We start from the raw sequence: 66,872 nt of genomic DNA, 5'->3' as shown, positions 1-66,872 counted from the left end.
ACTATAATGATATTTATTTTATATTCCGTCAATTTTTAAATGCTCTTTATTTTAGTAAAAAATATTCGTTATTTATGATCTACATGTTCATAAATTTGTTATTATCAATTCAGTAGCTATAACTATATATATATATTTCTCAAATCACTATAAAATAATTTTTTTAAAATGAAAATGATATTAATTATTTACGAAAGTCAGATTTATTATTTTTATGATGCATATTGAAATATTTTTATAATTGATCTAAGTTTTTATCATTTACACGCATAATATTCATTAATTTGTTAATAAATATTCATTATTGATGAATATCATATTCATTAATTTATTGAAACTGATATATATAATAGAGACATAATATAAATTGTCTTTATAATTAGTACTCAAAAAAAGGTCAAGCTAAAATTATTTTACAAATATTTATATTATAGTACTAATATTTTCTTAATAAAATAAAATAAATAAACAATGAACATTCAACGTTTAAACAATCAACATTCGATAATATATATAAATTAATAAATATTCAGTACTGAATTAATGAACATAAATTAAAAAAGAAAATGCAACCGGACTATATTACAATATGATCCGGGTGCTTGATGAGTCTAAAAATAAGCTGGTTCACGAGCCTAAAGATTGAAAAAGAAGATTGAGCTTAGGACGTATAGTAAACGAGGCTCATTGAAGGAATTTGAGAGAGCTTTTATGAGTGCGAGGGTTGAATTCATTTAAAACCCTAGACTAGAAGCAGCCAGGCAAGCAGATTGATTATTTCTGGGGTAAGCCAAAAATAATTATTTATAGCTTAATTATTTGTCCTATGAAGTAAATATCCAACGATTAACATAATTATGGACCAGGTTTGTATAACAACTCAAAATAGAAACAGCCCAATTGTTGAAAGGAATATCAAGCCCACCATTTCAACCAAAAGACTTGTAGTCATAACGGAATTTTATTAACCATCTAAATATGGTTTAGTTCACACCCAAAGATGAGGACTACGCTCAAATTCTCCCTCATGCTTGAGTTCATAAAATAACGTTAATATCTAGTAAGCAATGCGTAATATTACATTCAAAAGGTCGTTCTTTTACTCAGTTTTAAGAATCTTAGAAATAAAGCAGTGGCCCAATATTAATCTTTATAATAGTTGCCAAAAATTAAGCTATTAAAGCATTTCAAAAAGCTCAAATGTGCATATTGAGTGCCGCAAAGAGCTTTGCTAAGTTTGATGTGTTTACATCAGCTTTTTTAATGTGGAAACTTTTACTATTTAATAGATACCATGTATTAGGATATTGTACAACTAAATAGGGTATGTCAATTGCCAATGGATAACTATAAAATTATTGTCTTATAATACTATTCATAAGGGTTAATTAAGGAAAAGAATTACATTCAGTGGCCAGCACCAAATAAAAATTTCAATCGAAATAATTCTTACATTGAAATTTATAAAATTTATTTATAAATTTAAAATTTATGCGCTTTCAATCAAGTGAAAATTAATTTTAAACTTTACATAATTAAAATTATATAAAATTATTTATAGTTAAATGAAATTTTAATAAATTTTCTAAAATTTCTAAATAAGTTTTATTAGATTGTCAATATATTTTAAAATATAAAATAAATGTTTTAACTATATTATTTATTTTATTTTTTATTTTTTATCTTTTTTTTTAATAAAATAATTTTTTAAATAAATTTCAACTAAATATATCCAAGTTTTTATGTTAATGTGTAAATAGAAAAAAATATTAAGCGCATTAAAACCCCAACCAATTATATTATATATATAAATGTTATTAATTGTGACTGTGAAATTGAGATATTAATTTGATAAAAGTCTCAAAGGAGATGAGAGGTGGGTCGGAAAACCTTAGCCCCAAGTATATCAGAAAAAAAAGGCAAGGCAAAAACAGCTATTTACCATATGAGGAAAAGAGAAGAGAGATGAGAATTGAGAAGTGGAGAGCAGCTTTACCAAAATGTATAATAAAATATAGAAGAAAAAAGAGAGAGGATAAGAAGCAATGGAACATTCCAAAATTGAGATCAAACAAACGGAAATAATAAATTGGAGAATTAAGGAAAGGGACCCACGGAACACCTCTTTTTCGCTTTTAATGGATAAGGACTGCATACCCGCGACAACCCGCCTCTTTCTTACACGCTTACTGGATAATGCCGGTCCCACTCCTTTTATCCTTCTTGCAATAACGCCTTTATTATTATATCTTTTTTTTTAATTTACCATTTCAATCCCTTTTTAATATTTAAATCCTTTATTATCCCGCGAGGCTCCAACTAACCAAATTCAACAACTATACAAATCTTTCGGTTACTTTCATAATGTTTCAGATATTATTTTCATATTATTAATACATAAAAACGACATCATATGGTGATAATGTTGATTCCTTTTATTCCTGTCTAATTCTAAATTATATTTATTTATCCAAGGAGGAATGCTTCGAAAAAAAATAATCAATAAGTCGTAGACTACATAATAAAAAATAATTAGTTTGAATATGAGATCTATCACTCATAAGGATGAACACTCTTACCGCTTAAACTAAACCTCAAATATACATAATGCTATTTTTATTGACTTGGCGTGAACTCTGGAAATAACAATAAAAATGAGAAATTGAGTCAGTACCCTCGTTATTAATATTATCGTCTAAGCACATAAAATTGAAAAAATGCTAAAGTCAGAAAAATAAAATAAAAAATTTATATATATAAATGATAATATCATAGTAATTGAACGAATTAACAATTCTAATGTCGACTCAATTCTTTTTTGTTGTTGTTGAAATTTACGCTAAACTGACAGATTTAATAAATAATTTTATTAAATATTAAAATATAATATTAAAATTAAAAATTTAAAAATTATGTACTAAATTTGATAATTAGTATAAAATTTCACAATTAATTCTAAAAGTAGAGAGCAAGCAAGCGTCATTTGATGATATAAGAAGCAAAATTTGAAAACTCAAAGATTTTTGATTTATTCTGAATTTTAATTAAAAACGAATTTTGTGATGTAGACCATAAGTAGTTTAGAAACAGTACAAGATAAACATTGTTCCTAATTGAAGTCCCAACTCGGAAGCCATATAAGATTTGACTACAATTTGACACAATCACACAAATCGCAATTAAATAAACTGTTTAAATGAGATGTCAATCAAGGGTGAGAAGATTAATTTTCTCAAAAAAAAAAAAAAAAAAGCTGAACAATTCAATCAAATGAAGTCTAAGTCGTTGAAGAGACATTTGAAATCCAATGAACCAAGTGCATGAAAAAAGATAAACACAATCTCTAATCTCAGATATCCAGAAACATGTATGTGCCCAGTCACGCAGCAAACCCAAGCACCATTGTCTACCCAATCGCAAGCAAAGCGTGTGTGGAGTTTTTCAACGCTCAAACACAGATACAAACTCTTCAGACACACCAGATAATAGTAGTAAAAGAGAAATGGGATAATAATATTTATTTATTTCAAAATTTCATAATTAAGGAAATACAAAAATAAATATCTAGATGACGTGGCTTTTTCTGATTAGAAAACAGAAGAAGAAGAAGTGTGACGATGCGCGTAGCGTAATGACGCGAGATAATATAGAAGGTGGGACCCGCATTTTAGTATATCGTTTGGCTTTCAAGACAATGAAAGTAGGTCTAATCCAAATCTTATTTTAAATAAATTATAAATAAAGCAAAAGTCTTTTTTTTTGCTCGAGAGCATGGAAAAAGGCCGTACGAGATTGCAGCGGGAGAAAAAGAAAAGAGAAAGGATAAGATGAGGAAAATGGAAAATGGGAGAAGTTTGGTCATGATACTGCAATTTTATTTTATTTTTTAATATAAATCATTGTCTCCTAGATTTTATCCGCATTGCACTCCGGTATCTCTGGAAGGCCTTCATTTCCTTCCCAATTACATTATCTGCCACTCCCTTTCTCTCTCTCACTCCTTCTCTTTTATTTTATTTTATTTAGTTTAATGTGAAGTGCTTGCTTTGAATAGAATCTAAAAACATTCTAGTTTATTTTATTTAAAACAAAATTCAGTAATAAAGCCTTAAATTTTATCTCAAAAGTAATATTCATTATTCAGTTTTTTTTACTTTTTTTTTAAATTTCGAATATTTTAAAATTAATTGATAAAAACTCTTTTCAAAAGTAATGGATCTCGCTCACTTTTAAATTGATAATAAAAATAAAATTTTAAGATTCAAATTTTTATATTTTTATGTCTTTTATATATTATTAAATATATTTAGTTATACTATTTAAAATGTTAATCATTAAGGTAAAAAAAAGTAAATATTAGATATTTATATTTATCTACTTGTATCGATTAGCTAGTTTAATATCTTGATTTTTTATTTAACTTGATATTTATTTGAACTTTTTTAAATGTCTTCAATTTTTAATTTAACATAATATGTATCTAAATTTTATTTTTTGATAATATTTAAATAATTTTTATACAATATATACAGATAAATTGAATTAAAACATATATCAAGAAGTGTTAAAATATTATAAAAAATAAATTTAAATATATATTAAATTAAATGAAAGTTAGAATGTTAAACTGACTAAATAATTAAAATTTAAAGACATAGATATGCATTTAGTCTTAATTATATTTAGAAATAAATAAAAATATATTTTTTACTTAAAGAGTTAGTTTATTCACAATTAATTATTATGCAATTTTATTATTCAAATAACCTTATACTACTAGTATGCACATGTGTAAGAAAAATATAAATTATGAAAAAATAATTCACAATTTTTGACATAAACTTATTTGATAAAATGAATTTAGCATTTAAATTCATTTGCAACTATTTGAAGTCATGACACTGTAAGTTGGATAAAGCATACTTAAGTACTCACAACATTAATTTCAGTGATATTTTGTTTAATTTAAAATATCAAAATATCTAAAGGTTATATATCCACTGTCCACATAAACTTTCAAATTAAGATTTGTTGGTAATTAAAGAAAAGTAAAGGAAAATCAGGTAAAAAAGAAAAAAGAGAATGAAAATGAAGTTGGTGATTATTGGCATATGACAGGGCCAATTGGCGCACAACAGCATATTACTATAAGGAAAAGAACTTGAAAGGGTAAAATGGTAAATGGAAGTGGAAACGGCATAATAATTAATGCAAAAGCTTATCCAGAATGGATGCCAGAAAGGAAAATAGCGAGGTCGAGCTGCCGCGTGATTTTGTCTGTCTCTTCTCTCTCTATCCCCTTGTGGGAAACCAAATAAGTACAAGTGGCTCTCCACAGGTGTCGGTTTTTACCCCAGCCTCAGCTGTTAATCATATTCTTCCAGCTCATTAACACATTCATTTTTCAACTGTAAAATAGTTACATTCACAGTCATGTTTAAGAAAAAATAAATAAATAAAATGGGTTTATTTGTACATATAACTCTTGCTATTAGTGCATTAATGCACTCTTCAGCTATTAGAGCATTTTTAATACTTTTTTTATATGTATCAAATTTATTATTTTAAAAAGTTGTATTATAATAGTATAATTTTAATGTATTTTTTTATATATGTTAAACTTTAAGTCATATGACATAAAATTACAATTTAATGCACTTTTTATTTTTTTTAAATATAGAGCAGAAAGTCAATTTAACTCTTTATTGTTTCTCTCTATTATATATATATATATATATATATATATATATATATAAATTTATAAAATCTATTTTTTTATATATATGCTTAATTCTTGACACATAAAATTTTTATTTTGACATATGTACTTATTTTTAACACGTGAAATTCAAACTAATGTCTAATTTTATAATTTTTCTATTAATTTATTAATTAATAAGTTATATTCCTAATTAAATAATCGACTAGAATCTTAAAAATAGAATATTGATTATATTTTAATATTATATTAATTAATAAATAGTTTTCTAATCAGATAATTATACTAATTATATTCTAAGAAATAATATATTAATTATATTTTAATATTATATTAAATAATAAATTATTTTTCTAATTGAATAATAGTTCTAATTCTAAAGTATAACATCTAAAATTATATTTTAATTTTATATTTAATAATAAATTATTTTTAATAATATAATAAATTTTTAATCTAAAAATTGTAATATCAATTATATTGACAGTACTAATTTATATGATACTATAATTAATTAATAAATATTTTTAAAATATTTATATATTATTGCATTAATAGAATTTTAAATTAAAAAAATAAAAAAGACATTTAAAAATAACTAGTTTATTATTATTTTAAAATATTATCAATTAATATTAATATTAAATTTTTTATTAAATTGTATCTATCAACTTGATTTTATAATCAAAATAATTATAGCGGATATACAACTCACGGGTAAATGACTAATATTTAATGAATGCACTGCAAGTTTCTCTACATTTGATTTAATTGATATTTATTATTCTTATTTTTTATTAGTAAAAATTAGAAAAAGAAAGATAAAGATAAATTAAAATTATTAATGCTTATAGAAATAAAAGTAAAATAAATAATAAAATATAAAGAGTCTATTAGACTTAAATAAAAAATTTATTTTTTATATTTAAATATTTTTAAATACTCTTTTTTAATTATACTCTTTAAAATAACGAATACTATTGAAATGCTCTAGAATGACACTCTATATACTCTTTATTTCTAAATATAAAGTAAACAGTCAATTTAGCTATTACATGTACAAAACTAAACTTTACTTTTTATTTTATATCTAATAAATGTACTTTAAATTTTTATACTTTTAATTTAATTAAATATTTATAATTCTTATTTTTTTATTAGTGAGAAATAAAAAATAAAAAAAATTAAAACTATTAATATTCATAAAAATAAAAATAAAAATAAAAATAAAAATAAAAATAAAAATAAAATGAAATAAAAAGTATAATTTTAACATTTAAATACAAAAAGTACTATTAACATTGGTGTGCGAATAGAAATAAGTTAAAATTTGTTGAATGAAGAGTATATTTTATTGTTAGAATTTTGGTGCTCAATCTATAGTTTGATAGGATAGGCATAGAATTACAAACAAAGAAATGACAAATTTTTCTAATTTATGTTGTCAGTTTTTATAATAAAACACGAGCTGTTTACTTTTCCACGATGCTAAATAGAAATTACAATTTTGTAATACATGTTGCCACTTTTATAATTTATCATTTTTCTTTTCCAGTGAAAACAATAGGCTAAGTCTATGTTTATCCACAAAAATAAATAAATAATTTAATTAAGCCATGGTTAAAATATTAAATATTATTTTCATTGCAAAATAATAATTCTGTGACAGGATATATCACTATTCAAGGATAATGTTTTTTATTCAGCAACGAAGACTTACTTTTTTGGTACCCTAACTGTTAGGTCTTAGTTTTATCACTTACAGATTTTTTCCAATCTCAACAGTGATCTGTATATTTGCTAGGGTGAATTAACTGTGACATATATATTATCACTCACATCACATTAATTTCTATTGAATAACTATTTTAATAAATATCTTAAAATCTTAAATTCGCCGCCACTATTTATTAGAAATTATATTAAAATTTAGCTAACGTGCCATTAGACTAATATTATATTAGTAATTATATATACTGAGAAATTAGATAAATTTATAAAATAGAAAAAATAGAATCGCTCCCTGTGAAGTCTCTTACTATAATGGGATTAATTCAAATCAATATCAATAATTAAAGAGAAAATTTAAATTCAAAATCTCTCAGTGATGACCTTAGTTGGGTGTAAACTGTGACTATTATTACGGTATCAAAATGATGCATTCTTTCCCATTATGCCACACGTCAAGGGGGGAGCAATCAGTGGATTACATAATTGCCTACTATACTATAACAGAGTAGTCTAAGTTGAAATAATTTGTTCAGCTAATTAAAAGGGAAAGAAAAGGAAAATTCTAATTAAAAACAATAATAAATATTATTAATATTTATGCTCAACAAAAGAATTTCATCAAATTTTAACTTTTCAATATTGGCTTTATTTGTTGAAACAAACGTCCAACTTATATTTTTAATATTGATGAAAATTAAATTTAATATCAATTTTTAAAATACTCATCGTCTTATCACTTTTTTAAATAAAAACTTATAACAAATTTGAATTTGAATATATACAAACAATGTGTTATCGTATCAAGAAATTAAGTCTATATATTTTTAGTTAAGTAAAGAAATGTTACTATTGAACTGTATACTTAAGTTTTGGTCAAGTTTCTACTGCCTCTTGTTATTAGAATGCTAGTAGAGTGGATCACTCTTCTAAAAAAAGGATTTCAAATAATATTTTTCTTTTAATTATCAAAAGAAGAAAAAAAGAAAAGAAAACCTGAAAACGAGGGCAGTTCCGCAATAATACGAAAGAGAGAAGGAGAGAAAGGGAAAAAGAAAGCGAAGTAACGTGAGAACAAACCAGAGTTACAATCTAACTGTACTAACACACACTGTCTCTTTCTTTGTTTCTTTTTTTTTTTTTTTTTTTTCTTTTCTTATAATCTTTTTCTCTCTCTAAATCTGTATATCATCTAATCTAAGTTTATTTTTGACTTTTTAAAATATATATATATATTCTACGTTTTTAATCCAAATTTTCAGGCCTTTTATTAATTTAATTTAATATTTGAAAGTTGCAGCTTCTTTTGTTGAATCATCATTCATCAACAGCAACAATCACCAAACACACTTATCTCTCTTTCTCTACGGATAATTTTTAATACACAAAATTCTTTATATTTCTTTTTTAGTCGGTTTCAAAGAAAACCAATTAATAAAAACTCTCAAAATCTCTCAACCAGTTTTGAACCTAACACCTTCCCCTTCTCATCCACTATTCATTCTCTTCTCTTCTCTTCTCTTCTCTTCTGCTTAACATTACCAATTAATATTTAACATTAACATTAACATTAACATTCTTTCTTTCTTTCGTTCTTTGTAGATATATATTTATAGAAAGTTGCTTCATTTCTTGTAAGTTCTTTCTCATTTTTCATTTTCTTTGTTACTCTCTTCAGTTTTTGCTTATTGGGATTGGATGGTTTCTATGTTTGCATTTCATTTTCTTTTTGTTTGTTTCTCACTTTGTTTTTTATATGCCTGTTTCTGATGATTTGTTGCAGCAAATATTGGTTCCCAGTTTTATTGGACAGACAGCTAGTTACAAGCTTTTGTTTTTGTTAAATCAAAGTTTCTATCTTTACAGGTAAAATTTTTGGCCTTTTTTTCGATTAAGGATTATGTGTGAAAATGGGAATTATGAGATCTAAAGATTTGGACTTATTATTATTAATTTTCTTTTGGTGTTCTAAGTCTTACTTTCATTCTTTCCAATTACGGTGATCATCATCATCTCTGTCTTCATATCTGCCAAATTCTTGTTCTTTCATCTCTGTCTCTCTGTTCTCTGTTCTCTGTTTCCCTTTCACTATTTCGTCCTGCCATTTAAGTTTTGAGCTCTTGCAAGCTTAAAAATTTGATGAGGCGTAAGGTAAAATTGAAAACTTGTATGAAATCCATTATTTCTGACAGATGGTGTTAGATTGCAATTTCTTCTATTAGTCATGTTTCTGGATTAAAATCTTTTCCAAGGAAAGAAAACTAAATTTAAGTACAAGAGACATTCATGAATTGAGTATCTATTGTATATCTATTTACTTAGTTAAGTTGTGGTCCTCACTGACAAATCAATTTTAGCTGCTACAGATAAAGCCCAGTTGTAGATTCTACAAATCAAAGTTACATATATCAATAAATGTCATGAACATAGTCTTATTTCGTTTTCATTCTTTTTTTTTTTCGACTAAAGTAAGAAACTCATATATTGTGGCTATAAAAGGTATACCTCGTGACTGTGCTTCTGAAATCTTCTCTTGCATTGCTGAAAATTGTTCCCCTGTATCCACCGTTGGTTATCTGACAACTCAATCTAGTGATAAATTGTTATGTTTTGTATGGATTCTTTTCGTGTTAAAATTAATTAATTTTCTGAAGTTGTAGAAAAGTTAAGTTCGCGCATCAACTATTTTCTGCTCTTTATTCTTCTCTCGTGCATTTAATAGCTTAGTCATGAGGATTTCAATGAAAATGAGATAAGGATGAGCTCTATTATTGTCCAATCCAACGCATCAAAATGTAATCTATAGTCATAACCATAATTGGAAGACAGATCACGTAATTTAATGGTTTTGCTGGAACCAAATAATACAGCGGCAAGTGTAAGAAGGTTACTGTGTACTGACAGTATGCGCTGTGGCTTCCTTTTCAACTCGCAAGACATTTCCCACAGTATTCGTTGTGGGTTTCCTTATCAATCCGCTAGACATTTCCCAGTTCTCACTTTTCCAGCTATATAAAGTCAAATTGAACATGAATTTCTATTGAACGATCCATCCTCTTGTTTGAATAAGCATAGGAATTAGAGAAGTTGATCAAGCAAAATCTGTTGCCTGCTGTTGAGCTAAAAAAACTCGGTATGCAAATTATTCCTTTATGTGTGTTTTTGATTTCTTTATTCCTTATGCATTTCTACATAAATATCTTTGTTCTTTCCTTGGATCTATAGATCAATCTTATGAAATGACTTTCATTGGTCGAATCAAATTAAATACCTATATGATTTGGTATTCCATAGTGGGTTTTCTTTAACCTGTCACCTCTAATTGGATGTTGCGGATCATCGAGTTGTTTTCTTGAAGTTAAGAATCTCATGCCCCGAGCACATGAAACTCTCCGCCTGCCTTATTCTTTTTTTAATCCTCAAGTTTGTGTTTCTTGTGATTAATTTTATGTTATGTTAATAACAGCTAGGCCTAGCTCTTGCTTATCATCATAGCTTTGGTTCCAAACCTTTGCTTTCCATGCTTCTTAATTTGAAATGATTGGAGGCTCAGTTACTTAGTGAGGAATTGCCTTTATGGCGATTACCTATAAGGCTTACGCATGTGGGAAAGTAACTAATTGCTTTGTTGTGTGGATGCCACATCATGAACTCGCGAATTGGGTAGGAAAATTGATTAAAATTTTTGCTAGTAGTTGTACTCTTGAAACATGTGAATCTGTGTCTGCGTAAACACTAACTGATAAAAAGAGCAAGCATTTGGTGATAGAAAGGAAGGAGGATAAGGTATTTTAGATGACTAAGAGTTTCTATGCATATAAGATTTAGATCTGTTCCTGCACATTAGGAATAAATATTTATATATGGTTAGATATCATTCTTATTCACTTCCTATATTTTCTTAGTTCAAGGCTTAGCGTTGGTCGTCACATTGTAATGAAAATAGTTCTCTCCCCATTTATGCAGGTATTTGAAGTCCTATACTTTGCACTAGCCTTTCAGGATATTGTTTGGAAGGAAGGCAAGGCACTGATCCTGTGTTATCTCCATAGTTCTATATAAAATCAGATATTTTAGAACTAAAGCTGGCAACAATGGTGTCAAGATCTTGCATAAATTTACTGGAGTTACCATCTGGAGACATGTTGAATCTCCCTCGAACTCCTAGATCCATTCCAAGGGTGATGACTGTTCCCGGAATTCTTTCTGACACAGATGGCGATGGAAGCAATGATGGGGATTCAGATACTCCATCATCTGGATGCCAGAAGAAGAAAATTATAGTAGCAAATTTTCTTCCTCTAAATGCTCAAAAGGATTCAAAATCTGGCAAATGGACTTTTAGTTTTGACGAGGAAGCCCTCTTGTTACAAATGAAGGATGGGTTCTCAATTGATACAGAGGTTGTTTATGTGGGATCTCTGAAGGCTGATGTAGATACAAGTGAACAAGAGGAAGTCTCCCAGAAGTTGCTTGATGAATTTAACTGTGTACCTACCTTTCTTTCTCCTGATCTTTACAAAATGTTTTACCATGGTTTCTGTAAGCATCACCTGTGGCCCCTTTTCCATTATATGCTGCCTATGTGCCCTGATCATGGCGATCGTTTTAACAAATTGCTGTGGCAGGCCTATGTCTCTGCTAATAAGATTTTTGCTGATAAGGTTATGGAAGTTATTAATCCTGAAGATGATTATGTTTGGGTTCATGACTATCACCTAATGGTCCTCCCTACTTTCTTGAGGAAGCGTTTCTATCGAGTTAAGCTTGGCTTCTTCCTTCACAGCCCGTTCCCCTCATCAGAAATTTACCGAACTCTGCCTGTGAGAGATGAAATACTGAAAGCACTGCTGAATGCTGATTTGATTGGTTTTCATACATTTGATTATGCTCGCCACTTTCTGTCCTGTTGCAGTCGAATGCTGGGTCTAGATTATGAATCAAAACGTGGTCATATTGGTCTTGAGTATTTTGGCCGCACAGTGTACATTAAAATCTTGCCTGTGGGAGTTCATATGGGTCGACTTGAATATGCTCTAAATCACCCCTCTTCTTCCATCAAGGTGAAAGAAATTCAAAAACAGTTTGCAGGGAAAAAGCTTATTGTTGGAGTTGATGACATGGACATATTTAAGGGCATTAGTCTGAAATTATTAGCTATGGAACAACTTTTGCATCATAATCCTGAGTTGCGGGGAAAAGTTGTCATGGTCCAGATTGTAAATCCTGCAAGGAGCGCAGGAAAAGATGTACAAGAAGCAGAAAGGGAGACACATTCGACTACCAAAAGGATAAACAGTATATTTGGTTTTCCAGGCTATGAACCAGTTGTCCTGATTGACCGTCCTGTACCTTTTTATGAGAAAACGGCCTACTATGCTTTGGCTGAATGTTGCATTGTAAATGCAGTGAGGGATGGAATGAACCTGATCCCCTATAAGTACATTGTTTGTAGACAGGGAACTTCTAAAATGGATGAAGCTCTGGGGGTTGCTTCTGGATCGCCGCATGCAAGCACTCTTGTCGTTTCAGAGTTTATTGGTTGCTCACCGTCCTTGAGCGGTGCCATAAGGGTCAATCCATGGGATGTTGAAGCTGTAGCTGATGCATTAAATGTGGCCCTTACCATGTCTGATTTAGAAAAGCAGTTGAGGCATGAGAAACACTATAGGTACATTAGCTCTCATGATGTGGCTTATTGGGCTCGCAGTTTTATGCAGGACTTGGAGCGAGCGTGCAAGGATCATTACAGTAAACGGTGCTGGGGTATTGGTTTTGGTCTAAATTTTAGAATTTTGTCACTTTCACCAAGCTTTAGGAAGCTTTCTAATGAGCATATTATCTCTGCATATAAGAGGACATATAGGAGGGCAATATTTCTGGATTATGATGGAACAGTGGTGCCTCAAACTTCTATTGTGAAAACCCCCAGTTCTGAAGTTATATCTGTTCTAAACAGCCTTTGCAGTGACCCTAAAAACACAGTGTTTATAGTTAGTGGCAGGGGGAAAGATTCTCTGAGTGATTGGTTTGCTCAATGTGAGAATCTCGGTATTGCAGCTGAGCATGGATACTTCATCAGGTATGTTTAAATCTGTTTTCAAAATTGTGCTAACAAGCACACATATATACAATTATTAGATGGTGTACTTAACTGAAACTTGTAGTTTATACAATTTGCAATATTATCAATGTTATCAATTCTTCCTGTTATTAAGGTCGCCTTTCTCTTGTAGATGGACCAGGATGTCCAATTGGGAAACCAGTTCCCTGGCAGCAGATTTTGACTGGAAAAAAATGGCAGAACCTGTGATGAAACTATACACAGAAGCAACTGATGGCTCCTATATAGAGGCTAAGGAGAGTGCCTTGGTATGGCAGCATCAAGATGCTGATCCAGACTTTGGATCTTGGCAGGCCAAGGAATTGCTGGATCATCTTGAGAACGTCCTTGCAAATGAGCCAGTAGTTGTCAAGAGGGGTCAGCATATTGTTGAAGTCAAGCCACAGGTATATATACGCCTTTTGTCTATAGCTTTTTTGTTTATCTGGCCTAATTGTGGCAAAAGGTCTTAACATGACCAATATATGTGCAGGGAGTCACTAAAGGGTTTGTTGCAGAGAAAGTTCTTTCTGCAATGATTGCGAAGGGAAAATCTCCAGACTTTGTGATGTGCATTGGGGACGATAGATCCGATGAGGACATGTTTGAAAGCATATCTAGTACAGCTTCTAATTTGTCATTTCCTTCAGCTCCAGAGATCTTTGCATGTACTGTTGGCCAGAAACCAAGCAAAGCTAGGTATTATTTAGATGATACTGTAGAAGTACTTGCATTGCTTCAAGGTTTGGCAACTGCTTCAAGTCCGAAACCAAGGTGTATCACAGAAGTGCAAGTTTCTTTTGATAATGGTGCTTGAAAGGCGATTCACTGTTGCCCAGCCCATTAGATGGAGTGATACAGAGTGGAGATATCCAATTCTCTGGATGGGAATCATGTTCAGATGCATTAGTTCATGATACAGTTTACAGATGGTCAGAGGTTTCATGACTCTAGTTGTCGATATTAACTTATTCATCGCATTCTGGAGCCAGGCACACCAATGCTGCTTTTCGGTAATTTTACAGGCATAGGTTTTTTTTTTTTTTTAATTACCTTTAGAATGCAGGAGGAAGAGAGCTGGTGTATGTAAGTTGTGGTTTATGGAACGAAAGATGCTTGTTTTTTCACAGATTTAGATGTTTTATCTTCACAGAGCCCCATACTGATGAGCAGACAATCTTCTTGTATACATGGGAATGGTTTTACATATACATGAAAGGCATTCTTTCTTTAGGGTTCATTGCTCTCTCTCTCTCTCTCTTCTTTTGGCAATGGATGCTACAAAATTCTCCCCATGATTGTGTCACCATAACAATCCCCTTAGTCTCGAATATTTACTGAATTTCTTTTCCAAATTCTTGATCTTGGTACATTACAAAGTACTCATTTAAGTGGTGAAACTTGGAATTATATTACCAAAAACTCACAGACTTGAAGCTAGTGTGAAGCCCATTAAACTTGTAAGGGTCCACCCGAGATGGGACTATAAGTATCTAACTTGAGGTCAATCAAGAAGTCGTTTTCTTCTGTAACACAACTTGTATCCTGGGATGACCACAGTAACCACAACGTACTAACTAAGCGACCACTCAACTTTCGTATTAAGCACTGGTTGAATCATAGATTCCATAGCTTTATAGATAAACAAACACCTTCTGCACATCCAACAATGTCTTCTCGTCGCTTCACTCTCTTCACGCTACTGGTCTTGATCGCTTTCTTTCTCTCTCAGGTACATGTACATCTTTGCAAGCCCTACTCTCCTTTTTCCCCTTTTCTTTTTCTTCCTGCAGTGCAGCAAAATTAAGTGCTATAATTGCCGATGTAATTATTTGATTGAAATTCATGCAGGTTCTTGCTGCAAATGATCGCAATTATCAGAAGATCAAACCCTCATCATCACCATTCGCATCAGCTCTCGAAGCCCTACAGAAACAAATCAAGCAAGTTTAACTCTTCTGTTCGTTTCTTTCTTTCTTTTTCTCGCTTTCTTAAACACCCACTATGGTTGATTGCCAAGAAATTCTATTAAACTAAAATCTTCATTGAAAGTAATGGTTCCATAAGTACCTTGTTAGAAAGATTTAATTAAATCACATAGATTCAAGTAATTTTTATATGCCCATGCATAAGTCAAGAAAGCAATCACAATACACTAAATGTAATGAATTAGATTTATAAATAATTACTTTTCTTTTCTTGTTTCGTCGTACTGCAGCTATAATTTCCAGAACGTAGGTCTTCTCCGCCGTGCAATGACACACCCTTCATTCTCAGAAGAGAACAATAGGGCATTGAGCGTTATGGGTTCCAATGTGATCGACACGTTTGTTTCTCTGTTTTCACTTAGAAAAGACATCGATATCTCCTCTAAAGAACTCAATCGTCGCATAGCTGAAATTTCAAAGGTGGAAACATCATGTGCTGTTGATGGGATGCGGTTGGGGTTAGACAAAGTTGTTAGAGTTTCTTACAAGACTAATTCAACTGCTCCAGCGGTGGTTTGTGGTGCTTTTAGGGCGCTTTTTGGCGCTATTGCTATCGATACTGGTAAATCTGATGATGCTGGAAGTGTTTTCTGGGGTGTTCATAGTCATAATACTATAAGTGGAAAAGCCACTGCCTTCTAATGTAAGTTTAGCTGTTCTAGTTATTTGATGTTTATAGAGTGTGCTTGCTTTTCTGTGTTTGCAAACCCATGAATTCAGCTTTAGTATATGGTGGGCTGATTGTTTATGTGATTTGTGGTTAAGACTTTGTAAACTCTGTATCAGAAGTTACCTTTTTAATTATGTTAGAAGTAATGGTTCACCATGTAGATTTCCTCCTTTTTTGTTATTTTGCTATCACTTGTGTATTCTTTAAAGATGATTGAGGATCTGTTTTACTTGGTGGAATTTTAGGAAGGAGGTGGAATACTTTGTTTTTGAGAAATGAGACAGTGGAAATGCTATTCGAGTGTAGTGTAACCACAAATCATTATAGAGGGCATCCTCAGTACATGAGGCTGCTTGTCTTGCGAGAAGAGTTATAATTTCTTGGCATTAAACTAATATTCTGAGCATATTGGTGAATAGCTGGGGAAATAAGGTCTAAGAGGGCGTGTGATTTTTCTGCGTTAACACAGCAAGTTTTTGAGAAAAAAGAAGACAACTCGAGGATGAAGAGTGGAGTAAAGTGGGTAATTCTGGATTATAGGCTCCCCTTTATCCGGGTATGATTCCTCTATTTTGTCTAGGAACCGGAAATATGTTGTAGTTACATGCATGAGTTTGGATTCAGCTTTATTTGATGCTGTTACTTATTACTGCTCAGTTGCAGACTCCATCAACTTTGGACTTGGAAGACTATTATGCCTGTTCTTGTGTGCCTAAAGCTAAAAGAGAAGAGCTAAATGTTTGCATTAGAAACTGTTCAGTTTGGTAAGATGTGCTTGCTGGAGACGAGTATTTAGGATCAATTCTTCTGGAGTATATATCTGTCTCTGAGCATGCCAATGCTGTGTAGGCCCATGTCTAGTGGAGTAGTGGCTGCCAGATAATTAGTGCAGTATGAAGCTAGATTGAAGTAGTGAAGTTAGAAACGGAATCCAATGTAATTTCTATGGAGGATAAATAGTCGTCCTGTGTTAAGAGTTGTTCCAACAAAGGTATCAACAACTGGAAAGGATAGAAGAACATCACAAGTTGGTATGCGGGGTTTAGTTGCTGAATATGCAACACGATTATTTTTTTTTTTATATAATGATTTTCCTGCCAAGCACATAAACTTCCTAGGCTTACGTAGTCTTACACCAACCGTTGCTGACCGACCAGCTGGTAAAATTGCACCTGCACTCTCCAGCTAATCAAAGTACTATGTTGGTTGTATCTTTTTGGCACCTGAACAATTTTTCTTAACTTAATAATTTTGATAATGCTATGTGTTGGAAATCCTTACGGAGAGCTGGGTTTTATCCAAGAAAAGAAGTCAACTGGAAGAAGGATTGCCCTTTTCTAATTTATTAATGCCATTGCCAATTCTTCTTTTTTCTTTTTGGCCAAAGCCATTGCCAATTCTTCAGCGCCAGGTCAGGTGCATTACCATATCTAATTCTACAGTTCCATTCCACTGATAATATTACAATAAAGAATTATCGGGTAATTATTTTTCAATTGTTCAAGAGAAGAAAAAACAAAAAGCTTACTATTTTATGCGAGTGAAGATAGGGGTACCCACTACCTTCTCTTTAGGTTCGTGTGTGATTAGGCAGAGAGACACAGCTGTCAAATCCAGTAGTGGAATGCACATCTTAAATGACTTGGACTCTTTCCTTTTCTCATATTTCCTTCCCTCCCTTTTTAATCAATCAATCATATCACTGTTGCAGGCATTTTTATCCCTTAAACTTCCAGGAAGAAAATAATAAATAATATAATACGACCCCGTTGCTTCATAAAACTCGAATATATTTAACAGTTTTATTTTCTTTTGGTCTTACAAATGAGACCTGTCCAGTGTCCATGCGTACTCTGTATTTTTCCTCGGAATAACACCTCATACTCGGGATAATGCAACCAAAAAACAAATAAATAAATCTCCACCAACTCGCTAAACATCCTATCACCGCACCAAAACTAAAACCGAATCAAACAGTGCTGGTTTTTATTCTGGTCTACTTTAGTTCCATCTGGTTAAGCTTCTCCACCAGCTTTAATCATAATATTCTTTCTTTCTTTTTCCCACAAACACAACTGCAATTGAGATTCGATGACCCTTTATGATCCAAACTGATTTGGAGTTGGCTGCAGCTACCTAAAGTGAGCAAAAAATAATCAAACCATACTGATTGGAAAATTGTATGAAAATTCAATTAACCAAGCTGGTTAGTTAAAGTTAAGTTTTGAAATTCTTCCTAAAAAATTCTCTTTTCCATTAAAAACATCCTCCATATAATTTATCAACTGAATTTAGAAAATCATATATATACACTGTACAATTGCTTAGTTTGTAATCCGTCAATCGGTCAATTTTAATTAACACTCTTATTTTTCAGATTTTAACTCATTTTTATTCAATTTCAATTAACCAAGATACCAATAATTAACGGATTGAATTTTTATTTGATTAAATCGATGATTTTTCCTATTGATAATACTTTGTTCCTTGACCACCCAGACTTCTTTTCTTCCACTAATAATCACTAAGAAGAAGAACTCGGACACATCGTAGCAACCGGCACTTCTCGGTTACCGGTAACTTCCCGTTACGACTTATAACCCTCCTTCACCATATATATAACGTCTCTATCTATTCCCCTCTCTCTCTCTCGCTAAATCATATAGGGCGCACAACATTTTTTATCGTCTTACAGTTGTCAATAGAATGGGCGTCGAAGACCCTGAAGCTGTCTCTGTTTCCGTGGGCGACCAATCGTCTAATTCTCTCCTGATGAACAGCCGCTGCTGCTTCTGTTTCCCCTGCTTAGGTTCTCGCGGATCGTCCACCGTCGGTTTAGCCTGGTGGGAGCGAATACGATCGTCTAAAGGGCATCCTAGTGAGGAGGATAATAAGCCAAAGTGGTGGAGTAAAGGAGTCAGGGCTTTAAAGAAGATCCGAGAGTGGTCTGAGATCGTTGCTGGTCCTAAGTGGAAAACTTTCATCAGAAGATTTAATAGATGCAACAGAGGGAGTGGTAACGGCCGTCATAACGGCAAATTCCAGTATGATCCTTTGAGTTACGCTTTGAATTTTGATGAAGGACAGAACGGTCACTTTCACGATGAGGAGAACGATGATTACGGCGGGTTTCGTGATTTCTCATCTAGGTACGCTTCTGTTTCGGCCTCCGGTAAGCCGCTTTCTATGGATGTTTCATCTCGTGATAAGGAGATGGCAGTAAATGCGTGAAGGAATAATTAATTTCTTTCTTTTTGGTGTGGTTGAAAAAAATGTGGAAAGGAAAAGGAAAAGGAAAAGTTGCGCCGTGGAAAGCTGGTATCCGCCGGTATGCGTTCGACAATAGCTGGAGTGTTGACTTGATTACGTAACATGACGGCGCTGTTTCTTGTTTTATTTAATAATAGTAATAATATATACATATTCAGTAGATTATTAAAATTTAATAATAAAGAGTTTTGTTTGGTTAAGAAGCGTGTAAAGAGCTAAAGAGATGATGATGATGAGGAATTGAATTGCGTTGTAGTTAAGGATAGTATTATACAAGTTTGGTTGTAAGTTGTTGTTGGTTGGGTCATCAAGGGTTATTTGTAAATGTTTTGTAGAGCTAGAATGACATATTTGTACATTTTACTTACTTACCTAATGGTTTCTTCTGTAAGTGAAACAAAAAAGTGCTAACTTTTTAGAAACAAAAATCATTAGTCAATCAATAGTGAAGCGAAGTGGATATCCTCAATTATTATAAAATTGTAGGCAGCTTAACATTATCAACATGCATTCACTAGTGTATTCCATTTCTTTTTATTATTGGTTCTTGCCCAGAGTGTTTTTTATTTTTATTTTTATAACCAGTTTTTTTTTTTTTTTGCTGATTCATATTGGTGGCAATTTTTGGTTAGGTCAAGTGCTAGCTAGTTGTTGGGTTCATGAGAAGAGCCTCATAGTCAACTATGGATACAATTCCATAATTTTATTAGGTGCTATTCAATTAGATTCGATTATAACTTTTTTGCTAAATTTCGAATTGACAATCCATCACCACCTAATTCTGCATCCACCCACAAGTTTTTGCACTATTTTACACTTTCGCTTTGCCATGGCAATGACCTAACTTCACAACTAAGGAGGATAACGTTAGTTATCCTCAGCTTCTTTTGTCGCGTCCTCTATGCATGGCACGCTGCTTGTCTTCAAGTTTTTGCTATTTGCAGACTTAATGTTCAGCAGAATATCAGCTACAATCCATGGAAAGCTTAAGCAAGTAATGCCTTCCTGGAAATAACTTGGATGGTAAGTGACATGATACCATGCTGAGGCTAGGCGTTGCTTTTCTTTTGCCTGGCAGCAGCTCTCAAACCATTCTTTAGCCTCCTTCTGCAGGCTCTTCACGGATATCAGTATTCGATCCTTTGTATCTCCATATCTCCTGTTGTCACGCTGCAGATACATTGCCTTGTTTTGCAGGTTCCCTGTCAGTATCTCGTCCTCTTTCTTTGCCTCGTAATAATCCATCAAACCACTTAATTTCTCCACATACATGTCTTTGTGACTTATTGCGATTTCAACAAATTCCTCAAATCCCTTCACTTCAAGGTCATGATCATATGTTGCTTCTGCAATATTCTCTGTCCAAACAAACTTTGACCTTTGTTGTCTGGTTGAGTCAAGGGTTCCTCGGTACAGTTTTCCCAATACTCCACCAGAAATGTACATCTTTTTGTCTATTCTTTCCATGAAATCTGGGAACTCCTTGGGTTTCAAAGCCTTAGGCATCTCAGCTGGTGCACCGGTTTTTGCAAAGTCAACTGCCATGGAGTGAAGTTCTGCCAACTGTAGACATTTGCTACTTCGAGCTTTATCTGGTTCCCGATCAGCATGAACTAAATGTGCAGTGGAGATGGCACCCAAAGTATCATTGATCATATAATCAATGAAAAACTTTTGAATTTCCTGGTAATTTTGGAGAATAGGATTAGTTAATAAATATGACGAGAGTACATCTTTAGTTCCATAATATCAGTGTATGTTACCTCTAATGTCACATCATGATCCATTTTACGAGGCCTTCGTCCTTGGTAATCCATTGGGCTCTCAGTTTCACCAGGGATGAGACCTTTGTCCCAGCTGATGAAAAATTGATCCCCATCAAGATCACCACCCGAGCATTCATTTGGGTGAGGCCTGCCGATAAAGATTCTTAATTAGCAACCCTGACTATCCTCTTTTCTTCTTGAACAATGACTAACTATCCATACACTAATGCTCCTCCCTATTATTTTACGTGTCATTCAATGCAGGCAACAAGTAAATTATTGCACGGAAAATGAAACTCTCAACTTGCTTCTTGCTGGTATCATTGAAAGGGGTTCTCGAGTAAGCTGCTAACTTCAACAGAAACATGAATGTTTATGAAAGAATTAAACAGTAAATTGGAATACACTTTTAATGACATCAAATTAGGATATTATGGACAGAGAAAAGTAATTATGAAACAATATCCCAAAATTTAGTGATGTCAGTTTGCAACAATATCAACAAATGCTAAAGGTTAGAGCTGTTGAAAAAAAAAGGTCAGTATCAATATATATGTAGTTCAGGTGATTTATATAAATTCACTCCTCCAATTTGCTTGACTTAGGGGTACATAATGGGGACAAACTGTAGAGTTTGACTATTTTCAAAGTGTTGGAGGTCTGCTTGCACAGTCCATTGATCAAAGGCCTTAACTTGAACTAATCCATCCAGGCCAAATATAGTACAAAGGTAGCATCAAATATGGTATCATTAAAAGGTAGTTTCCATGATGGTGCCAAATATTTTGCACAAGGATAGACTATGCAGGCCCATAACTTGAAACATAACTTGCTGGAATTAGAAATTAACTAAGTCCAGATATGTCAATGAAATATAACTAAGTTTAGAAATGTTAATGAGATACAACAGTACCTTTCTCCTTTCTGAGGGAAAAGAATGCAATCCACCAAACCCTTCTCTTCTAGTTCCACTTCATAGACAGCCTCAAGCACTCTGATATCTCCTGGGTGGAGACAAGGATTTTTGGTGACAATTACCTTCCCAGTTACTACAGCTGTTGTTTCATCTACCCTGTGGAAGGAGGCCTGATCTGCATCCTGCAGCTCTGCTTTGGTCATGGTTATGCGGACATAAACTTGGCCATAATCTAGAATTCTAGTTTCATCTAAGCAACCAATAAGAATACGGCCTTTTGGGACAAATATTCGGCACCTACTTCTTAATTCCACCAATAAGTTTTCATGATAAGCTTGAAGCATCATTGAGAGGTAAGGCTCCACATTGGGTTCATAACCTTGGACCAACATCTTTATTAAAATGTTCTTGCAATTAGCCCAAGCCAAATTCTCCAGGACATTCAAAGCTGACTCTCTATTAGTCAGCATTCTATTCAGCAGTTGCAATTGTTGCTGTTGCAAACCCTCAAATATTTCATCTTTCACTCCCAATGTAGTCAAGAGGGTAATTATCTCTCGGTTTAAATAGCAAGGCATGGATTCACTCCATTTGGTGACATTAAGCATCCTGTTTTCTGATTCAAATTTGCACATACTATCACGCAGAGATAGCTTCCTGAAAGAATTACGATCAACAGCGATTACACCTTTATAGCCACCATATCGAATTTGGAATGCTGATGGAGTTCGGTTCAACCCACATTTTTGAGCAACCTGCCTAGCAAAAGAAAGAGAAATTTTCCCAATACCATCTGAAAAGCAGTAGTTAATGCCATCAGAAGTAACTTCAATATCGGGAATAATCTCCATATCTTGTGGGGAAACAATAAAAGTTTGCTTTGAAGAACTGAACAATTGACCCATTCTTGCTGCACATTTGGAAATACTGTGTATCTTATTAAAGCAGCCCATCCACTCTCTTATTTCTTCTGCCTTCTTTTTGTCATTAGAAGCAAACATCCAAACAGAATTTGATCGCAGTTGACTAGCTGAGAAAGCCAGAAATTCAAACTTTTTAGCTCCGATCACAATTCCATCTCGAAGAATAGATAATATCCTATGATATATTCCAGTTCTAAAAGGTTTTGCAAAAATGCCTCGCTGGATACTCATAGAAATGGCATTTGCAGGAAGCTTACTCCAATCTTCTTCAACAAATGTGACTCTCATAAAGTCGGAAGCATATGATGCAAAGTTCTTCACGACATAATTTGAGGATTCAAGCTCAGGACCTAAGCAGTAAATCTTTGATGGTGTAATTAAGGCCCTATGACAACTCATTATATTATGATTTACTAAGTTTTTGCTTGATGAGAAAAAAGGTCTTTTAAGGTTTCGTCCTGGAACATGTAATTGTTTCTTTATAAATGCCAAAGGATCATAACAGGTGACTGCCAACTTATGCAACTTCTGAAGAATCATTGTAGCAGTATCTATGGTCAAACTGCCAAGAGTTGTGATCAGATTGGTATCTACAGCAGCAAGACTAATTTTTTGAGTATGAACAAGAGAATTCAACTGGAAAAGGATCTCATAAGGTAACTTAGAATCAGATCCACATTTGACAAGTGGGACTATTTCAGATGCAGAACCCCATTCTTCCCCATCTTCTAAGATGACTTCTTCTCTAGCTTCAGTATAATATGGGAAACTTTTAAAAATATCAGAAGCCTCTAATCCTTCTTCAATTTCCCAACAAAACGAAGTTGATTGCCCAACTGATTTCACAGAAGAAAAGTCAGTAGTGCGTACCCAGATAAAGTCAAAATCTTCCTTGCACATGTGGTACCTATCAGCACTAAATTTTGAAGCTATATCAGGTCCAGATATTTTTTTATATATCCTCGCTCCATACTTGAGCTGAAAGTATAAAAGTTAGAATCCATTATTACCCAGAAGACACATAAACTAAATAGTGAAAAAAGCTGTCTACAGGCTGAACCTGAAAGTAGAAACGATAAGAGAAACTAATAAGATCAGAACTAGAAATTTCACTGGAACTCAACAGGTTCATCCCAACAACATCAAATCAAACAGGACAGAATGACATTCTTCAAGGATTTCTTTATCTCTCATTTCCCCCTCTTTTATAACCCAGATTAGTGGTCTTAAAGTTTGTGTCAATTTCCTTAAGTCCATCCATTGTTTTAATCCAGCTATACCATAAAGGTGATAATGATTCAAGCAGTAAGATTTTGGAAGTATATTTGGGTCAATTTGAGGTAAAATTGAGTTACCATATCAAATAACAAACTAAGTAAGGATAACAAGCACTTCATATGATCGCCATGTGCTCCATCTTATCTAGAACTGTCCAATCATTTTCCAAACTCAGTCAGCCTTTTGATGTCATTATAGACATCCAACCCTATTTTATTTATTTATTAAGTTTCTGTACTTGTTATGATATATGCAATATGGGGTCATGATTTCTTGATATTATAGCATGTTAGTAAACCGAGTGATACAGAATTTACTGCTTGCTGAATACCATCACAGGCAGCTGCATTCTCCCATAACAAAGTCAACAGCTCCATTTAAGAACATTAGGGCACTTCCAATATGGATGGCAAGCCACATTCTCTGGCAACATTGATTCTAGTCTACCTAAATAATCTTCTGATGCAAAAAGAAGTGTGCTTAATAGCATTTCTTACACCTAGTAATTAGTCTAATTTTCTGTTCTCCTATTTTGAACAGTAAAGATTCAAACAAAAACCGTGTAGATAAAATTTGAATTCAGTACACAAGATACAGCAATACACAATAACATAATTTACAACTGATAAAAAACAATAAACATAATCCAATATAACATTCATCAAGAGACTCCATTTACACATGTCCTTGTTATATATATACTCATTCAAATCAATCAATAAAAGAAAAGAAGTATAGAAAATAAATCCCATCAAAACCATACCTTCAAAAGAATTGCATTCAAAGTATCACCTCCCAAACGGCATCCAACAGTCTCCAAAACATCCTCAAAGCTGATTTCCATTTTATAACACTCGTTATCAACCCAATTCCAAAGCTCAACTCTCCTTCTCTCAGGCATAAGCCACATTCTAACACCATCCCAACTCTCCAGAACAGACAAGCAAAACTCTTCTTTCATAAAGCCCACATGCAAAATCCCATTATTAATTCTATGTTGTGGGTTAATAGGCCTAGCAATGATGTCATCATAAGTTTCAGAAATTTTGAGGTTATGGGATTTGAAAATGAGCTTGTTTTGAAGAGAAAAGCTTTGAGCTTTGAGCTTAAAATCAAGGGTAGTGAACTGGACACGACCAAAGCCGCGCGATTTCCAGTTTTTGTGCTCTGAAGAGATTTCAATGGCGAAAACTGAGTCAGGACCCAGTTGGGTTTCGAGATATTGGAAAAGATCTTTGGCCGTTATGGTTTGTGGAATGTTTGTGAGACGAGCTGTGGGTCGCTCTATTAGCTCCGCTCCCATTATGCACAGAGAGAGCGACCCAGAGGTTTCGCAAACTCAGGTTTTTTGTTTAATGTTAGAGGTACCAAGTGAGGAGCTTTTGTCAGTGGCGACACAGAGATTGACAAACACAAAATTGACTATTGAATTGACCCTCCACTTCGGCTGATATCTATAATAAAGTTATTAATATTTATTATTTATTTTTTTAATGTGAAGAAAATCGCGGATGTTACTTATTGAGGCAATGAAAGAAATTGGAAGAAATTATATTCCTCGGTAATTCAGTTCTTATAAAATACTAGTATAAAATAAAGAATGGATGTTGCCTGAGGTGGTAATGTTGATATTTTTATATAAAAGACTTATAAAAATACTGAGTTGAAGTTCATTACTACAAAGTAACCATGGAACAGATCAAACATATTAAATTATATCCGATTATTTATCTACAAAATAATTGTCACTGTCGTACAATGATTTTTTTAATATAAAATTTTCATTAATGCTTTCCAATTCTGTAGCTGTGAGACTTTTACAGACAATACAGGTTAAATCTTTTAAATATATTACTTGCTTCATTTTATATTAACTGTTTTTTAATAATTTATTTAAATTAAAAAATATTTGATAAATTTAATTATAAAAAATATAATTAAATTAGATTAAATTACTCTTATATATATATATATTATAAAATTAATTATTTTTTTTTTCTAATATAAAAATAAAATAAAATAAAAATATCAATATTACATTAAGTATATAGAGATTACAGATAATTAAAATTCTTTTTATTTGAAAAAAAAGGGTTAATATAAATACAAATAATTAATTTTTTTTATTTAAAAAAAAAGACCTATGAAATGGAAGCTCTATTATATTAGCTTTCCTTTTAATGTATCTAAAACTTGTATTCTCGTTTTGGTATGATTGGACTTTTCTTTTGTAAAATTATATATAAGATTTCTTTCATTAATAAAATAAATTTGTAAATTATTAATATGTTAAGAAATTTTATTTTTGTTGAGCATTTGTAGTTAAAGTTTGCAATCTCTGTTACACTTTGGACCTGCATATACATCCATGACCAAATACTTGGCTTACACGATGATTACTGAACATTTCCTTTTGATACGAATTATGTTTGCAGAGGCTTACACTAGCTTTCAACTTACTGAATAGGAACAACTGAAATCTACTTGCTCGCAATATCAACTGAATGCTTACTCTAAACTTTGACAAAGGAATATATAATATAATGAGCTGAAATAGAAACTACACCTCAACAAGACGTGAATGTAAATACACAGCAAGTATGCGTGCCCTAGCGCCTCATTACAATGCTAGTTAATCAATCATTCTTCAGAAATTGGTAGGAAGATGAACCCAGATTGAGATCTAGAGTCTTGCGTATCCACTGAAGCTGTGGCTGCCGATCTCCTGAAAGTTGATGCAATGGGACAGTGCTGCTATCAGTTCCTTCAAATCGCCTGCTGTGTGAGTTGCACTCAGAGTCACTCGTAGCCTAATGTTTAAAGAAAATTCATGCCAAAATAGTTGAGCTGAGTGAGAGAAGCATTCTGAACGTTAAGTCATCCATTATATAAAACCTAATGTTGACCAAAAACTAGCCGTGAATATAAATGATATATAATTTCATCTCCAAAGCGTCATTAACTTAAATCCATCATCATATATCCAAGGTTCAATATTCCCTGATCACTTTCTGGCACTGGTAAATAATGACTTCTACTTCTATTCATAGACGGATGACTCACAAGTTGACAACATTGGATCAGATCAAAAAGGATAGTTCTGACCATCAATAATCTAAAATGTGAGAAAGCAACTCCGCATACATGCTGAATGGGTGTGTAATTGTCTGAGATGTTGCAATTAAACATTTGATAGTGTAAATAATTCCTTTTCACACATCAAATTGCAATCCACTCAAAACTTAGCACAAAACAGCATCTTAAATAGGCAGAAATCAAGAAATTTTTTTAACAATAAATCAGACTCATAAAAGATATTAAGATGATAAACAGGAATATGCAATAAAACCTGCATGAGTTGGGAGGCACTGTTGGAGGCCTGATTGCAGTCACATGAAAGCCAGATTTTAACAAGTACCTGATCCATGATTATAATTAGAGTTAGAGCTATCGCAGCAGTGGCCACAATGACATGCAAATAACACTTGAAAAGGAAGCAAGGGTGAGGAAAGAGAGGGAACCGGCTGGCTTTCAGGGCTTTCTCTTCACTCCCTACAACAAGGGAAATTATAGGACTTGTGATTGGGATTCCAGTTAAAGCCTGAAACTCTTGCACTCTATTCCAAACTGCCCTTCTGCGCCACACTTCTTTTGTTGCCACAATAACAGCAGCTGCGACATTATACTCAAGTTCTTAATGACAGAAACATCAAGCAGAGAGAAAGAACCCTTTGTTAAAATGATAACATAAATATCTCCGTGTACTGTAGTTTTACCAAATAATCCAATTTTATGATTATAGTTGGCTACTATATATGGAAATGAAACTAAAGTTTCTATGACCCCACAGAATTTTTGCATTTGAAATCAATCTTTAGTATCATCAAGAAAACGGAACTACATTAGTGAAGAAATTCCAGGTTCGGCGTTTATGGGAAACTGATCAGAACTAAAATTTCAGCAGAAAGAGCGTAGAATAATTAAAAAAGTCCAGCAATACAGAGTCTTCAAACAACAATAAAAGAAATTAGAACAGGAAAATCATTTACCATGGGCAGCAGCAGCAACAGGGACTGGAGAAGCAGTTGAAAATATGAAAGAGCGCCCCCTTGATTGTATGAGTTTCTTCAACTGTTTGCTGTTCGTATAGCATTGGCATAACAAATTTATCAATAAAGATAATTAGTGTCAGAAATGTATTCAAAAGTAGCATCAGTGAAGAAAACAAACTCATACAAAAGTTTCAAACAGGAAACCAATAAAAATGGATCAGATATGATGAAAAGTTTCATTTCCTTTCGCAATGTAGTAACATGCCCTACTTCTATTATTTTGTGTCTGTCTCAAGCAGTACAACTTTGGGATAGCACATGTGGACATTCTACCTGCATGCAATAAATCCGCCATGGCAACCAGCAGCTTTACTCAGGGTTCCAACACATATGTCGACGTCTTTTTCACAGTTGAATTCCTCAGCCACTCCACCACCATTTTTGCCACAAATAAATGTTCCATGAGCCTGAAAGAACTTTCAGCAAGTTTATTTCTCTTATTGTTGGTTGCATAGACTTTCATTATGTCAGCCTCCTAGTTAGTAATCAGTGGATTATATTGAACTGTGACAAGCACTTTTCCATTGTCACAATTTCACTAAATTAACTTATGCAGTCCAAAGCATTGCAGTTAAATATCATCACAAACGTAAAGCTCCGTAGAAATTTTTCAACCTTCAAGATAACTTACATCATCAATGACTAACAAAAAGCCATGCCTCTTGCGAAGTTTCACAAGCTCAGCCATCGGTGCAAAGTCTCCATCCATACTAAACAAGCTATAAAAAGACCAGAATGAGTGAAGCCACCAAGTAAGCATAGATAGAATAACCATATAATAGAGTTGATCCACAATTACAAGAAAAGTATGCAAGTTAAACTAACTCAGCTATTGGTACAAAGTCTCCATCCATACTAAACAAGCTATAATAAAAACAAAATGACTAAATCCACCATGTAAGAAAATGTACAGAAAGATTACAAGATAGTTGAGAAAAAAAGAAATGCAAACTAAACTGAGGTTGAATAGGTGAAATCCAAGGCGTCAGTGGGCTGAAGTTATAACACAACAATACGAAATTTTAATTTTTATTAAACTTGAAAATGATGGTGTTGTATCTGATACGTGAACAACTGCAGAAAGATAAAAGGAGGTATTAAACTATAGGGGTTAGAGTGAAACGGCGAACCTATCAGTTACGACAACTTTCTTCTTTAATGCACAATTTGACCTGTCAAAAATATAACATGCCTTAAAATGAAGATAAAATTTAAAAGTATGTACAAAGAATCATAGAGTATTTAGGTAATAAGGTAAGGACCTACAATAATGAACTAAGATGGGACATGTCACAGTGTTTATACACATGCACCTCTACATTCTGTTGACGTTCAGCAAGACGAATACCATCAATTATTGAAGCATGATTCAGTGTGTCAGAAAATATGGCAATCTTTTCCTTCTTCAGAGGTATTTCAGCTGAAGCCAAAAGAGAGCTGATGTTTCCAAGGGCTACCATCACTGCCATATTAGCAGCAAACCCTGTAGGACAAAGAAGACAATCCTAGCATAAATTAAGAATGAGTGCACATCAGTTTGCAGTTAAAAATCCTGGAGTTTCAAAAGAATATGAGACAAATAATTAGGCAGCTTTGAAACCGCAGAATTGACCTTCACTAATTTCAATTTTAACCAATTTACATTTTGTTATCCATGATCTGGACAATTGAAACTACTAGTATTAGATTGATGAGAGCATTTGCCAAATATATGATCATTTATGTTTTCTTCATATTTTCTCTAATTAGGTAAAACAATGGTAATTCCAGACAGCATGACATACAGAAACAGGACACTCGTCACCTTAAAGTATAAATCCAACAGCTTAGATAAGTTTCACACCAGAACCATGCAGATATCATGTCCATGTTCCACTGATCCAATGGAATTTATAATGAAAATGCTCTATTATTTGATAGCAGAAATATTTTTTTTTGAACGACTACAATTAACCCGAGGAATTCCAAATCATTTGAGCATATACCTCTTTCTTCTTCAAGTTTGCCAACGAAGACTCTAGTAACCTATGGTAATTGGTGTATCCGCAGATTAAAGCAGAACCTCTCGGTCCCATGCCATGTTCTTGGGCTGCCTGTTTTAGCATATAACTTTAAATATAACGATAGCAGATGTGACCAGCCCAAGTTATTGAACATGCAAATAATAAGAAGTAAGAAGGAAGAGGGCGTACAAGTAAGTTAATCATTATAAAAATAGTAAGTTGATCATTCTTTAATCCACACAGCAACAGTATAAAAAATAGTAAACCTTTGCAGCAGCCTTCCCAATTGTGGGATGTGCACTCAAACCCAAGTAGTCATTGCCAGAGAATAAAAGTAGCTTCTTTGACTGCTCAACATAATGACCCATTACTCCATTTCCACTTACAATCTCATCTCCTGTAAGAACCCGTCAAGTCAGAATCAAGAATGCATTGGCAAGAGAATCAAGAATGCGGTTGATTCTTGACTATCAAGAAAATTATTTACTCATTTTAGTATGTACCTGAACTGGGAGTTTCAAGGAGCCATTTGTGAAATGTGGAATCAGAAATGGAGACTTCAACTGAAGAGCGATCCCAAGGCTGCATTTCATCGAACACCTCGTAATCATCGCCAGCCACTTCAAGTGGTTCGGATTTTGGTGAATAAGTTTCTCTGGATAAGTAAATGGGTCTTAGAGATCGAAGCAGTTTTAACGACTCAAGCCTTTCAAGTGCTTCCTCTACCCAGTAGTCCCATGATCTCTTCTCCATTTTTGCAAATTGAGAGAGAGAGAGAGAGAAACAGAGAGATATAGTAATGAGGCGGCAGCTCAACGTAGGTAGTTGAGCTGAACAGGAGGTAGTTAAGAAAATCGTGAGATATCGGGTTTCTGTGATGTAACTGGTTTTTTTTTTGTTCTAAAAAATAGAAGGGCAAAGGTGCCATTTTGCACCTAACACTTTGGATGAAAAGTGGTTTTGCCCATGGCCCAAATATACACTTAAATTGTCAAAAGCTGCAATTTAAACCCTTCAATGTAAGAGAGAAATTAACAGTGCTGATGTGGCTAACGGTTGTTTAACATATACAATTTTCATTAGTTTATAATTAATTAAATAACATTTTAATATTAAAAAGGGACCGTTTTTCTCTCCTCCTCCTGCTCTTTCTTTTTCTTCTTCTTCTTCATTTTTTTGTCCCTTAAGAAAAAAGAATTAATGGTTGTATGACAGGCATAATCTCAACTAATTCGTCGCTAGTCCAAAATGTGAAGTTGAGGACCAAGAGTCAACTCATCACCATTCTCAAGTTTATGAATACAGGCATCAATTCCTTCATTTTTGTCATTTCTTCCGGCATGATTTCTAAAGAAAAATTAAGGTAATTTTTTTCAAGAGAATAGAAATTGAGTAACCAATTAGAGTGAGAAAAAAGGTTCGCAGCGGAGTACCAGTGATCATGAATGGTGAGAAGGAGCTTGACACGAGCAACGTGGTGATTTCCTTCAAATAATCATTCTCCATTCGCAGCAATTTCACTATTTCTTTGAACTTTCTCATTCATATATTAAAAAAACATATATAGAAAATAAATAAAATACAGAGAACACAAATAAAAATCTTTAATTCTTTCCCTGAATTCATTAAAGCTATGGCTCCATAATTTGATGAGATTAGTTCCAGAATTATTCTAAATTTGCAGCAATTCACTCTTTCCCTTTTCTTTCTCATAATACCCAAAAATAGTTTAAAATCACCACCAACACAACACTAATCACAAATAAATTTAACAACTACAATAAAAAGCTTGACTTTGAGCTATAGAATCGTCTTTGTTAGGGTGGAAAGAAAGAAAAGGATGTGTTTGGTGAAGATGATAGAGCGGTGAGATAAAAAAAATAAAAAAAAAAATTTGATGTTAAAATATTTCAATTCACGCACTAAATTGGGAGAGTATACACCACTCTCCCAATTTGAATTTAAATAATCCTTTATTTTCTTTTTAATATATTAGTGGAGCCCATATTTAGTCACGTGAGCTGAAGCTAACGTCTGTTAACTTATATATTAAATGAGAGTTTAAATTTCAAGTTCTAAAAAAGAATAGTTTAAGGATAACTCCGTTCTTTAGCTTAATCGTTAAAGGTAAAATTGCCTTTTTTTCCAAAATAAAAAGTTATCCGATGGTATTTTATTATTTCATTTCATGTTAGCAAGTGAAAATAATTAAAAAATAGAATAATGTATTATCACAAACTATAAAAATATAACATTAAAAAAAATCTTAAATAATATTAATATAATAACATTTCAAAAAATTAAATTATAATTACCTAATTTCTAAAATAATATATAAGCTTTATTGTACGCTAAAAGGATAAAAGTTAATAACTCATTTTTTTTTTTTTTTTATCTTTATATAATTAGATTCTAAAGGATGTCAGTTAGTAAAGGATAGAGGAAGTGACTCAGTCAATGTTGTTTCAAAAAAGTTACACTCAATGTTAATAGTGCAAACCAAAGTGAGCTGGTCACAAGGTAGTTAAGAGAATTATGATATTTCAGAATTTTATGCTATGCTCAGTTTGTCTAAAGATTATGCATAGCTTAATTCTAAGCAAACGGTTAAAAAGTAGGCAACATATTATATTTTTTCTATTATGTATTTAAAATTTCAATCTTTATTTATTGACAAAAATATATGTCAATCTTTTGAATTCTGAATGATGAGTAAATTACTGATTTGATTTACTCTAGTTGAAATTTTATTTGTAAAAACTTAATCATCAACTAATTGAGAAAATATTAATTATTAGGCCTAGTGGTCAAAATAAGTCAAATTTTAGAGAGTTTTAGTTTTATAATTTTAGCAAAATGTATAGTAATTTTGTCGATTTAAAATTCAGGTTAAAATTTTAAAAAAAAAATCATAAGACTTACTTAGTATATCATTTGGAATATTTATTATTTAACACTTGAAATCTAGTTTAAGCAGTAAAAGTGTTTACTGTCCGAACCATAAATTTTTTGTTTGAATTTTCTTGTCCTTATTAGATGAGTTTTCGTCTTACGACAGACATAAGAAAATCACTATCACTTGTTGTATAGCTCTTACATGAATAACAAGAATATACCCTACGTAAAACCAAATCAACATGCATTAGTGATCACAGCCCTAAACTAACTAAAACTCTGCTCTTCTTCAATACTAATGCGAATTTGTGCTCTTTCTTTCTAGCACATCCAATCCAATTCTGAGTCTATTTGAATAAAAACTTCAAATGAGACCGAAAATTCAGAAAATTACTCTCTAACTATGTCTTTGTTGCTCAAGCTCTATCCATCTTTGTCCTTGCGCAAATGACTATGAAAACTCTCTTACTTTTCCCCTTTCTCTCTTTCTCCTTCTCAATCTCAGAGCCACAATTAGGGAGCATGAGTTTAAGACCCACCGCAACACTTTTAAAGTGCCCGGTGATAGTTGCCTAATTACAAAGACACTTTTTTTTACTTCCCCTGTAACTTTATTAGCATTGACTGTCGTTCAGAACTAAACTGAAAATACCAACTTGTTGGAATGATAGGGGTTTTCCTTCGCTAATTATGTTAAAAGTAGCTGTCCTTTCTGCGGCAGGTTAGAGATGAAATTAAACGCAACTTGTCGTTCGCCATTCAGAAAACATATATATATTGTCGTTGGGCCTCAAAAATTTCAAATATAGTCAAGTGCATAATCTGAACATCTATTTTTAATGATCAATGTTTAACAAGAGATTGAGCTCTACTATATTTCCCTAATACGTTTTGACATTGTACTGTTTTAATTTTTTTAAGTGTTAATTTGTTCGAGTAGGGTCCAAATTGAAACTAGTTAATAGACAGAAGGACTCAAGCCTAAGATGTAAATGAGAAGTGAATAATGCCAAGAATAATAGACAGAAGGACTCAAGCCTAATACGTTCACTTTTGGTTTTTAAGTTTCTGCCAAAATCTGCAGGAAGGGCAATTCCAAGAATTATCTTTCTGGTAATTATTTGTTCCATTCTCTTGTCAATTTATTTTCTTGCAATTCACAACACCATTTACTTGAGGCTATTTAGTTAAAAATCTATCAAAAATGAAGAGGAAAGATCCCGAGTGTGAATCTTTTGTAAATGCTAATTAAGAAAAGAATGCTAATTAAGCAAATGGTCAATCAATCAAGAACCACAAAAACAGTATAGCCAAATTAGCTGTTATAGTTGCATCTCTATCCTTAATTGACAAATTAACTTACGTTAAGAGAAGAAGACATCCATATTTGTAGTAGTTGAACTTGGAAATTTATTCTTTTTAGACCAAAGCCAAATCTTAGAAACTGAGAAGCTATCTCCTCTGGTCCTGCCATTAATTTTCTTACCTTCCACATCTCCATCCACTGCCGATGATTCATACTCTCCTCTAACATTGATGCTATCATGATGAGATAAGGCTACTTGCAGATTTGAATCACCCACCACATACTGAACTGTCCCCAGTGAGTAGCATCTTCTAGCATCCAAGTTACTTCTGGTCTCTTCTCGTCCTCTCTCTCCACTTGTTTCTCCTTCATTTAGACTTCGAAACTTGCCAAGTCTAACCGAAAATACCCTCTTTTCAACTACACTTTCCTCTGTGGTGATTCCTGTTTTTTGACCATTAGAAGATCCATCATTATCTCCATCGCTAGGAAGCCCATTTGATACTTCCCTCAACACATCAAAATTAAACGAGGGGTTCTCCATAGGAAGACTAGAGCTCAAAAGGGTACCTCTACAGAGAGGGCAAGTAGAGTTTGAAAGAAGCCATGTATCAATACAATGAATGTGAAAAGCATGACTACACATAGGAAGCAACCTAAGCCTGTCTCTGTCTGAGAATTCACATAAGCAAACTGCACAATCAAATGGTTCTTTTAAACCCATGATATCTTTGTAGTAAAAAACAGGTAGTGCATCAACGAAAGCTTGGTCTAGACCAGAATCATGTTGGCGAAATAGCTGTTGAAGTTGTCTTTGAAGAGAGTGAGACCTTGAGATTTCTGGGTATCTATTGGAATGAAAAATTGCTGAAAAATGTGACCTTTTCAGGAGACATCTAACAAGCAAATGAAGAACACCAGAAACAAAGAAGATAACAGCTAGAATTATTATAACCAAGAGAATTACAGGGCTAATTCTGTTAAAAGATGATGATGACGATGATGCCAAGGTCGAATCATCTTCATCGTAAGGAGTGGTTGAGATTGAAGAGGGAGGTGAAAAAGGAGGTGGGTTTATAGGAAAACCATATTTTTGCTCGATTTCGCATAGAATTCTACACATTCTTGCAGATGGGTATGTTAAAAAACAACTCTTTCACGTATGTTTCGCAAGTTCAGCCATTTGTAGTACTTAATAGAAAGTGAATGCATGCCTACAAAAAAGACATTCTTGCTTGAGTTGGAGACATAGAAGAGAAAAAAGGATGAGCAAGCTAAGAATATTAGGAATTGAGTATGCAGTGAGGAAATTCTCGGTTCTATCTAAGATGCACTTTAGGAGGTAAAGAGAACTCCCTTTTGAGTCTTTCTGTTTTAGCTTGAAAGCTGAAAATAAATTGCAAGATTAAAGAGAAAGTGAACTTGATGAGAATGTTCTTTCTTTACGTGAAGAGTAAACATGACAACACTAAAAGAATCCAAAAAAAAAAAGTATTGGGTGGGTTATTTGGTGATGATGGCCTGATGGGGCCAATGCTTTGAACTGTTAACTGCGATACAAAATCCTTCCTAATCAATTTAAATGAGTGAAGAGAGAAATTAAAAGAAGTGGTTAAGGCTAGGAAGGAGTGGTTGTGGAAGAGTGAGGGAGAGTTGGCCCGTGTTGATGATAACAAAAGACTCCAAATTTATGTTAAATATTTTCCGCATTGGCATGATACATTTGTCATCCTTTTAACCAAACTTTGCAGGCCCACTGCTAACTATCCGAGGACATGAAGACTCTTCTTTAGACCTACTCTTGTTCCCCTCGTTCAGGGTTCATATATGCATATAACGAAAAAGAGATAGTCAAAGACGAGGGTGCCACAATGGAAAATGGAAAATAATTAATAGGTCCACCACCACTCAAAATTTGATTATCTACAGTGGCTTGTGTGGCTTCTTTTCTCATCAACATTAGTCGAAATAATTACCCTCTCATGATTGTTTTTCGGTATCGTAGCCTGCCAATCACGGAAAATTCCCACCAATCTTGGCAAAATGGAGTGCTACTTTTGGGTTGGGATGTAAAAATATTAAATGAAAGGAAGAGAAAAAGGTTATAATATAACCAATTACCACAGAAACAACAAAGTCTAGTGTTAGTCACCTAATCATGCTTTGCTGCCACTAGAGACTTTTCTACTAATGTGACTAACCTAAATTAGCTAATTACTCATTCTAATTCAATTATCCGAAATAATCACAAATGATGATATCATTATCTTTTTATTTAAGAAAAAAAAGAAGAAGCAAAAGTCTAAAGACTAAAATGTGGACAAGACCTAATGGTAGGTCACATGCGCTTTTCGTTAGAGGCATGGCACTAATAGCGTTCTTGATTGTGCCCACTCGAGCAGGTGATAATGACTAACCATATTTGCCGTGGTTTGACAAATTTCTATGATGATTGTTTGATGTCCAAGTCCAACCAATAAAGTTGTTTGATTATATCCATTTTGAAGGTTCTTACTTCACACGGTAAAATAATAATAGTAGTAGTAGATCACAGGATTGGAAGTCTTGTAATAATTTTTGTCTTTTTAAGGTTCTGGTCATTCACGAGAAATTGTGCAGAGACCCAACCCATTTCAGAATAGCACTATACTATAGTATATGCAGCATCTTGGTTTTACAAGATACAAACATTTTTGTCTCATTCCATTGCATTCAGATCCATCAATTACCCAATTCAGGTACCTTCTATCCAGCCAGTTGTTATTTCAGACAATACTGAATGCTCGACTTCTTTTTCTTACTTTTATAGTTTTGTTCTTATGTGTAATTAAACTGCTGTAGGTCAGAGGCATCGACAAGAAAGTGAACATTTTGACTTTTACCATGCTTCCATTTAATAATTACTAATCGCTATTAATAGATGCTGCACAGAGATTCCATGCATTTTGATCTTGTCCAATTGGAGTAGGAAAACTAATTCGTCTTTCTTTAATCTTGTCAATTTCAATGCAAGTTAATCTGGGCTAAAACTTTTCAGTAATGGCGTCAACCATGATTTTGTTAGCCGCCAGACTCGAAAGTTAGGTCATACATCAAGTATTAACTCTGCAATACATGTAGGAAAAACACTACAGTGTTCTGAATCACAAATTTTGTAGGGCAAAGAACTATGTTCCAGTACATTTCTTAACTTCTCTTGGTTTACATATGCAAAGGATTACAAGCAAATTTCCTACATCCTACATTTATCCTATAGCAAGTGTGTTCATGGCATGTCTAATCATGGTTCAGAGATTATGGACCTCTCTTCATCCTCTTTTATCGAGTTTATCATCATAACAATTTGAGTTATGGTTGGCCTTTCATTTGGGGAGGGATTTATGCACTTCAACGCTACCTGTAACAGGTTCACCATCCTCTCTTCACTTGCACCTTCTGATATCAAGGCCCTGTCAAAAACTTCAACCGTCCACTCCTCGCTAACAACTGAGTGCACCCATTTTGCCAAATCGAACCCGTTATTTTCGACCAATTTCCCTGTCAAAAGCTCCAGAAGAATCACACCGAAGGCATAGACATCGACCTTGAAGGTGCTATAAAGGCGGCTACTCGGAGCATTCTGTTTGTAGCTATCAGTTTTCGATAGCAATGATTGATCTTGGTTTTCAACCACCATTAGACCATATTCACTGATGCATGGTTCCATATTCTCATTAAATAATATGTTTGTGGATTTCAGGTTTCCATGAGCAATTCCATCTTCCCAAAATTCCTGATGAATAAATGCTAATGTCTCAGCAATTATGGTTGCCACATTCAGTCTGCTTCCCCAGTCAAATACCTGACCATTCTGGGATCCTGAGATCAACAATAGTACAAAAGTGTCACTGTAAAGAGAACAGCAGTCAAGGATAGTTTATTTTTTTCATACTGAGTTAGTCTAATTAGAGAGTTGTTAGCTGGTTAACTAATATGCTACAGTTAATAGTTTTGTATATATACACTAATATATAAATATCTTTTGAAACAGTAATTACTGATCCTGATGAAATTACAATTCAAGAGTATAGGGAGGATTTAGGGTATAGGCATATACTATACCATGAAGAAGTTTGAAGAGGCTGCCATTCTGCTGAAATTCATACACCAAAAGCTTCTCTTCCTTGGAGCAATAGAAGGCGACTGGAGACAAAAATCTTGGATGCTTCACTTGTTGTATCCTCTGTATCCTCTTCTTGAAGTCTTCACTAGAAATGCCCAAGTACTTGATCCTCTTCACTATCAGGATTATCTCATCATTAAGCAAGACCTTGTAGAGGCTCCCATGCTTTCCTTTTCCAAGCAACTCAGCTGGAGCTCGAAGCAAGTCCTCAAATTTCAGCTCCTTCACCAAAGAACTTGTAAGAACCACAAGTGCTGATGAAGGCATTCCATTTTCCGCTGATGTAATTGAGTACTCCGATCTGTACTCTGCTCTGTTCCCAGCAGTTCTGGATTCGCCTAAAGTAGCATTAGTTTTGTTGCCGGTATCTGTTGCCACCATAGGATCGATTTTTGCTTCTTTAGACTTCCTATTACTGATAAATTTCAGAGCAATTAATAACAGAATAACCAGGGCAAGAATTATATAGCCCGAGTAGATGAGGAACCCATTTTTTGATGAATGCTTTGACTTTGTCTCTGGTGGAGGAGGAGCTAATGGTGGACATGCGTTTAATAATGGTTTTCTACATAATCCAGGATTACCTGAAAATTTGTCAATGGTGAACTTACCTTTGACATCAGGAATCGGTCCGATGAAATTGTTGTTGGCGACATTAAATTCCTGAAGGTTGGAGAAATCAAATTCTGGTATTCCACCACTAAGCTGATTGTTCTCAGCAAGAAACGATATTAGGCCTGAAATCCGAGACAGACCAGAAACTTGACCTGACAAATTATTGTTGGATATTTCAAGCCTTTTCAAGTTACTCAATTGTGAAAGAGAGTCAGGAATATCACCAGATAACTTGTTTCCACTTAGATACAAGTGAGTTAAGTGTTTGCAGTTTCTAATCTCCTCAGGTATCAAGCCAGAAATGTTATTCCGATTCAAGCTCAAGACAATGAGAGACTTTGCTGTGCACACAGAACTGGCATCAAAAGTTCCAGTGAAGTTGAACTCATCAAGAATTATTTTCTTTACAGCTAGTGACTTGGAATCACAGTTCACACCCACCCATGTGTCCCTGCAAGGATCAGAATTATTATCCCAACCCCATATCTGGTCATTTGGCATATTTCCTCCTGACAGCTTCTCCATGAACTGCAGTAGCGACCGCCTCACATTTTCTTCTTCTGAATTTGACAATGGAAAGATAAGAAAGATCAAAATAACGAGGACGCAGTTGGAAATTCGATGCATTTTTCAATAAACTAACTGATAGTTCCGTGAAAATGGCTTCCTTGTATATGATGGATGGAGTAATAAAACAAGGAGAACGTAACAAAGCTGATTTTATTTGCTTACACCAGATCGAATGCCAATTGGCTGAATTTACAAAGGGAGGTTTGTAATGTAATAGCTGTGATCGCCAATAAGGCCTTGCAGAAATTTGCAAAAAGGCCTAAAACAACATGTTCAACCTTTGAGGCCGGCAGCTCTGACTAAATCATGATATAGAATTGCCATTTCCTTTTCAGTTCGGCTGCTCACTAAACAACAATGCCTAGTGACTCTATCAGCGGGCTAATTGATCATTATATTATTCTGTATGATACAGTGTAGCTTTCTCATTGATCTTGATTCTCCATACAAGTGGCTAAGTAACTATGATACAACATATTTCTATTTATTTACCCTAGTTTATTAAAGATTGAGCTTTATATTCAAGAACCAGGTGAGAAAGCAGTGTGATGGAAACTGTACCTCTTCAACTGCAACCTGGGATTCTCATCCAGTGTAACGACAGTTTCATCAATACAAGAATAAAATTTAGATTTCTTTTGTCTAGATATCAATAACTGCATCAGTAAAAGAGAAAAAGAAAAGATATGACCTTTTATTGTATGCTGTTATTTGTCAATTGACAATTTCTGTGATTGAGGATATTGAACTCTTCCAATGATATAATATATTGCAGATATTGGCAAAAGGGACCTGCCATTTCTTTTATCAATCGACATCAGATAGAGAGGTCGGAAGTGGAAATGTAAAAGAAGAGAGAACAATGCATAAACGTCCAGAGTACATGCATGTAAGAATCAAATATCAGATTATTGAACTGATCATGCATATCCGAAAAGGAAAAAGAGGAATATAACTCCATCATTGATTATTAAATAAATATATGAGATAGCTGGTTCGGATATATAAATATATTTTTTAAAATAGATTAAGACATTAGCAAATAATACTCAACATGAATAAACATATAATACACCACATATTTATTAAATATATCTATACTTATAGAAACATTATATATTATGATATTCAATAAATATATATGTGATTTTGATCCAGCTTTAGGACATTAAGATTTTTTTAAACTTTAATAATGAATATAATTCAATACTAATATTATGTTATGAGACCTTTCTAATAATGTATTACATATATAAACTGAATTTATAAATTAAAAGATATATAAATTTAAACAGCAAATTAAAGAAAAAGGAAAAAAAGAAGAGTGAGAAATACATATCCCAAACCCACATTGAGTTAATTATATTTGAAAATATATTTCTTAAAACTTAAATCATTATTTTTTTTATTTCAAATTATATTATTTAAGAATTTATTTAAAAAAATAAATTATACAGATCATTCATATAACCTAATTAAAAATGTGATATTTTTATATATACGAATCTCAAATTGCAAGCCTATGATTAACTAATTGATTCTTTCTATCCATTCAAAAGAGTAATCATACACTAAAATAGATAATTGATCATTTTAACGATTCTAACTGTTTTCCTAAAACTAGGCAAAAATTCCTTACTACAACTTGATAATATTACAAGCAAATGAAAGGTAGTTGCAGAAGTAGCATATGACTGGAAGATATAAACATGTAACATTGTAGTGTAGTATACGGTTCCTTGCCCGTTGTAAGGGGCGTTTTTACTTCAGTCATTGTGAAGCCCCCCGAGATCCTTATGGGTCTACATGTCCAGCAATATCATTGTCACTTGATCCACTTTCTTCATCACTGACATCCTCCTCCTCACTCTGCTCTTCAGCTGTGGAGTTCATGATATTTCCCTTCTTCGCATACTTGTCAAGGTACTCTGTTACCACAAAATGGAGCAACAATTATTACATATATCATCCCTTAATAAGTGACATATGCTCCTCATAGCAACCACAGTATGATACTCTAATATCCTCTTTATCCGCTGGTGCATTAAGTTTCTCATACCACACACAGAAACGCAGAGGCACTCCTGAAATCTTCTGTTTACAATTGCAAATCCAGTAGATTTCTTCTTCTTTTTTCTTTCTCCCAGGGAAGTTAAATGAATATTACATATGAGGAGAGAGTGATTGTGCATGAACTTTTACCTTTTACTTTTTCATCGTACTGTTCTCGATCCTTCATCATTAATGAAGCTGCGTCACCATTGAGTGGATCTGAGGGATTAGGATAAAGCAACAGCTGTGGCAGGAAGACTTCAAAAACATTCAAAAGATCTGCAACCATAACGATGATCATATATCTGAGAAATACTAGTGGAAACCGGCATAAAAATAACAACCTAAAAGAAAATGCATACTCAATAATGTATGCTGTATATACATTATCTGATGTTTAAAATAAGTAAGCATGTGATAGTTGAAATTACCAAACATTGGACTCCATGATTGGTTAATGACATCCAAGCATACAGAACCGGAGCTGCAACCAATGAAGGACAAACTAAAATGGGCCATAGTAGAGCAAAATTAAGAAAACAATAAATAATGCAAGCCACTTTGAAAAAACAAGTTTTATAGTAATTGGTTACCACAAATTAATGGCAAGCATAAACTTTTCAACTTCCAATACAAGGTGATTAGAATTTCCTAGCAGAGGTGACCAGGCATAATAAGAATGTTTTCAATCTATGAGTTGCTTACAGTTCATCCACATTTGGGTGAAATATCTTGTTCACAAACCCAATAGAAGGAGACTTGTATGGATAAGCATCAGGAAGTTCGACCCGTATTTTCCAGACTCCACCTTCATAAAGGCCTGCAATTATCATAGTTCAACATAAGATAAAAGGTGAAAATTACCTACTCCAAGTGTGTAAACTACAATTAATGGATCAGTGACGCATGGCTTGACCGTTTTACACTTGGTTGTTGGAAGATTGACACATACCTCAATCATTCAATGCTAGTAAATGTGTCATTAGCTTGGTTTATAGGTAGGGACATACGCCTAGAGTATGTAAGTAATTTCCTAATATGAAAATCCAAAGAGACAACTATAATAAAGACAAAAGGGCACAGGAATAAATGGTAAATAATCAACCAAAGAGAGAAGTACTAAAATTTGAAAATACCAATCAGTGTATCTTAAGCTCAAACATAGAAAGCAGCAACAATCAAGATTTTCCGAAAAAATAAGATTTCCACAATAATCTTCATTCTCCAGAATTTAGTATTGACACAAACTAAGTGGACTTGAACTAGGCACACAAATAACCAACAGATCCTTGAAATCTATGAGAACCCATAAGGATATTGGTTGATCTCTATTAGACTACTGAGAATCATTGGAACAATAGGCATTCCAGACAACTAGCAAGTAAAATTTCTTATTACTTTACGGATTTAATAACAGTTAGCAGCAGCTTCTGTAGACAAGAATATCTACATAAGCAGAAACAAAGAGAGGATCATACCACCAAAAATACAATATAATTCATCATATAAGGAGCACAAGAGAAAAATGAATATATCACATAATGGCATCCAGTAGGGAAGGAGGGAGAGGTGGTGAGAAGGCATCACAAGAGAGAAGAGACAGTACTTCCTTTAGGACCGTGAAATTCCACATTAAATTCATTCAGCCCATCATTTATTGTCTCCACATTGTAATCACTCATCATCCTGGACAGCATGAATATAGCAGGTAAGAATTGCGTAGTAGATCACTATCAATAACTTCAGCATATAATACTGAAATGGCAAAATCTAGAGAAAGCATGTCATTCTCAAAGGACCAGATTCTGCAAAGCAGGTAATACTTGGGCAACTGTGTCAATAAAGGAACACAAAGATAAACCATATAAGGTGCGGGACAAAGTTTGCCAAAGCCAGAGTGCAGGGTCAGCACCCAGGGCCATTGAGGTTACTGTAGTTAAGCTCTCAAGGTGGTGTGACCTATAAGAGTTCAAATTCTTTGCATCCAAAAAACAACTTCCAATATTTACTATTTCTACACTTGCTCCATTAGCCTTAATCATGATATCCTTCCAAGGCTCTTGGCATCAGTCTTAAACCTATTTCTATAGACTTTTTAGCTTTAATCATGATGCGCACATCAGGGCAGAACAATTTTATTTCACTTATAAAACTAAATTGCGGATGGATAACTCAATGAACTGAGAGCAGAATAAGTTCAAAATGGCAACACCATAATTGCTACCAAGTGTAGTAAAGCATTCACCTCAGGTGCCTTAAGAGTCTGCAATATTATATTTTTCCTAAGATTAATTTTATGCTTGTCACAATAAATAAAAAGGCTAGCATCATCTTAATAGGTCAGTCATAGCCATATATCCCAAGGATATGAGAAGCAATAGACATTGCAAAAAGAAGTCAAAAAGGGAATCATCAAATGGATTTATGATGTATAAAGTAAAACAACAGTAGAAGAACTTACAACTTCATGACATCCATCTCCCTCCTTTTGCTTGGAGAAGACATCTTAATCTTTAAATCTGAATACTTGAACCTACCAAAACCAGTGAAAACCCATAAAATCTCTAAGAGGCAAGACCAAAGAAATACACTTTGCTTACAATTACTTGCCCATAAATACAAAACGGTAAAAGGTACAAAATCCAGCAAAAAGAACATATTGTTTCTTACCAAATATTGTAATGTGAAATAGTTATGAAGCAAATTGAAGTGTCAGACACAGCTGAAAAGCAAATCTGTTAAAAGAACAAGAACTGATGAATCAGACGTATATAATGTTGTAAGTGAACAACATTTATTGCTCCCAGAAGTTATTAAACTTTGGTTTCACAAATCAGCAACACTATATAAATGGAGTATTTTTCTTCAAAAGTTCACCATACCTTGCATTTTGTAAAACTGCCAAAAGATAGAAGGGAATGTACTCATTCATAGGAGGGAATGCACAATGCAGGTCTCTAATCCACAGTGTAACCATTCAATCAACCATTGAATTCAAAATTAATATTAAGCATGGACCATCTTGCAAGCAAAACATATAGAATTCAATATGTTTCATAAACACAACCAATTTGATGATCACTAGTAAGCTTTCTCTCTTCAAATTATCAAAAAATTGAGCCATGCCAACACAGAAATAATGATTCGATGGATCTAACATCTCTAATGCAATGATCAACGAATAAAAGAAAGAAAGAAAGAAAAAGAATAAAGAGAAAAGCATTGATGGCCATGTTTAATTACCAAGAGAATAATAAAGAACAAAACTTTGATGTCTTACATGAGCCTTTCAGTTCTCCAAGAAAATCCCGACAAGGAATTCTGAGGAGGGAATCACGAGAACCAAACAGAAATATGGAAGATTAAAAGAAGGAAAAACAGTTGTAGGGATCAAAGAGATGAAAGGGAGAGGCACGGAGGAAAAGTTGAATGTCGACATTTTCATGTCCACGTGTTAAAATACAAAGGACAGCTTATTAGCATGTGGTAAATAGGTTTTGCTTTTTGTTTATTTTCACATCCCAGTCCTTGAAGCAATAAGCACACATGTTTTTTTAACTTTTAATATGGCGATGTTTTAGCCCTCTCTTTTTTTTCTTTTTTAAATTAAATGGCAATTTTTTTTTTAATCTACCTCTAATTTTTTATTAATGAAAAATTTGTCAAATCTTTATAAATACTTAAATAATTAGCTGTCGGGTTGTCTTAAGACCACACTAATAATCATAAAAGCTAAAATATATAATTATTAATTATTTTACTTTTAAAATGTGACACCTTAATGCTTTAATTCTTCCCTCTTTTTTACTATTTCTTTTTTCTCATAAATTGTGAATTTTTCCAAAAAAAAAAAGGAAAATGACAAAATGATCATCATTTAAAAAATAAATTAGTCTATTTTTTCTTAATAAAATTCTTTCAAAAATTTTATAAATTACTAATTTAACACTGCCTCTATTAAGACTCCATTAAGACTATTTTAAATATAGAATTTGTAATATATACGTATAAAATAAAAAACTTGTTGAAAATTATATGCATATGTCGACAGGCATAAATATATTTTATAGATAAGCATTGTAATAAGAAAAGTTGAAGATATATACTCGCATAATGCAAAAAAAAAAAAAAAACACACAAATTAAGGATCAGAGTTCAAAATATAAACACTAGTTATCTATTCTGGGGCTTGGCCTTTACATCAGCCTTAGTTGTCTTAAAAGAATAAAAAATAAATAAAATGAGAGAATTCTACTAAAATGAATGGAAAATGCAATACATCTATAGGCCTAGCCAATGGAAATGGGAAGTAAAATTCGGAGATACAATCAATAGGAGATAAAATAAGAACTAATAATGGCCTCGTAAGGATTGGAAGCGTTTATCAACAATGTGATAAGCAGCTCCATTTCCACTGATCACAAACAAATCCACTAACTTTTAACCATAGATTAAGGCACCTGCCTTTTTTGTGCTTTAATACTTTCAGTGTAGGAAGTGAAAAGAAAAATGTTTGATAGTCCTGTCTGTATTAGGCATATGAAAAAGATGTTCTTAGTAGTCCCAATAAAATCTTCCACCCCGAGATAATGATGAATTGCTATAATATTCAGCAGCATCAGCAGTAGCACCCCCAAATAATAATAATAATAATAACAGCAATGGAGGACTCTACCCTGAAGCATGAAAATGGAGAGGATGCTCGATGCTGCACATTAAGAACCGTCACATTCTTATAGCACAGAACAAAAAATGCAGCAGCACATAAACTGTTATTTTATTCTGAATAAGATAAAATCAACATACAAGTGAATATGAATAGCAGTTGCAACTTAGCTAAACAATAGATTTTGTTGCCAATGAAGATGGCCTTTTACCACTAGAAAGCATTCGTGGAGAACTATATCGAGTCAAAAGTATTAAGATCCGTTTTATAAACTCTTAACTTGACTTTGTCCAAGGGGTGTCCCCATAGTAGTATGCAGTGCCAACCATAAGCGCCACGGTAGCACCTTGGACGACCACCCTAGCTCTCATTAAAATCTGACCCAAGTGAGAATTGCCTCGCCTGAAACTGATTAAACCGGCAGTCAGTACTCCTGCTGTCATAAGTGCACCTGCAATATTTACATACATAAGTCGTGTCAGTCGAACTGAAGCAAGATGGAAACCTGGTTTAAGGTATCATAGATGCCATGTTAGCTTTGATATGAGCAATGTAATCTGAACATTTGAGTTCTGACAGCCAGTGTTCCTACCAAATTTTCCAACACACACATACATACATACATAAATCCGACACAAGAATACATCCAAATGCTCACAACATGGAAAAACTTACTGCACTAGCCCATCAACCTGTTTTACATCTTTAATACCACGAACAATTTCCCAGGACTCCAACAAAATAACAGGCATCCAAATTGTTTGCCACAAGATGATCTATGGAGAAAAATAAATAAATAAACTGGAACATTTAACCGAGCTTATATAGAAATCCACATGCAGCTCAATCAAATGAATGAAGCAGGACTAACAACAGTATAGACAAATTTGTTCAAGAGAATTTAAGCAGCTTCTCGCTAGATATTTTGAAAATACTCCGAATCCAACGTTTATTCCCCAAATAATGCATTCTTAAAATATTACCAATTATAGGTTATATTCCTCAGAATGCTCCCAAGTTAAGAAAAAATTTTGGACCAGCCATAGTCCACTTCAACCTCTTTCTCACATGCCATTCCCACATATGGTCCGAAGGCTGATTAAGTATATGGACTGGACAAATAAGCTTTAACCAGTTCAGGGATATTGTTTCTGTTAAATCATACATTTAACAATTGTTACAGCTAACAAGCATTATCCTTTTTCAAAGCTCTAACTATTCCACTGCTATCTAAATCACTGTGGATTTCAATTCAAGCCCTCCTAGCTATCCTATACAACTAAGTCATCAACAAGAATGTCACATGACCTTGTTCTGCACTTCATAAATAAAATAAGAAAACACACTGATATTTTTCTTCAAAAATAAAGGAAACAAAACAACTACCAATATGGTTCAATTCCAAACGAAGCTATGAATCTTGATTCATCAATCAACAATAATAAACCTGAATTCTCTATGAACCATGTCTCTGCAGTCCCTTAATGCACGAAAAACTTAAAAAGGTAACACATTTTCCTCAAAATTTATCTAAATCACAACTGAAAAAGAATCAAGCATAAAAAGGTCTTAAATAAAGTGACCCATATAACAAAACCCACAAAAAATTTATCAAAATTCTTCAATTTAAACATCCCATAACAACAAAATTTAAAAGAAATAAAAAAAAAAAACGAAAACAAAAATTCAACCGAAAGAGGAAAAGAGATTATTAAGTATTACCAACGGGTACCAGAGGGTTCCTGACCCGCTTCTTCTCTTCAAAAAGTTGTTCCAAGTTGGGTTCTGCCGTGCCCATCTTCTATATTTTATTTTACTTTATTTACTTTTTGTTATAATTCAAGAAAATGAAATGAATCGGAGAGAAAACAGAAAAAAAAAAAAAAAGAAAAAAAAAAAGAAAAGAAGAAGGCAAAAAGAAAAAATAGGAAAAAAAAAGAGTATATAAAATAAAAATCGGACTTGTTTCGGACAGCTTTGAAAATTAAATGCAGGTCAGGTCCGGTGGGTACTGGTCGTCTGGCCTTTTTATTGTTGAGTGGTTTGAGAGACTCGCTAACTGGACTATGGGCCTGTTATCAGGCCTGTAATTGCCACTGGAAAGATGCTGTTTAATATATATTATCATTTTCTTCAAAAAAAGAAACAACCTGAAATCACCTGCTCTCTTTCTCTGCAAATTCTTCCTCCTCAGCCATGCTGGGTATGCAAATTTCAATCAATAATATCTTTTCATTGTTATTAGAAGTAGATTTTTGGTTACTTACTCTTTTATATATGAAAGAAATGAATTTTCATTGTGTTATGTGTTTGGAATTGTTGAAGAGGAAATAAAGCAAGTATGGCCTCGGACAACGTGAGAAAAGCCTATGCGAGCGGTTCTCAAGAAAGGCAGCAACCATCCTTGTAGCAGGAAAAGGCCGCTCCAACCTTTTCCAGAAAAAGAAAGGGACGTTGGACAGAAATACCAAGGCAACCAAGTAGAATAGGCTACCGTTGGACATGTACATATAAATATCAACACAATCAATTGTAAAAGATCAGAATTTACATATCAAAAATTCATCATTTCTATTTTCTACATTCATCATTTCTATTTTCTACATGGTATCAGAGCGGGATTCAAACTTGTGAAGTACCAATCAAAGCAAACAAAAACCAAATTCTCAGAATTCCTTTTTGGAAATTCATCATGTCCCAAAATGATAACAGATTGACCAATATAATCTTGAGAGGTAATCAAGTGGTCAAAATCCGTTTACATAGGGCTTAGTGGCGGAAGGAAATTAGGGTTCATAACAGGGACTAAACCCAAACCCAAACCTACTATACCAGAAATCCCGACAGAAGAAGAAGCAGAAAAAATCAAAAAATGGCAGACGACAAACCACATGGTCATGTCGCTGCTTACCAGCACTATGGAGCCCTAAATTTCCAGGCTCTGTATGTTGCTGGAATTATCAAAAGCAATATGGGACAAGGTAAAAGGCCTATATGGCCATCAACAAAATTTTGCTCATATTTTCAATCTTAAACAAGAATTGACCAGAATCACACAAGGCACAAAATCAAGCTCGCAATATGCCACATAAATATTGACAAGATGGGAAGAGCTTCAAAACTACTTACCTCCTTCAACAGACGCAGCAAAAATTCAAAAACGAGCTGAGAATGACCTCGTATTTACTTACCTGGGAGGATTGGACTCAAGCTACGAGAGCTTGGGGTCTCAAATCCTCCTGTCCCCGAATCGCCGAACATCGCATTGTGATTCAACGCGAGGAGACGCGAAGGAATCTAATGAATCCCTCGGCCTCTCTTGAACTCGCGGAGAATCAAGCCTTTGCATCGCGTCGCCCCAATCTCACCGGGAAGGCCGAGCAGGAGAGGCGAGCACGAGCGATGCGACCATCGCACAGCGGTCCCAATCGCGCTACAGCACCGCACCCGGAGCTCAAGCCAACCCGAGGTTGGGAAAGGGAGAGCGGCGAAGGGGCGAGAAGAGGAGGAAGAAGAAGGCCCGAAGGAAACCCTAAGGAAAAAAAGGGATTATGGGGGCTGGGCGTCATATGTGGATAGTTATATGACGACCCGACCCGGATCAACCGAACTGGACCCGACCCGACTCCTCCGAATCCGGCCCGATCCACCAGGCCCATCAGGCCCACCAGGCTCAACAGGCCTTCCAGGCCCAGCCGGCCCATCAGGCTCTACAGGCCCAGCAGACGCAGCAGGCCCAAGTGGCCGAAATGTTGGCCCAATTACAGTCCTTGGTTCTCCAACCCAACAGGTTCGGGTCAACTCAACTCGACAGGTCAGGTTCGGTTCAAACTGCTTTAAATTCCTTACAAAATTCTTCACAACCCTATCAAAAATCCTAGATTATTGACTCAGGGGCAACAGATCACATGACATGGGATCCAAAAAACTTCAAAAACCTTAATTTGGTTTCCAATTCCCACCATGTGACTGTTGCCAATGGAGAAAAAGTCAAAATTCAGGGATATGGCACTTTAAATTTACTTAACTCTCACATTGAAAATATTTTATATTTGCCTAAATTTAAATCTAATCTATTATCTGTGGGTAAAATTACTTGTGATTTAAATTGCAATGTCATCTTCTCACCTACCTCAGTCATATTTCAGGATCGAATTTTCGGGAAGACGATTGGTGAGGAAAAACTAGAAAATGGCCTCTACTACCTTTATGCTCCACCCAAGAAATGTTTTTTGTCAACAAACCCTATGCATGTTAATGCATCAGCGGTTCAGGCATCCATCCGACAATGTTTTGAATAAATTATTTCCTTATAACTTAAATTCCAGCAATTGCGATGCGTGTAAATTTTCTAAACACACTCGATTACCTTTTTTTTTATCTTCCAGTGTATCTGAAAAAGCTTTTGATTTAATTCACTCTGATGTTTGGGGACCTGCCCCTGTTACTTCCTATAATCATTTTAAATATTTTATCACTTTCATTGACGATTATTCTCGTACTACCTGGGTGTATTTACTAAAAGGAAAAAATGAAGTTTTTTCTCATTTCCAAGAATTCTATAATTTCATACAAAATCAATCTCTTTAAAAAAGTTTCGCTCTGACAACGGTACAGAGTACATAAACCAAAATTTTTCTACATTCTTTAAATAAAAAGGGATTGTTCATCAAACCACTTGTATCAATACTCCTGAACAAAATGGTATTTCTGAACGTAAAAATAGACACCTTTTAAATGTCGTTCGTACTCTCCTTTTTCAAAATAATGTCCCATTGATTTTTTGGTCAGATACCCTTTTAACTGCTGCCTACCTGATTAACAGACTCCACACTGCCATTTTAAAGCATTTGAGTCCCCTAGAGGTTCTCAAAGGTAGAAAAATTGATTTGAGTCACCTCAAGGTCTTTGGCTATGTTTGTTATGTTCACATCATCCGTTAACACAAACTCGATAAAAGTTCTGTTAAAACCCTGTTTTTAGGATATTCCTCCACTAGAAAGGGATATAAATGTTATGACCCCTATACTCATAAAACCTACATCTCTCGCGATGTCTCATTTCTTGAGACAGTTCCTTATTACACCACCCGAAATTATGGTAATCCTCATGGGCCTTGCCCACTAGTATTTTCGCCTAACTCTGATTTTTATCTTAGCAGCCCTACTCAGGATTTTCTACAGGGGGAGTCGTCCCCAGGCTCAAGGTCAATTCCTTCAAGGGGAGACAATACAATTGGAGATACAATCTCTGGAATCCAACCTCAACCTCATGAGGAAGCAATCACCTTGAGAAGGTCCACTCGTCAAACTCACCTCCCCCTGAAATTGAGAGATTATGTATCTCATTCGGTATCTTATCCTATCCAAATTTTTATGTCCTATGATACTATATCAAGCCAATACCGTAGCTACTTAAGCCAGATCTCATCTCATCTTGAGCCAACCAACTTTTACGAAGCCAATACCTATCCCAAATGGTGTAGGGCTATGAAAGAAGAACTTCAAGCGTTAGAAAAGAATGACACTTGGGATATTGTACCTCTTCTTGCAAATAAGAAACTCGTTGGATACAAATGGATATACAAAATAAAGTATAATAGTGATGGGACCATTGAGAGATACAAGGCCAGACTGGTCGCCAGAGACTTCACTCAAACTTATGGAGTTGATTACCAAGAGACGTTTGCTCCGGTTGCCAAGATGAACACTGTCAGAATTCTTCTCTCAGTTGCAACTAATCAAAGGTGGAGCCTATTCCAAATGGATGTTAAGAGCGCCTTTTTACAAGGAAACCTAGAAGAAGAAGTTTATATGACTCTCCCATTTGGCCACAAATCAGCCTCAAATGCTTCCCTGGTATGTAAGCTAAAAACGGCCATCTATGGGCTTAAACAATCTCCGAGAGCATGGTATGCCAAACTAAGCCTCTTTCTATTAAAAATTGCTTTTATTAAATGTGATTCTGACTCCTCTATGTTTGTTAAACATAATCATACACACACTATCATTATTCTAGTCTATGTTGACGATATCATAATAACAGAAAATGATGATCAAGGTATTAAGGATGTCAAACAAAGTCTAAAGAAAGAGTTTGATATTAAGGACGTTGGGCAGCTCTCATATTTCCTAGGCATAGAAATGGCAAAGTCTACTAAAAGTTTATTCTTATGTCAAAGGAAATACACTCTTGATCTATTAAAAGAAACTGGAAAATTAGGGGCTAAACCTGCAACACTCCTATGAAAACCAAAGTCAAACTCAATCTGGAAGATGGAAAACCTTTAGCCAACATAGGACATTATCAACGTTTGGTAGGAAAGTTAATATATCTTACTGTCACTAGACCTGACATATCATTCGCAGTAAGTATGGTGAGCCAGTTTATGCATGCCCCTTGCACCTATCACCTAGAAGCTATAGATAGGACACTCAGATACCTAAAGGGAACCCCAGGACAGGGAATATGGATGAAGAATAACAATTCTAATTCTATAGTTGGTTTCTCTAATGCAGATTGGGCTGGAAGCTGTGACAGAAAATCAACCACTGGTTTTTGTGTCTTTGTAGGAGGAAACTTGGTAACATGGAAAAGCAAAAAGCAAAACGTTGTTGCTAGATCTAGCATAGAAGCTGAATACCGTGCAATGGCATCTACAGCTAGCGAACTCATTTGGATCAAGCAAGTCCTCAAAGACATGAAGATTGAAATCGACGGACCTATGACGATGCATTGTGATAACCAAGTTGCCCGTCACATTGCATCAAACCCTGTGTTTCATGAACGAACTAAACACATTGAAGTGGATTGCCACTTCATCAGGGGAAAAGTTCAAAAGGGAGAAATTGAAACTCCTTATATCAAGAGCCAGGACCAACTGGCAGACATCCTTACAAAGGCACTTGACAAACAGACGCATCACTCAATTTTAAGCAAGATGGGTTCGATTAACCTCTATGAACCCAACTTGAGGGGGAGTGTTGAAAGAGCAAATAAAGCAAGTATGGCCTCGAGACACCGTGCAGCAAATGGCCTGCGGCGCTCATCATCAGCCTCAAGAAAGGGAGCAACCATCCCTGTGGCAAGGAAAGGCCGCTCCAACCTTTCCTAAAAAAAGAAAGGGACGTTGGACAGAAATACCAAGGCAACCAAGTAGAATAGGCTACCGTTGGACATGTACATATAAATACCAACACAATCAATTGTAAAATATCAGAATTTACATATAAAAAATTCATCATTTCTATTTTCTACATTCATCATTTCCATTTTCTACAGGAATTGTATATGATGCAGAATTCTTTGTTCACTGGCTTAAGCTACAGTTCTCCTACTCTTGCTTATGCTATGGCCCAATTAATCCCTGCTTTTACTTTCTTTCTTGCAGTGATCTCCAGGTTCTTCTCTTTTCCATTTTTCATCTTTCTTTAACATTGTGGACTTTGCAGATAGGAAGAAATTGAAAATGCCCTGGCTCTTTAATCCATCAACTATTGAAAATTATTATCCATTTTATTTCCAAGACATAGTAAATTTGTAGCTTTATTAGGGATCCGAAAGACTTAACTTCCTTCTGGCTGGAATGCAAAACTAAGGTGGGTTGTGATTGTGAGGAAAGCGTTGCCGTAAACTTTTTTCTGACTTCAAATTTAGGATGGAGTAGTTAAATTTGAAAAGCTCAAAAGGCCAAATAGAAAATATTGGGCACTGGGTATCCATTTCAGGAGCCTTAATAATAAACTTTTGCAAAGGTCCTCCAGTAGGGTCATCACATCCTGAGCCAACTTCTTTCACTGTTCTAACAGCAGTAAATTCTCGAGTCACAGGATCATTGCCTAGCTTGTCGCTATCAATATTTATTATTTTAGGTCATGTGAGATTTTTGTAGCTTTTCTTATGATGTATGCATTTTTATTGTATAAACGAAACTTGATTATACAGGATGCCATTATCATGTAATGTAGAATTTCTTGGCTTTCCTTTTGGAAAAGTGGTAAGAAGTTATAACACTTCCAGTTTCCATTTCAACATATCTGACCTGCCAGGCAAAACATCCCTCCCTCATGACTTTGGCGTCAAAATGATGCACATATAGAGGCAGGCAGCATTAAAATGCTGTGGTGGCCTTAATGAAATCAGTAAAGAGTAAACAAGCGTTCAACTCAAACAGTAGAAACTTCAGTATTGATGAGGTCTCTCTGATTCGCTACTCAATCAAAAAGCTACAATTGAATATTGATCAAATACCCAACTCATTTCTTAGATTTATATGAAAAGTAAAAAAAAAAAAAAAAGGAAAAAGACAAAAAGGGTTCCGGCCTGACTGATTTATCTTGAGCACTATTATAAACTAATTTTTCTTATTTCTTATCTACAATCAACGCCAAATTATGGTGGTAACGGAGCTATAACAAGAATGCTGAAATCTACATACATTGTTAACCAAAAAAATATGAATACACTAAAGACCCAATTTCACGGTTTAAGATCGTGTGACATTGCTGAAGGTATACAATGTGTCGTAAGAATATCAATAGTGGCTGCCTTGGCAGTCTTCGTCCGGAGAACCACTATCTGCCCGGGAGAAAAGAAAAAAAAAAAAAAAAAAAGCAAGAAAGAACCATAAATGTCAGCCCAGTAAAACCAGAACTGGTGTATATATGCTGCACTAGCTTGCATAAATAATGCATGAGAAGGAGAAAGAGCACACCTGATCTTGTTCCAGTTCAAATTTCAAAAATTCATCATTACAACATTCTACCATGTTGGCCAAGCTCTTCAGGTTCTTCACGGACTTGCCATTGAAAGTAAAAACCTGAAAATGCAATCGAAGACATTAGCAACAGGCAAGCTAAACCAATTTAGCCATGACAGATTGCATTCCTCACCTGAGTATTAACAATATCCTCATAACCAATATTAATATCAGCCACAAGCACCTGCCAGAAAGCGCGCGGCGAGGAATAATATGTTAGTAAGCAGAGTATCAACAAAGTAAAAAACACCACTCCCGAAATCGAGAAAGCAGAGTGGAAACCTGAGAAACTACAACAAGCTGCTCATCTGGGGATTGAGACATTGAGTGCATAAGTTTGTCCATAAGCTTAACAGGAATTTCATCAAAGTTATTGTACTGTAAAAACATGCAAAAGGAATAAAATCATTAAGAGACATATCTAAGGCTGCATAAAAGTTAGACATAAAAACTAGTTACAAATAGTGAGGAAGAACAAGATTAGCATCTCAGATGTTTCATAGAAAAATATTAATGGAAAACTATATAGATGAACCTGAATCTAAATGAAATAGACAATATATACCGAAGTAACACTTAAAGAACCTAAAATGCTTAGTCCGCTTATTATATAGATAACATTGTTATTACATTTAAACCCAAAAGCACCTGCACAAGCAAGCCCATGGACAACATGTAACCTGCGCAGAATTTAATGCTCCTTGTCTTCATGATGATAGCAAAAATTACACGGCAGTGCATATGCACCAATACTCAGGCTGCGCCCCCACTAGCCGGAGCACTTTTTGGACTAGGTGAACCATTTACTAGACAGCAGTGCATTCTCAACAAGCCAAAATCGAAATTAAAGTTTGCTCATCCGACAAAATAAGTTGTTGCCCACTTCGAAAAAAGATGGAAAAATAAAAATTGAATAATGAAGTAGATGACACTGTAGCAAAATAATTGCATCAGTTCGCAACTTAATTACATATGCAAACAAATGTTTAGCTGAAATTACGGACCTCAGAACGGAGATATGGAACAGAGACTGCTGAGAACACAAATCCTCCAATAATATAATAAGAAGGTCTGCCTTGGACATGTGGCGGAATGATTTTCCCATGAACCGAAAGTCTGATGTCAAATGTTAGAGTCTCAGAATTGCGGAGAACTTTAATTGCCGCATAATCGCCAGTATACTTTTTGGAAACAAGGTAACTGAAACCTATCCGCTCTCCATGCCTAAAGGGAACTGAAGAAACAGAAAGGAAGGGATGAAATGCAGACAATGCAACATGAATATCTAAGTTAACAAGTTTATTTTCATATGCATATGCATCCATTTAGGCTTCAGGTGCCTGCCCGACAAATAGAAAACAGACGCTTACCTGTCCCATCATTGGCAATATCGACGCCGTCAAAACTGAGAATAATGTCAGATGGCTTTAAGACTTCAAATTCTGAAGCAGTGGGTTCAATTCTTCTGATTCGAACACCCTTCTGATCATGTTTCATTCCCATTGCCATACGCAAATCTGGATTTTCCATTTTCTGCCATTCAATCCCAAGCAAAGGGAATCCTGAAATGTGGCATATGATCATAGATTTTAATCAAGTGCAATGAATCATGGGATACTATCAACATGCAGTTTTCAGTTCTATTTCACATTATCTACAGAAGTACAGAAACCACATGTATATATATCATGCCTGTGAACTGTAATAGTATTCAGTGAGAAGGCAAATCAAATGACCAACCTGTATATGCTCCGTTCTTCTCATAATCTTGGATAAAGTGGGTGATAACTGGTGTTGGTATGACATAACCTATATTTTCAGCTTCCGCGTGACTAAAGGACTGGAATGCAATGCCAACGCATTGTGCATTATCATTAAAGACAGGTCCACCAGAATTTCCCGAGTTGATAGCAGCATCTATCTGCACAGCAACCACACGAGAGGTATAGATAAGGTCAATCATTCAACAAGTTAATTACCAACACAAACAATGAAAAAGCTAACCTGCAAGCCCAGAAGCTCCGTGGAACCATGGGCATAAGGCAGAATCTCTATTCTTGAAACAACACCACTTGTCACAGAAATTGTATCTCCTCCAATTGGGTATCCAACAACAATCACAGCATCTTGAAGCGCAGGCAATTCACCAAACTGAACAGGTGATACTCCTTCCCAGAACTCATCATCATCAACTGTTAGCATAGCTGCAAATCATTATATGCAGCCACACAGACAGATATACATGTTAGAAAAGATAAATCAACACATTTAACTTGTTTTTTCAAAAGAAAATTAAAAATCTCTTTAACATCTTACCAATATCACATTCGGTTCCAATAGCAAGAACAGTGGCTAAATACTTAGTATCAGAGCCACGTTTCTTGAGCTTAACCTGAGTATAATGCTGAACAGAGTGCGCATTAGTTAAAATCCTCTTCCCCCCAATAACAAGCCCACTACTAGTGGAGCTATACTGCCTCTTTCTCTGCCACGGCAACGAATAATTGGGCTCCGTGTGCACACAAAACACCTTCACCACTGCGTCCATCTCCGGCGCCACCCTCCCAACAGAGGCAACCACCTCAGCATTAACCACCGGTGGTGGTGGCGTCTCCGGTGGGTGATTGGAATTGATGGTCTGAACGTTGTTAATGAAGGGGAGACCATTGTCAACAGAGGTGGAATTCAATGTTCGAGACTTTATGTGGACTCCATTTTCGCGCCTTATATCTGCCATTAAGATGAAAGAGTAAGGTTTATTTGGGTTTAATAATGACTTGGTAGATTGATGGTTAGGGATGTGAGATGCGTGGGCTGCTTAAAAAGAAGAAGATCAAGGAGCTGATTCATCTCATCCATGAAGACTCAATAAAAAAAGTCTTCGTCTTTCTTTTGGCTGGTCCGCTGACCTCTGCTTCTTCCAGATTAGTTGCATGTGCATTTGTTGCTTGATTAATAAATCTTTTTTACCGACTCTGATTAAAAGCCTATGTGGCTGTGCAATATTAAATTATAATTGCAGTTGCCCCAACCCCAAGTAATTGATTGCCCCAATATGAAGTACCATATTTTCCCTGTGTTCTTCCTTTTAATATATTCTATAATTTCCATTACAAGTTAAGTTCATATTCAACTACCACCCACAATCACCCACGCCAGCTTCAAATTGTTTCTCCTCCTAATACTATTATATAACATAACCTATTTTCAACTTTTAAAAAAGCAACAACTTTGACTTTCTGTTTTCTGGGTTAAGAAAGAATCGGACCAAACTCATAGTAAGAGACCATCATAAAAGTAATTGTATTTTGCATAGAGAAGAGGTAAGTAGAGCTAGTCCATCACTAGTTGTGCACATGGGACTTTTAATTGATACATAATAAACAAACGAATGAAAGTAGCTTTAGATTGGTTTCCCATTTTATTGCGAATTTGTATTGCCCTTTTCTTAAAAAGCCTTATGACTAAATTATATGTGTTCACACTTCAAACTAAAGAATCTCGACTGTGTCCAAATGAGGCTGGTGTAGAAGAAGCTTCATCGCATTTTAAAACAGCCTTGTGGACCTGCAGTGCAGGCTTATATCTCTTTTGTATTTTTCTTAGCACCCTTTATTCTTTTATATTTTAAAATAATGTTTTATTTCATCTTTTCATTTTATATTCTTTTAGTAATTAGTCATTTTTATTAAATGACTATTAAATATCTTGAATTAAATACTGTTTACCTCTTTTTTTTTTAATTTAATATATCTTTTATTATTTATTTATTAATACACCAATATTCTCTTGTATTTAATAACACTGAGAAAGTCAATGCTAGTTAATCCTTGAATTCCTTACGAAAATTATAATTCTAATACTAACAAGATTAATATTAAAATGACATTTTAGATTCAAATAACTTTTTATTTTAATAATTTAAAATTAAATTATATAGAAATTGAAATGTTTCTAAATATAAGTGTAATTAAACTGTTTATATTTTATTAAAACTAAATTATACTAAGAATCTAAAGCAACTATAAAAAAATTATTAAATTAAATTTTTGTTCTAATGTGATTAAAAAATAATGTTAAAACGACTTGATAACAAATTCATAAATCAAATTAAAACTTTTAATCATTTTGATGCTTAAATGTTTTGGCTTTAAAAAGAAGAGTAAAACTTAATTTTATTAAAATACAAAAGAATTCTAGTACAATAAAAAAAAAACACAAAACAATTTGTGTTTCAAAGGGTAAATAAAGATTAACAATTATTTAACTAAAAGATTGTAACGAGATAATTTTTAATATAAAATTAAAAAAAATAAAGTATATAATTTTTAAATAAAAAAAAAGAAAAAAAAAAAGATAAGTATAATATAAAAGATACAAGGCCAAATAGTAATTACCCCAAGATACAACGCTTTGAGCAAACCACCTGGAGTGACAATTAATGAGTCTGATTACGGAAAAGGAAAGTCAAGGACGCCACCCGACTCAATTGGGGTATTAATAAAGTTTACCAGCAGCAATTTCACTATTAATAAGGTTTCGCTAATTTGCTATTCAATTAAATAAATAATAAAAAGCTACAAATGATCGTTGATGAAATACTCAACTCAATTCCCAAAATTTATATGAGAAAATGACAATGAAAATCGCCCTCGCTGATATATCTTACGCGCTTTCCTTCTTCTTGGTAGGAAGGAACAAAATACTGTCAAGATCCAAGTCAACTATATCGCACTATTCTCGACCCCTAACAGCATCTCAGGAAGGTGCATCAGCAATTACATATATATAAACCTAGCAAGTTCACCTTCCAGAATACAAATTTTTCTTCTCCCCACCCACCCCAATGTTGAAGAGAAAACAGGGTGGTAACAAGGCTACAACAAGAATATTTCACCATACCTACACTAAGACCTGAATTCACGGCTTAAGATCTTCCGACATTGCTGAAGGTATGCAATGTGTAGTGAGTATATCTACAGTAGCTGCCTTGGCCGTCTTTGTCCTGAGAACCACTATCTGCCCAGGATCACAAAAGTTAAAAAAAAAAAAAAAAAAAAAAAAAAACCATGAATATCAGAAACACACCCTAAGAATAAAAATGCACCCACACCAGCATACACACAGGAGGGAACAGGGAGACAGTATACCTGTTCATATTCCAATTCAAATTTCAAAAATTCATCATTGCAGCTCTCTACCATGTTGGCCAAGCTCTTCAGGTTCTTCACTGGCTTGCCATTGAATGCAAGAACCTGCATAAGCACATGCAAATGCAATAGAAAACATTTAATAACAGGTACCTTAAACTAATTCAACCGTTACATATTGCTTTCCTCACCTGAGTGTTAACAATGTCCTCATAACCAATATTAATATCAGCCACAAGAACCTTTAAGAAAACAGTCAGGAAATAATATGTTAGGAAGCAATTGATCAGCAAAGTAAAACCATCACTGACAAAATACAGAAAAGAAGAAGGAAACCTGAGAAACCACAACCAGCTGCTCATCTGGGGATTGAGGCATGGCGTGCATAAGTTTGTCCAAAAGCTTGACAGGAGCTTCAAATTCATACTCCTTGCCATACTGGACAAACATGCCAAGAGCAAACAAATTAATGCAAGATGCAGCTAAGGTTGTACAAATGTTAGACACAAAATATAGTTGCAAATGAAAAGATTGCAGAGTTCAGATCTTCCATTGTGAAAAAGTTAATCAAAAGTGTATAACTTAAACTTTAGTACTTCTATCACCAATGTAACATAAAGAATCCCACATGCAGTTCCACTTATGGTACATAACATCAAGCAGGATTTTTCCTCACCCTTCAACACCGAGAGCATGTGCACAAGCAAGCCCATGCTAAACAGAACAAGCACACAGTTTAACGGTTTGTATCTCTCTAGTGCATCCTACTAATATAGTAAAAACATTAGACATTGGTGCTAGAAAAGAACAACAATATAAAAAGTTTTCTCATTGGACAAAAAAGAACGGTCGCCGCTTCAAAGAGAATTGGACAAAATTCAAAATTTTCAACATTCTTCAAGCTAAAAACAAACTAAAAGATATTGTAGCAAAAATCAAAGCACACGATACATGACAAATAGAAATGTTTAGTGAAATTACACACCTCGGAACGGAGATATGGAACAGAAACGGTTGAGAACACCAATCCTGCAATTATATAATAGGATGGAGGTCTGCCTTTGACATGTGATGGAATGAGCTTTCGGTGGGTTGAAAGTTTGATGTCAAAGTTTAGAGCCGCAGAATTGCGGAGAACTTTAATTGCAGCATTATCACCAGTATACTTTTGGGAAATAAGGTAGCTGAAACCTATGCGCTCTCCGTGCCGAAAGGGAACTGAAATATAAAGAAGTAAGCGGATGAAGTTCTGTATCAGACAATGCAACATGAACAACTGGGCTCATGTATCTTTATGGTTATTACCGAAATAGACTTCATGTGCCTGTGGGAGAAAATTAGTATTATCCAAATATTACTCACCTGTCCCATCATTGGCAATATCTACACCATCAAAACTGAGAATAATATCTGATGGTCTTAAAACTTCAGATTCTGGAGCAGTGGGATCAATTCTTCTAATACGAACACCCTTCTGATCATGTTTCATTCCCATGGCTGTACGTAAATCTGGATTTTCCATTTTCTGCCATTCAATCCCAAGATATGGAAATCCTGCCATGTAAAAGATGATCATAGTTATTAATTAAATGCTGTGTAATATTCCATACAATCAACGGAAGCTTTTAATTACCAATGAAAGTACAGAAACAGATATACATCATGAATGTGACCTCTCTTCTTAAATTAAATGACATGTTCTGAAGTGGCAAAAATGATTAAGCATTATGATAATTAACAAAAAGTAGTCCCTCTTGAGCTGAACAGTGGGAATTATCCAATTAAACTGATGCTTAGTTTAGATAGGGAGTTCATGAGATGGATTCAAATTCAACTAAGAAAAGCACTAAGGTTGCACCAACCAACCTAAAAAAAAAGGAGAACCCAAAACAACAAAAGAAAATAGCTCCCTTACCAGAGATGGAATGTATGAAGCACAAGAAAATGAATTGATTAAATATATCAAAGCCAGTGTTTCCAAATGTACAACCTTACTCTGAAATGCAGTATATACAGCCACCTAAATATGAAGAGAGACACTTCCTCTACCTCGAATGCAATCCTACTCCCTTTTCCTCCACACAATTCGAAAAATGTGTCTATGGTTGTATCTAAGTTACCTACCTGTATATGCTCCGTTCTTCTCATAATCTTGGATAAAGTGGGTGATGACTGGTGTTGGTATGACGTACCCTATATTTTCAACATCTTCATGTTTGAGGGACTGAAATGCAATGCCTACACACTGTCCTTTATCATTAAAGGCAGGCCCACCAGAATTTCCAGAATTTATAGCAGCATCTATCTGCAAAGCATCCATGCGAGTGGTGTGTAAGGGCAATAGTTCAGTAAGTTACCAACAAAAACCGGAAAAGCCAGAGTTAAAATGCAGTAACCTGCAAGCCCAGAAGCTCGGTAGATCCATGGACATAAGAAAGGATCTCTATTCGCGAAACAACACCACTTGTCACAGAGATTGTGTCTCCTCCAATTGGGTACCCGACAACTGTCACAGCATCTTGAAGAGCCGGCAATTGGCCAAACTCAACAGGTGAGACTCCTTCCCAAAACTCATCATCATTGACTGTTAGCATAGCTGCAAAAATCACACAAATCAAAACTTTAATAAAAAGAAATGCTTATTTTGCACCAGTGTAAATAATACAACACAATAACCAAAACATACATATTCCATTACAAACCATCAATGCCAATATGAATTCATGCAAAAAACACGTATTTATCTAATATATAATGTAAAACACTAATTCTTCACTTGCTATTTACTAGCATCTAGATTCTTAAACATGGCATTCAACATTGGCACGTACCACAATGTAGCTTATATCAGTAGAAACATTAAAAATGATTACCAATATCACATTCAGTCCCAATCGCGAGCACGGTAGCCAAATACTTAGTGTCAGAGCCACGTTTCTTGAGTTTAACCTGCGTATAATGCTCAACAGAATGTGCATTGGTTAAAACCCTCTTTCCTCCAATAACAAACCCACTACTACTCGAACTATACTGCCTCTTTCTCTGCCACGGCAGCGAATAATTCGGCTCTGTGTGCACACAAAACACCTTCACCACTGCGTCCATCGCTGGCACCACCCGCGGAGCCACGCTCTCAACAGGAACTGTAGGCACCACCTCTCCATTAACCGCAAGAGGTAGAGGCGGGGGTTTTTCGGGTTTTTCCGGGGAGTATTTGGGGCGTTTCTTGGGACGGCCACGGCGGCGAGGGCTCGAGTGCGTGCCATTAGTGGTGGTAGTGGGATTGACGATTTCGACATTAGTGACGGAAAAAACGTCGTCTTCGTCTGCGGTGGTTTTGCTGGTGGCGATGGGATCTAGGGTTTGGGTGGTGGTGATTGGGGTTGGGGTTTTGGGTTTGCGGCCTCGTTTTTTGCCCATTGAGAAGAATTGAGTGTGTTTTTCTGATTTGATTTGGGCGTTTGTTTGAAATGATTGTTCAAAACCCTCCAAATGATTCGCACAAATATAACAAATTAAAAAAAAAAGAAAAAAAAAAGGAAAATTTAGTGGGAATAATTGGAAAAAATGATTTTATAAAAGAATTAGTGGGTGTTATACTAATAAAAGAAAAACAAAAAGGCAATACTTCAGAGACGAAGGAACAGAAGCTCCACAACAAATATGTCTTTTTCTAATTCTTGTATGCTCTCCGGGTGCATTACACCTGAAGAATTAATGAAAGTAGTTATTTATAATTTAAGACACGTCATTATTATGCTCAAATTACTTGTCTCCTAATATATATATATATATACATCAATGCGTATTTTTACAATATGAGTTGAAGCAATTTTAGCAGCTCAACGAAAACCCATCCCCTTCTCCATCTTTTGCACGTCCAACATCCTCAACTCTTATGTTTCTTTCTTCAAATCTTTTTCTACTTTTCTTTAAGCTTTTCCTTTTTCACGCCTGCTAATTTATAATTGCTTCCATTTTGCAGCCCAAACTTCTACACTTTATTTTCTTTCTGCACTGCACCAAATATTAGACCGCCCGGTTGAACCAAATTGATGGTGAGTTGGGTTTAATTATATAGAATAATTTGATTTTACAGTTGAACTATATTAAACTTGCTTAAACCGGCTAAAATCGGTTCAACCAGTCTCTTTACATATAATTATCAGCAAAAACAAAAGAAAATGAATAGATTGTAATATAAAGACTAAATGATTTTATATTTGTATATTACAACTTACATTCAAGAGAAAATAGTTAATATTTATAATTTATTTTCTTACAACTTATTTATTTTATTTTTTACTATTTTACTTATAACGTTGATAACCAACAAAAATACTATAATATTATTGATATATACTTAAATGTGTTTTTAAGTACAAATTCTTAAAAAGAATATTCACTTTACCATTAGATAATTTTCAGAATTAATATGAACATTAGCTTATGAAGTGTCTTTCCCTCAAGTTTAAGGCTTCTTCCATAACCACTGTTCTTTTGATGCACGTGTTTGTATATACTGGAAAATACTAAACTTCTATTCTATCAATTACTCCTATTATATTATAACTGTTTATTTTCTAAATTAAAAAAATTTCAATAAATTGTTACTTTTATATATTCAATATAAATTCTTTTACTTTATTTTTATATTGAAATAGATGTAATAAATTTTAAAATATATAAAAGAATAAATTAGTTCAATTTAACTGCTTTTTTATAATTAATTCTAATAATTTTTATTTTTTTTATATATAATGCGAATAAATTATTAAAAGGTGACGGTTCTAATTAATAGAAAGAATATCATGAAGTGGCTTGAGCTAGGTGGGATGTGCATGATTCTGATTCTGGATCTGCACTGTTATATTGAATGATCCTTCATATTGACAGTCATTATCATGACTCATTACAAGTGAAATTTAATCAAATAAAATTCAAATTCCAAAAGGTCAGTTTTTCTTTTATTCTTTTAAACTTAATATTAAGATGAATGTTTGGTGTACACCAAAATGTCGTATCTGAAGTGGACTAGTCGAAATTGACCTTAAATAATTTATAATTTAAAAAGAAAAAGCTCCAATTTTTAGTTTCATTTAATACCACCCAGATTTTTTTAAAAAAAGAATTGATAAGAAAAGAACTGTAATGATTCGCGGTGTAGTGGAGTCTACCAATACTTTTACTTCAAATTCTATCATTATAAACTTTTGTAACACAATCGAAATTTAGTGAAATGAAAACCTAAAAGGAAAAGAGAAAAAAAGTCATTCCATTTATAGAATTATGAGAGAAAATTTTAGGTCAAATTAATTGTATAGTGATATATAATTTTATTTATTAATCGTTATATTTTTATTAATTGATTTATGAGAAAAGTATAAATAGTGCTATGTGATATGGTGTTTTTGCATTTGACCGATCGTGAGAAAAGTAACGTGTGATTTAGCTTTTCTATATTTTTGCTATCTTACAAACTACAAACTAGTATTTTTAATTTTTTATAATTTAATATTAGTATAATATTCATTTTTAAAAATAAAACTACTTATTAAGTGATTTTGTATATAACTAACTACATTAAATTTATATTAAATAAAATTAATATATATTTTTAATTTTATCAGGAATAAAAAAATAAGTTTTAAAATAAAATTATAATATTTTTATGAGTATTATAATATTTGATTTGGTGATAAATCACCTATAGAATAATTTTATTATTAAAAATTAAGATTATACTAATATTAAATCATAGAAATGTAAACATATTAATTTACAAAATAATAAAAATATAAAAAGATTAACTTACAAGGTGTTCTTTTGTCACAAAATAACCACAATCCTCTAAATATAAAAATATCTAACCGCAAGATATGTTTATGTAACTTTTATTTATTTATTTATTAATAATTAAAATTTAATAAATGAAATCATACATTACTGTGTGATTTTATAAATAATGTAATAGACCGGAACTATTTAATAATTTATTGGAAAACGAAAAAACAAAAAATAGTAATAAGTAAATAAAGAAAATGAAAAGGAAAAGCAATGAATTAACCATGTAACATTCAGCCCAAAAGCTAAGCCTTGCGACTTGCGAGAACACTCTGGCTTGCTCATAGAATGCGTAAAATGAAAGTTGAAATGGCTACTCAGTTACCACTCAACACTCCTGTGAATAATTGGTTTCCCCATTAACAATACAATAAGATA

General features: G+C 34.0%; 11 protein-coding genes and 1 long non-coding RNA gene across 27 annotated transcripts; 4 read left to right on the top strand and 8 right to left on the bottom strand.

Moving 5' to 3' along the window:
- The first annotated feature begins 8,772 nt into the window (after positions 1-8,772).
- On the top strand, positions 8,773-14,790 carry LOC8289035 (probable alpha,alpha-trehalose-phosphate synthase [UDP-forming] 9). 3 transcript variants are annotated; one of them, XM_015724363.3, is made up of 5 exons: positions 8,773-9,081; positions 9,231-9,313; positions 11,414-13,529; positions 13,684-13,957; positions 14,044-14,790. In XM_015724363.3, the coding sequence occupies exons 3-5, from the start codon at positions 11,542-11,544 to the stop codon at positions 14,365-14,367; spliced, it is 2,586 nt and encodes an 861-aa protein (XP_015579849.1). In that variant the 5' UTR covers positions 8,773-9,081; positions 9,231-9,313; positions 11,414-11,541; the 3' UTR covers positions 14,368-14,790. The 3 variants fall into 3 exon arrangements, with proteins under 3 accessions (XP_015579849.1, XP_048228657.1, XP_048228658.1); XM_048372701.1 differs by lacking the exon at positions 8,773-9,081 and adding an exon at positions 10,318-10,580; XM_048372700.1 differs by lacking the exon at positions 8,773-9,081 and having other exon boundaries at positions 9,137-9,313.
- Positions 14,791-14,940: 150 nt separating this feature from the next.
- On the top strand, positions 14,941-16,368 carry LOC8289036 (protein NUCLEAR FUSION DEFECTIVE 2). The gene is made up of 3 exons (XM_015724374.2): positions 14,941-15,282; positions 15,402-15,493; positions 15,769-16,368. The coding sequence occupies exons 1-3, from the start codon at positions 15,220-15,222 to the stop codon at positions 16,178-16,180; spliced, it is 567 nt and encodes a 188-aa protein (XP_015579860.1). The 5' UTR covers positions 14,941-15,219; the 3' UTR covers positions 16,181-16,368.
- A 2,429-nt stretch (positions 16,369-18,797) lies between these two features.
- On the top strand, positions 18,798-19,849 carry LOC8289037. The gene has a single exon (XM_002511384.4). It carries the CDS (start codon positions 18,915-18,917, stop codon positions 19,437-19,439), a length of 525 nt encoding a protein of 174 aa, XP_002511430.1. The 5' UTR covers positions 18,798-18,914; the 3' UTR covers positions 19,440-19,849.
- A 315-nt stretch (positions 19,850-20,164) lies between these two features.
- On the bottom strand, positions 20,165-25,801 carry LOC8289038 (RNA-dependent RNA polymerase 2). 2 transcript variants are annotated; one of them, XM_002511385.3, is made up of 4 exons: positions 25,125-25,801; positions 22,158-24,061; positions 21,242-21,392; positions 20,165-21,161 (listed from the first exon to the last, which is right to left on the bottom strand). In XM_002511385.3, the coding sequence occupies exons 1-4, from the start codon at positions 25,662-25,664 to the stop codon at positions 20,346-20,348; spliced, it is 3,411 nt and encodes a 1,136-aa protein (XP_002511431.2). In that variant the 5' UTR covers positions 25,665-25,801; the 3' UTR covers positions 20,165-20,345. The 2 variants fall into 2 exon arrangements, with proteins under 2 accessions (XP_002511431.2, XP_015581229.1); XM_015725743.2 differs by having other exon boundaries at positions 22,158-23,999; positions 25,125-25,254.
- A 956-nt stretch (positions 25,802-26,757) lies between these two features.
- On the bottom strand, positions 26,758-31,497 carry LOC8289039 (8-amino-7-oxononanoate synthase). Of its 6 annotated transcripts, none has more exons than XM_048372703.1 (11): positions 30,980-31,497; positions 30,743-30,873; positions 30,459-30,566; positions 29,740-29,978; positions 29,604-29,645; positions 29,105-29,183; positions 28,747-28,889; positions 28,411-28,499; positions 27,883-28,033; positions 27,711-27,779; positions 26,758-27,171 (listed from the first exon to the last, which is right to left on the bottom strand). In XM_048372703.1, the coding sequence occupies exons 1-11, from the start codon at positions 31,227-31,229 to the stop codon at positions 27,045-27,047; spliced, it is 1,428 nt and encodes a 475-aa protein (XP_048228660.1). In that variant the 5' UTR covers positions 31,230-31,497; the 3' UTR covers positions 26,758-27,044. The 6 variants fall into 6 exon arrangements, with proteins under 6 accessions (XP_048228660.1, XP_048228659.1, XP_015577602.2 ...); XM_048372702.1 differs by having other exon boundaries at positions 29,105-29,192; positions 30,980-31,488; XM_015722116.2 differs by having other exon boundaries at positions 28,747-28,880; positions 30,980-31,458.
- A 3,081-nt stretch (positions 31,498-34,578) lies between these two features.
- On the bottom strand, positions 34,579-36,401 carry LOC8289040 (RING-H2 finger protein ATL46). Its single transcript, XM_002511387.4, has one exon. It carries the CDS (start codon positions 35,798-35,800, stop codon positions 34,736-34,738), a length of 1,065 nt encoding a protein of 354 aa, XP_002511433.1. The 5' UTR covers positions 35,801-36,401; the 3' UTR covers positions 34,579-34,735.
- A 639-nt stretch (positions 36,402-37,040) lies between these two features.
- LOC125369778 lies at positions 37,041-39,316 on the top strand. 3 transcript variants are annotated; one of them, XR_007215495.1, is made up of 2 exons: positions 37,041-37,415; positions 38,417-39,316. It is a non-coding gene; the product is annotated as an uncharacterized LOC125369778 (long non-coding RNA). The 3 variants fall into 3 exon arrangements; XR_007215497.1 differs by having other exon boundaries at positions 38,084-39,316; XR_007215496.1 differs by lacking the exon at positions 37,041-37,415 and adding an exon at positions 38,126-38,267.
- LOC8289041 (probable inactive receptor kinase At2g26730) lies at positions 37,828-40,958 on the bottom strand. The gene is made up of 2 exons (XM_002511388.4): positions 38,779-40,958; positions 37,828-38,535 (listed from the first exon to the last, which is right to left on the bottom strand). Exons 1-2 carry the CDS (start codon positions 40,079-40,081, stop codon positions 37,958-37,960), a joined length of 1,881 nt encoding a protein of 626 aa, XP_002511434.2. The 5' UTR covers positions 40,082-40,958; the 3' UTR covers positions 37,828-37,957.
- Positions 40,959-41,550: 592 nt separating this feature from the next.
- LOC8289042 (ubiquitin-conjugating enzyme E2 4) lies at positions 41,551-45,565 on the bottom strand. Of its 6 annotated transcripts, none has more exons than XM_048372895.1 (9): positions 45,320-45,565; positions 44,959-45,097; positions 44,747-44,811; positions 44,538-44,609; positions 43,683-43,762; positions 42,782-42,896; positions 42,508-42,581; positions 42,227-42,355; positions 41,551-41,952 (listed from the first exon to the last, which is right to left on the bottom strand). In XM_048372895.1, the coding sequence occupies exons 4-9, from the start codon at positions 44,579-44,581 to the stop codon at positions 41,819-41,821; spliced, it is 576 nt and encodes a 191-aa protein (XP_048228852.1). In that variant the 5' UTR covers positions 44,582-44,609; positions 44,747-44,811; positions 44,959-45,097; positions 45,320-45,565; the 3' UTR covers positions 41,551-41,818. The 6 variants fall into 6 exon arrangements, with proteins under 6 accessions (XP_048228852.1, XP_048228851.1, XP_048228853.1 ...); XM_048372894.1 differs by having other exon boundaries at positions 45,357-45,565; XM_048372896.1 differs by having other exon boundaries at positions 44,959-45,033; positions 45,357-45,565.
- Positions 45,566-46,829: 1,264 nt separating this feature from the next.
- LOC8289043 (RING-H2 finger protein ATL48) lies at positions 46,830-48,671 on the bottom strand. Its single transcript, XM_002511390.4, has 2 exons — positions 48,465-48,671; positions 46,830-47,193 (listed from the first exon to the last, which is right to left on the bottom strand). Exons 1-2 carry the CDS (start codon positions 48,538-48,540, stop codon positions 47,018-47,020), a joined length of 252 nt encoding a protein of 83 aa, XP_002511436.1. The 5' UTR covers positions 48,541-48,671; the 3' UTR covers positions 46,830-47,017.
- Positions 48,672-54,980: 6,309 nt separating this feature from the next.
- Positions 54,981-58,795, bottom strand: LOC8289044 (protease Do-like 9). Its single transcript, XM_002511391.4, has 9 exons — positions 57,817-58,795; positions 57,505-57,704; positions 57,241-57,421; positions 56,871-57,062; positions 56,505-56,734; positions 55,783-55,878; positions 55,634-55,684; positions 55,456-55,560; positions 54,981-55,319 (listed from the first exon to the last, which is right to left on the bottom strand). The coding sequence occupies exons 1-9, from the start codon at positions 58,235-58,237 to the stop codon at positions 55,221-55,223; spliced, it is 1,575 nt and encodes a 524-aa protein (XP_002511437.1). The 5' UTR covers positions 58,238-58,795; the 3' UTR covers positions 54,981-55,220.
- Positions 58,796-60,020: 1,225 nt separating this feature from the next.
- Positions 60,021-64,371, bottom strand: LOC8289045 (protease Do-like 9). The gene is made up of 9 exons (XM_002511392.4): positions 63,524-64,371; positions 63,047-63,246; positions 62,775-62,955; positions 62,013-62,204; positions 61,636-61,868; positions 60,987-61,088; positions 60,842-60,892; positions 60,651-60,755; positions 60,021-60,519 (listed from the first exon to the last, which is right to left on the bottom strand). Exons 1-9 carry the CDS (start codon positions 64,068-64,070, stop codon positions 60,421-60,423), a joined length of 1,710 nt encoding a protein of 569 aa, XP_002511438.1. The 5' UTR covers positions 64,071-64,371; the 3' UTR covers positions 60,021-60,420.
- Positions 64,372-66,872: the final 2,501 nt, after the last annotated feature.

Source organism: Ricinus communis, chromosome 4, assembly GCF_019578655.1.
Source record: "Ricinus communis isolate WT05 ecotype wild-type chromosome 4, ASM1957865v1, whole genome shotgun sequence".
In the NCBI taxonomy this organism is placed as follows: domain Eukaryota; kingdom Viridiplantae; phylum Streptophyta; class Magnoliopsida; order Malpighiales; family Euphorbiaceae; genus Ricinus; species Ricinus communis.
This window is presented reverse-complemented; position numbering and strand designations above follow the sequence as displayed.

Coding starts and splice junctions, on each gene's coding strand:
- LOC8289039 (XM_048372702.1), bottom strand. CDS start 31,229: ATGGAGAAGAGATCATGGGACTACTGGGTAGAGGAAGCACTTGAAAGG. Junction 30,874..30,979: donor CCTTGAAACTCCCAGTTCAG/GTACATACTAAA, acceptor GGGTTCTTACAG/GAGATGAGATTGTAAGTGGA. Junction 28,500..28,746: donor GGCGGATTTATTGCATGCAG/GTAGAATGTCCA, acceptor CTATACGAACAG/CAAACAGTTGAAGAAACTCA.
- LOC8289041 (XM_002511388.4), bottom strand. CDS start 40,081: ATGCATCGAATTTCCAACTGCGTCCTCGTTATTTTGATCTTTCTTATC. Junction 38,536..38,778: donor CCTCTTCAAACTTCTTCATG/GTATAGTATATG, acceptor TGTTGATCTCAG/GATCCCAGAATGGTCAGGTA.
- LOC8289044 (XM_002511391.4), bottom strand. CDS start 58,237: ATGGCAGATATAAGGCGCGAAAATGGAGTCCACATAAAGTCTCGAACA. Junction 56,735..56,870: donor TATTGCCAATGATGGGACAG/GTAAGCGTCTGT, acceptor CTGTTTCTTCAG/TTCCCTTTAGGCATGGAGAG. Junction 55,685..55,782: donor AGCTTGTTGTAGTTTCTCAG/GTTTCCACTCTG, acceptor GCTTTCTGGCAG/GTGCTTGTGGCTGATATTAA.
- LOC8289038 (XM_002511385.3), bottom strand. CDS start 25,664: ATGGGAGCGGAGCTAATAGAGCGACCCACAGCTCGTCTCACAAACATT. Junction 24,062..25,124: donor TGAATGCAATTCTTTTGAAG/GTATGGTTTTGA, acceptor TTATACTTTCAG/CTCAAGTATGGAGCGAGGAT. Junction 21,393..22,157: donor TTCCCTCAGAAAGGAGAAAG/GTACTGTTGTAT, acceptor CTTTATCGGCAG/GCCTCACCCAAATGAATGCT.
- LOC8289035 (XM_015724363.3), top strand. CDS start 11,542: ATGGTGTCAAGATCTTGCATAAATTTACTGGAGTTACCATCTGGAGAC. Junction 13,530..13,683: donor GAGCATGGATACTTCATCAG/GTATGTTTAAAT, acceptor TTTCTCTTGTAG/ATGGACCAGGATGTCCAATT. Junction 13,958..14,043: donor TTGTTGAAGTCAAGCCACAG/GTATATATACGC, acceptor ATATATGTGCAG/GGAGTCACTAAAGGGTTTGT.
- LOC8289045 (XM_002511392.4), bottom strand. CDS start 64,070: ATGGGCAAAAAACGAGGCCGCAAACCCAAAACCCCAACCCCAATCACC. Junction 61,089..61,635: donor TTCCATATCTCCGTTCCGAG/GTGTGTAATTTC, acceptor ATGTTTGTCCAG/TATGGCAAGGAGTATGAATT. Junction 60,756..60,841: donor AGGACATTGTTAACACTCAG/GTGAGGAAAGCA, acceptor GTGCTTATGCAG/GTTCTTGCATTCAATGGCAA.
- LOC8289043 (XM_002511390.4), bottom strand. CDS start 48,540: ATGGGCACGGCAGAACCCAACTTGGAACAACTTTTTGAAGAGAAGAAG. Junction 47,194..48,464: donor GAACCCTCTGGTACCCGTTG/GTAATACTTAAT, acceptor TAAATATTGCAG/GTGCACTTATGACAGCAGGA.
- LOC8289036 (XM_015724374.2), top strand. CDS start 15,220: ATGTCTTCTCGTCGCTTCACTCTCTTCACGCTACTGGTCTTGATCGCT. Junction 15,283..15,401: donor TCGCTTTCTTTCTCTCTCAG/GTACATGTACAT, acceptor AAATTCATGCAG/GTTCTTGCTGCAAATGATCG. Junction 15,494..15,768: donor GCCCTACAGAAACAAATCAA/GCAAGTTTAACT, acceptor GTCGTACTGCAG/CTATAATTTCCAGAACGTAG.
- LOC8289042 (XM_048372895.1), bottom strand. CDS start 44,581: ATGTCTTCTCCAAGCAAAAGGAGGGAGATGGATGTCATGAAGTT. Junction 42,897..43,682: donor ATTTCACGGTCCTAAAGGAA/GTACTGTCTCTT, acceptor TGATAATTGCAG/GCCTTTATGAAGGTGGAGTC. Junction 42,356..42,507: donor ATCATGGAGTCCAATGTTTG/GTAATTTCAACT, acceptor TTATGGTTGCAG/ATCTTTTGAATGTTTTTGAA.
- LOC8289040 (XM_002511387.4), bottom strand. CDS start 35,800: ATGTGTAGAATTCTATGCGAAATCGAGCAAAAATATGGTTTTCCTATA.
- LOC8289037 (XM_002511384.4), top strand. CDS start 18,915: ATGGGCGTCGAAGACCCTGAAGCTGTCTCTGTTTCCGTGGGCGACCAA.